The sequence below is a fragment of the Saccostrea cucullata genome, unplaced genomic scaffold (genome assembly GCF_032062105.1).
Source record: "Saccostrea cucullata isolate Sc308-1 unplaced genomic scaffold, CSIRO_AGI_Scuc_v1 ctg10968, whole genome shotgun sequence".
Classification (NCBI taxonomy): Eukaryota; Metazoa; Mollusca; class Bivalvia; order Ostreida; family Ostreidae; genus Saccostrea; species Saccostrea cuccullata.
This window is the reverse complement of record NW_026934586.1, coordinates 1-60175: the sequence shown is the minus strand read 5'-3', so window position 1 is coordinate 60175 and position 60175 is coordinate 1. Positions and strand designations below refer to the sequence as shown.

The 60175-nt window shown below is 33.6% G+C and overlaps 3 protein-coding genes across 3 annotated transcripts; 1 reads left to right on the top strand and 2 right to left on the bottom strand.

Annotated features, from left to right (window-relative positions):
• Window positions 1-27378: 27378 nt before the first annotated feature.
• Window positions 27379-29538, bottom strand: LOC134241037 (interaptin-like). Its single transcript, XM_062723133.1, has 2 exons — window positions 27665-29538; window positions 27379-27580 (listed from the first exon to the last, which is right to left on the bottom strand). Exons 1-2 carry the CDS (start codon window positions 29427-29429, stop codon window positions 27540-27542), a joined length of 1806 nt encoding a protein of 601 aa, XP_062579117.1. The 5' UTR covers window positions 29430-29538; the 3' UTR covers window positions 27379-27539.
• A 6016-nt stretch (window positions 29539-35554) lies between these two features.
• On the bottom strand, window positions 35555-36672 carry LOC134241038 (uncharacterized). The gene is made up of 2 exons (XM_062723134.1): window positions 36222-36672; window positions 35555-35925 (listed from the first exon to the last, which is right to left on the bottom strand). The coding sequence occupies exons 1-2, from the start codon at window positions 36543-36545 to the stop codon at window positions 35575-35577; spliced, it is 675 nt and encodes a 224-aa protein (XP_062579118.1). The 5' UTR covers window positions 36546-36672; the 3' UTR covers window positions 35555-35574.
• A 15262-nt stretch (window positions 36673-51934) lies between these two features.
• Window positions 51935-52960, top strand: LOC134241039 (uncharacterized; the record flags this gene model as incomplete). Its single annotated transcript, XM_062723135.1, has 2 exons — window positions 51935-52550; window positions 52652-52960. Coding segments are annotated over exons 1-2 (913 nt in total), but the record flags the coding sequence as incomplete, so codon positions are not given.
• Between the last annotated feature and the right edge of the window lie 7215 nt (window positions 52961-60175).

The following is a 60175-nucleotide window of genomic DNA, read 5'->3' as shown; positions in this document are numbered from 1 at the left end:
AAAGTGCAGTGTCTGATAGTCTTATACAGTACAACCATAATCTACATTATTGAATTTCATGCTTTAAAAAGGGGAATTCAGATTAATTTGTAAAAAATTAAGAAATGCAATAATTGACTTAAAACCCCAAAATGTACACCACAATAAGAGGCTGAAAAGTTAATAAATGAAAAATTTACCTGCAATGTACAGAAATCTGTCCGACAAAATATATCAGGTGGGTAGCGAGTCTCCATCTTCTTCTTATATAGAGAAAATGCCCCCCGCCGATAGATACCAAGCTCTCCCGGGTCCTGGAAGCTGAAATATGAAAGTCCTCTATAGTCTTTAAATGAAAATAAATCAATAAAGATAGTCAAATTAAGCATAAATCATAAAGAAAACAGCAATATTTTTCAAGTTTTCTGAAAAATTACCGAATTACATATCTTCTACATGGCAGAATGTTTAAAAAATGGATCCGTCAAGGGTGGAATACATGTTTTACAATTTTACATGTAATTACATGTAAATATTAAAAAATTCAAATGTGATACATGCAGTTATGCCATTCCAATAATTCAAGAAAACAAAATCAGAAGCCTAAGGTCACAATAATTAAGATTATATCATGTTGAAATTCTACATATTTGGTTAGCTAGTCTAAGGGAAGTAACTCTAAGTACAAAAACTGGAAAGCAGTAGAAAATGAGTTGCAGAGAGTCACCCTGATGGAACTACAAAGAGCAAAAAGAGGGAAAACACATACCTTTGTGTAGCTACAATATAGAAACAACCAAACTACAAACTGATCCCCCCGCAGTCAAAGGGAGGCAATCCAGAGGATCACATACACTACCGACATGATACGCCAAGACAGAAAATGACCTCCTTTCACATGAACACCACGAAACGCACTTTTAAGGGCCGAATAAATTATTCGAAAAGATACCAAACGTGCAGACGTATAAGAAACTAAACAAAAATTAACACCAGGCCACCATCCTACACTTCCAAAAGTATACATATATAGCAAATCATATAAATACACAATGACATGTACATGTAAAATACATACATAAATTTATGAATACATACAAACATTTATTATAAGATCAATCTGATACATTTTCTTAACTTACCTTTCTCCTATGGCCAAATCAACTACACATTTTTACCAATTTCCATCCTCTGTAAACCCCCCCCCAAACTCTACAAAAGACTCAAAATCACCTCTAACCCTAATTTCACAGATAAATAATTCAAATTTTTGCTAATTTTTCTCTCGTAATGTCTTCAATATTCAATTAAATTGCTAAAAATAACTTTTCATGACTTTCACTTAACTTTACTTATTAAAAAATGGGGTCTCTATAGGGAAAAGAGTACCCATTAATTTCCCATAGAACTCTATACAAACCTTTTGCCCTCCAAGTAATTTACTAATTCCCGTTCAAACAAATCACTGGTATTATTTGAAAGTTCGTTCTAAGCACTTATTAAAAACACGAAAAAAAATATACCGTTCCGTGGCGTTTATAGGTCAAATTTGCAGTTATTTAGAACTTACAGAGATCGGCAGTAAATGACACCCTGCCAAAAATATCAATCCCCCCTCTTACAATCTCCCCTGGTGTTTCTAGAATTTTTGTAATATTCCCACATTCCAACATTTATTTCAAACATTAATATTTTTACTTTAAAATGAAAATATTTACATACCTCAATTCAGCCAATCAGGTAAAGCCTACCCATTTATTACTCTGCTTCATCTTGTTCAACCAGGAAATGATGTCAAAATCTGGGTCTTTGGTACTCTTTTTCCTATACAAGCGATGTCACCCCGATTGCAGTTCCACGATGTACATGTACTTCATTGTTTTTCACGTAAGTAAAAGTAGGTCTAAACTAACAGCAGAATGAACATACACCAAATAGATGGATAACTGGAGTTTACCTGACACCTTATACATTTATTTATTTTTAGGTTGTAATTTATAGCTTTATAGCATCATTGAAATTCAATGTATTCTCTGTCTCCAGTCGGGATCAACAATGATTCGAATATTACAGAAAACATGGAAAATTTGCACAAATAGATCCAATAAAAATACACGGTTTTAAAATAGTCTGAAATAATTTTTATAAGTTATTTATTGGATTTACTTTTTGTTTACCAGTGTCAAATTACCAAATTAGGCAAATACTGAAATAGCAATTTGCTGGCCAAGTAACCAAATTACATTATAGACAAATCAGTTTGACATACATAATATGTATTTACACCACCTCTGTTGATTATTCAACGAAATCCTGACTTACGATTGGTTGGAGTCTGTCACGTGTCGGAGGTAGATTATTTATACCCAGTCAATTGTAAATCAATACCAGGACGATGTAAAATTATTTTGGAACACTTTGAACAACTCAAATTCACAAGGTTAATATTTTCAGTGTTTGCAGTTGAGAAGGCTAAATTTATAAGTAGCGTAATTATGAGAGAAACATTTTCTTCTTTACTGAAAACCTATAACACATACTATTTAGTTCATTATTTTAGCACGCACACAACATTACAAAACAAACACAACGTGATGTCATAATATGCACAATATAAGCGTGATGAAGCATGTGGCAGAGAAAAACATTTATAAACCACAGATAATACATAAATGTTTCATCAGTGGGGTAAATTTGTTACATAGTTTTTAGTGACAGAGTATGGGATGATACCCAGTAAGCAGACTCGACTCCACCTCGCCAGGTATTAAATTTACTAAGCAGGTATCATCCCATACCCTGTCACTAAAAAAACACTATGTAATTTATAGTCTGTGCAGTGCAAGATTTGCCTTATTATAAAATGATGTACTATTGGAAATATGGCATTTCATTGTTTAATAGACATGATCAAAAGGTGTTTGTAAAATGTTGACCAATTTATTCTTGCAAAATTGAATAATTTTGTAATTGATTTGTTATTTGAACAGGTATAGAGAAGGAAAAGAATCAACATATGTCAGCAGTTAACATCTCCCACCTACTCAACTCCAGATAGCTGTTCCTGTGGATCCACATACATGTATATGAAAAGATCGCCGTGTGTTGCAAACACTAGAATGGGTAGGAGTGAATGAAAAAATTGATTTTCAAGATTAAAAAATGAGGGAGTGATCATTCATTTGATTCTGATTGTGGTGGTGTGAACTGTGAAGGGGGTGTATTTAATTTTTTGCTTTTGATATGGACAGATTATGATAATTTTTTTCCAAGATCACAAGAGACAAATTATGACAGATTATTTCGTTTCACTAAAAAAAGTATTCCTGAGGGGAAAAATCTTAATTGTATGTGTATATTTCAGTTTAAATATTCTAGGTCAGATTAATCCCAATATCTATTCTCAGAATCAAATTGTCCTCCCTTTACATGTAACTTTCTAATATGATTATAGAAAGTCCAGTTGTATAATATTTTGAAACTTCAATAGTCTAGTAGTCAATCCTTATAAATTTATGTATCGGAAACTGCAAAGGTGTCAAATTCATAAAATGATTGACAATAAAGTATCAATCCAAGTTTTGAATAGAGATTACTTATTTACATGTTTACTATATATATCCATGTACACACCATTTAGACATGAAGTTTAAAATTAAAATTAAATATATTTTCCAGGCTAAGAATCATATTCATGTGTCAAAGCCTGAAATCTGCATGGCGCAGTTGTTAAAGCAGCTCTCAATTGTCTCAAAGTAAGGAGCACTGTGGAACATGGAGGCCAGTCCTTTGGATGAGACTGTATAAACTGTGTTCCCCTGCTGCAGTAGACGTTGGCATGAAAAAGAACCCTCTGAGCTCAATGGCCAAAAGTACTGAGTATAGGTTTAAAGCTGCAGCCCTCCACCAGCAAGTGGTAGCGTCTTCATATGAGTGAAAAAAAATTCTTGAGAGGGACATTACACAACATACAAACAAAGCAAATGCTGAACTATTTGCTTCAGAAAAGACCTACACCTACAGTGATCATCATTTGAATAAAGTATGTGACCAAAAAAAGCTTGCAGTTGAAAGGCAAAGAAAAGAATTCATTATGACAGGAAAGCTAGCTTTTATAGACAGACTGTACATACATGTAGAAATTATTGTCAAGGTTAAAGAAATAATTCTGTTTGACTAGGACAAAAGTTCTCTTTTTTGATGTGTTTAATTTTTAAGTGGTGTCCAATATCTCCATATGTTGTACATTTTAATATTAATTACTTTGGCAATTAGATGTGTGCTAAAATATGTCATTGTAATGTCAGTTTTATTGTCTGGCTTTTTTCTGTTTACATAAACCTTAGTGCATGAAATAGACTATGAAATATAGGAAATCGGGATGTGAATAATTATATAATTATTTAAGGACTTAATAATGATTATTTTATTTATTTATTTATAATATTTATTTAAACATGTTACAGCAAAATTTGTTTAATGCGAACACGGATATAGCAAATCCATGGATATAGCGAACGTTTTTAGATCCTCAGCTATATAAATTTAATGAATTCGTTACATATATATATAATGAATTGTGGATATAGCGAAGTAATTTTATGGGTCTTAGTGACTTAATTAAAACCGAGTTTCACTGTATATATTTAAAATTAAACTGAATAATTTCTTTATTGACTTCTTAGCCATCATCACATACGAATGTGCTTTAAGTCAGATTTTGGAAAAAAGTCGGAGGAAATTCAGATTATCATATATTTTTATTTATATATTCATGTACAAACCAATTTTATACCTCATTCACAAAACTAAACATCACTTCTTTAAAATGGAATTGAAAAACTAAATTTCCAATTATATCAAGTGGGATTTTATAACATTTTTTATAGTCAAGGTTGAGAAAAAATAGGCAATTTTTAAGAGGCCAGAGGAAATTCAGACTAATTATGTGTTTATTAGATACTTGATTTACGAAAAAGAATAAGCATGTATGAATTTGAATTTTGATTTTAACACGTTTTATATTTAAAATTAAACTAAATAATATTTTGATTGATTTTTCAGCAATTATTATAGTTAAATGTGTTTTATGGGTTAATTTTTGAAAAAGTCCAGAGGAAATTCAGATTATTATATCTATTTTTCCAATTCATGTACATACCAATTTTTTCCCGCTTTCACAAAGCTAAACATCACTTCTTTAAAATGGAATTGAAAAACTAAATTTCCATTTATATCAAGTGGGATTTTATAAGATTTTTTACAGTGAAGATTGAGAAAAAATAGGCAATTTCTAAGAGGCCAGAGGAAATTCAGACTGTAATTATGTGCATACTAGATATGTTATCTATTAAAAAGAATAAGCATGTATGACTTTTAATTTTATTTTAACACATTGTTTATTTAAAATTAAACTAAATAATTTTTTGATTGATATTTTAGCAATTATTACAGATAAATGTGCTTTACGGTCAGTTTTTGAAAGAAGGCCAGAGGAAATTCAGATTATCATATGTTTTTATCCAATTCATGTACATACCAATTTTTTCCCTGTTTCACAAAGCTAAACATCTCTTCTTTAAAATGAAATAAAAAAAATAAAATTTCCAATTATATTAAGTGTGATTTTATAACATTTTTAATAGTCAAGGTTAAGAAAAAATAGGCAATTTTTTAGAGAGCAGAGGAAATTCGGACTGTAATTATATGCTTATTAGATATTCTTTTTATTGGAAAAAATAAGAATAGTATGTTTATACACCAATCTTTTACATTATGGCAAATAAATTAATTTGAACAGCAATTAATAAGCTTTTTTATGACTTTCTTTAATTATTGTGTAATTTTCTAAATGGCTTTAAACTTTGAAAACATGGTCATCTTCAGGGACTGTTGCCATGGAAACGAACTCATGTACATATATTGTTCTTTGATCAAGGAACTTGTCCTCTATCTGTTGATACCCATTTTATAATTTTCCAATTACTTTTTTGTCAGGTTCACATATCCTTAACAAAAAAGGAAGGAGAAAATGAATTTTAAAATAAAACAAATGAACTATTTTATGGTAGTAATAAATTGATAAAATATCTGTGGTATCATTGAAATGACAGTTGCTTACAAAAATATCAATAAGAATTTTAAAATAATTTTATAAAAAAAATTATGTATGCTTTTAATAATAAAATAACCACCAACAGAACAAAAGGAAGAGAAATACTAGAAAGGAATAACAAAAAATAATAATAAATATATATATATATATAATTCTGAATCAGTAGATTTTTTCTGAAACATGTAACAATGAATTAATTTGATAAGTAACTTGAATTTTTTAAGTGACTGTATTAATTTACACAATAAGTCAATTTCTTTAGAAATAATTTTTTTTCTCTCTTTTCATTTTTCTTTTATGAAATTAAAATTTTAAGTAAAACAAGCAAATTCAAAGAATTGTGGTCCCCAGCTTTAGGTGTCTTTGTGGGTGAGATGTTATTTTTATGACATATTGTGTATAATACGAACATCCTATCATATGTCATTTATTTAGAAAGTAACACTGAAGTTCATTTTTTTGAAGGATGAAAACCCTAATCCTGACCGTTAAAAAATTATGGCCAAATTAAAAAGTTTTTTAAAAATAGGTCAACTCCAAGGTCAAGATCAAAGTTGTTGATATCGAATGAAAAGTTTTCTCACAAGGATTACATATGTGAAGAATGAAAGCCCTAGCCCTTACTGTTCAAATTTAATGGTCAAGGTTAAAGTTTTTTCATAGGTACATAAATCTTTAAGGTCAAGGTCAAAAGGTCAAAGTTGTTGATATCCAATGAAAGGACTTGCCACAAAGAATACATATGTAAAATATAAAAAGTCATAGTATCTACCGTTCAAATATTGTGACCAAAAGTAAAGTATTTTTAAAAAGTAGTTAAAACTCCAAGGTCAAGGTCAAAGGGTAAAAGTTATTGGTATTCAATGAAAGGTCTTCTCAAAAGGATCAAATATGTGAAGTACAAAAGCCCTAGTCCTCACTGTTCAAAACTTATGGTCAAGGTTAAAGTTTTTTCATAAGTACAGAAATCTCCAAGGTGAAGGTCAAAATCAAGGCTTTTGGTATTCAATGAAATGTCTTGCCACAAGGAATACATATGTGAAATATGAAAGTCCTACTATCTACTGTTTAAAAAAGTTGTAACCAAGGTTAAAGTTTTTAAAATGTAATTAAAACTCCAAGGTCAAGGTGAAAGGGCAAAAGTTATTGGTATCCAATGAAAGGTCTTCTCACAAGGATTACATATGTGAAGTACGAAAGTCCTCGCCCTTACAGTTCAAAAGTTATGGTCAAGGTTAAAGTTTTTTCATAAGTACGTAAATCTCCAAAATCAAGGTCAAAAGGTCAATGTTGTTGTTATCCAATGAAATGTTTTGCCACAAACAATACATATGTAATATGAAAGTCCTAGTACCTATTCAAAAGTTATGGCCAAAGTAAAAGTTAAGAATTTTTTATGTAAAAATAGGTCAAACTCCAAGGTCAAGGTCAAAAGGTCAAATTTGGTGGTACCCAAAGAAAGGTCTTGTGTTAAGAAATACACATGTGAAATATGAAAGCCATAGCTCCACTAAATCAAAAGTTATGGGCAAGGTTAAAGTTTTTGTGACGGACAGACAGACAGACGAATGAGATTTAAAGTCCCCTCGCTTTCGCGAAAGCGGGGGAAAAAATATTAACATTTTAAACATTGACAATATAGAAATTACATAGTATTACAACTGTATCATTCTTTTTTAAATATTTCAGATGTCTGATTCTGCAAGAAAATTTTATTGCTGCTTTAACTGTCCTCGAAGAGTGCGGCAAAAATACAGACACAGTATTCCAAAGAAATGTAGGTCAGTCATATCAAAGCTGTCTGGAAGGACACCCTCCGACAGGGATTTCCTTCGCAATAAATGCAAATGTATGTGCTACTACTACCTAAAAAAAAAGCACTCCAATTATCCCAGACCACAAAACCATGGTAGGACAGAACCGTCATCAGCATCCTCTGCACCTCCATTTAGCCCAACATCGGTAACACTGCCTTTTCCATGCACATCAAGGGGACATGCAATGTGTTGCATCTGTAAACGACCAGGACCCAAGCTAGTAGTAGTTCCAGTTGACGTAAGGCACCGCATTTTTATTTCAAAGGAGGTTATCATCCCAGCTGGTTCTCGTTGCTGCCCTAAGCATCTTCAAGAAAGCATCCAAGATCTCAATCCTGTTGCTGAAACCACTACCTTCAATAAAACGTCAATTATTCAGCTTATACAGTTTTTACGGTCTGAAGTCATGCAAAGTGAGAAAACTACACTGGATTTCAACATCAGCGAAAGTCTTACCAACACTGAATATGTAGATCTCATTGGGATTTCTAAAGCTGCATTTCAAGACTTGTTGATGTATGTTGAGGAAAGGAAAGTCAGATCAACTCCAGCACGAAGCGTACGAACTAGCCTTGCCATATTCTTGATGAAGCTCAGGGGAGGAGATTCAAATCGCATTCTCTCTACCTTATTCAATGTGTCAAAGTCCAGTGTACATAGGGCTATTAAATCAATTAGAACAGCTTTGATGAATGGCAGATTTGTAACAGAGAATCTTGGATTTGGTCATATAACAAGAGAAACAGTCATCAATTCACATACGCGACCATTAGCACAGTCCCTTTTTGGTGATGTAGGAACCCAGCAGGCCATACTTGTCCTTGACGGAACATATATCTACATTAATAAAAGTGGTAACTTCCAAGTTCCAACGACAGTCCTTCAGTCTTCACAAGGGTAGGCCGCTAGTAAAACCTCTAGTTATTGTGTCCACTACTGGTTACTTTGTTTCTGTGATGGGTCCTTACATCGCCAAAAACAATGACGCCACCATTCTCAACCACGTCATGAAAACTAACATTGAGGACATCTGCAACTGGGTCAGAGAGGACGACATCTTCGTCATTGATAGAGAATTTAGAGATTCCCTGTACTATCTCGAGCAGATGGGTATCAAGGTAAAGATGCCGTCTTTCATGGTTAAAGGTGAAAAACAGATGTGGACTGAAAATGCCAACACCAGTAGATTAGTGACAAAGGTATAACACAATGTTAGATATGAAGTCCTTTGTTCTTTTAAACATGACGTCCATGGGCCTTGTAGGTCACCTGAGTATTATGTAACAAGTACAACTTTCCAACAAATGAATTTGGTTGGTGTATGAATTATGAAATTAACAATTTTTGAAAGAGGCACCATTGTCATCATAACTATATACTTAACATACTTAGATCATCAGCATATTACCCAGGAGCAGAGGAGAAGATTTTCAAAGAATTAATGCAGTTTTACTATGTAATCATTATAGAGTCCGGGGCTGAGTCCCACCCTAACACTAGAACCCCTGACCCTGGGGCCATGAATTTCAAATTGGTGACACCCATGGAGTCGGTCCATCAACTTTATCTATGATGTCCATTTCTTCCAGTTTCTTTATCTCTTGTTCTAATTACTTTCGTCGGTGAAACGGAATTCTGCGATATGGTTGCGCAACAGGCTTCACTGTTTCGTCAATGTGAAGTTTCAACTGAAAGTCTTTCAGCTTTCCTATCCCCTCAAATCGATCAACAAATCTCGTTAGTATACTGGGTTGGTCAGTACGTTCATTTTGGTCTACAGCATTTATCGTAATCGAAATGAATCCAAGGTTTTGTGCGTCAGCGCAGCTAAGTAAACATCCACTTGCACTCTTCACCACAAGAATTTCAGTGTCGATAATCCTGAGTTTAGATCCTATTTCAGCTCGAAATTTGCCTCTTTTTGGTAACGCCGCTTTCGTTTCGTAAGCATTAACTTTAGCATTTGATTTTGACAATTTAATTGGTTTCTTGCGACTCACTCTTTCAAACGTCGACATATCCATGACAGTAACACTTGCTCCGGAATCCATCAGCATGTCAACTTTAATCCCATTTATTTTGACATTTGCGATAGGCAAACATTTTGTTGCATTAATTTGTAATCGAAAAGCATATTCTTCATCACTACTGTCATTATCCAAATTGTTTACACGAGGTTTCTTTGATTTGAGTGTGCGTTTGAAATTCCTTGTATCCTGTTTCTGGCCAGACCTACACTGCTTTGCAAGATGTCCGATTTTCTTACATTTGTTACAAGCTTTGTCTTTTCCTGGGCACGGTCTATCTTTATGTGGCCATTCCTTTCCACAATTGCGACACTTACTTGTTGGTTCTCTTTGTTTCCTTTGTTTAGACGAATTCACTTTCCTGTTTGCAGCATTTAGATGTACATCTTGACTCTTATGGTCTTCCATACCGGAGGCTTGGAGTTGTGAGACTTTCATAGCTCTCGCTGAATCTAGGATTTGTTGGAGCGTTAAGTCAGGTTCACGCAGCGCTTTGCGTATCAGGCGACTTGACTCACATCCTTGAATAATTTTTGATTTTATTTCCCTATCTACATCTTCGAACTCACAGTTTTCTGCCAACTGTCGCAGTCTTGCATGATAGGAATCCATTATTTCACTTGATTGTTGTTTAGCTTGCCTAAATTTGTATCTTTCGAATTCAAGGTTCTTCTTTGGGTTAAAGTGCTCCGTCAGTTTTGTTTTTGTTGCATCAGAGTCATTTGGCCCTCCTGTGTCCGCAAGAGTATCGAAGATGTTGTAAACTTCGTCTCCTCCATAGTGTAAGAGCATTGCCCTTTTGCGGTCATTCCTAATAATTCCCATAGCAAGGACAAAATTTTCAAATCGCTGGATCCATTTTTTCCAACGCTGTCCTATTGAAATTTGATCTGAGACATCAAACTTTGGAAATGGAGGAAATCCAGTAGCCATTATTGATATTTCTCAGTCAAAATTAATAACTGCTCAAACACTATGTAAAATTATATATCCTCGTCGCCAATGTAATGTTGCTAGTAAGAACAACACATGATTTCGCTTTGGATGCAAATCTATTACTAATTCATACATAGATCTGTATCTGTATATATACGTCGGAGTGACCAATACTGGCTTTTCTACGACGGTAGATAAACAAAGATATAAAATAGCAGAGTTAATATGATATCCTGGGAAAGTATAAACATTTGACCAATGAGACGATGCAGTTAAAGATTAAAGCAATTAATGCCTAAAGCATTCAGAGTTTAGCATTAGCAAATATAAACAAACTGCTCGGTTCTGTTTATCATAGACGTTTGCACTTAAACATTACACTATGGTTAGGGCTTATCAAATAAACAAATAATAGTATTTTCATACAAGACAAATACATTACAGTATATACAAATAGCGGGTAGTTTACTACTGATTTATTAAAAACCATTCTACGAACTGGTGTTAATTTTCTTTCTTTTTTTAAACAGTTATCCAAATTTCAAATGAAATATATTATGTATTGTATGTATTATGTACAGTCCCTGAAACGTTCTACTTTCCCACCTGAACGGTGAACGAACGGTGAACGAACGGTGAACGAACGCAGAGCGAACGGTGAGTGAACGATGTGCGAACGGTGAACGCAACTTGGTGAACGATGTGTGAACGGTGAACGGTGAGTGAACGCAGAACGCGAACGGAGCGCGAATGCGAGCGCAAAGTGAACGGTGAACGAACGGTGAACGCAAGATGAACGATTTATTCGGAATGCCTTTGGTCTTTTCCTTGCATTGAAATTATTCCTTTATTCTATAATTCAAATGTCATAAATAAATATAAATAAACAATAGATAAACAAAAGAGAAATAAATAGATAAATAAAAAATAAAAATAAAATTCTGTACATACGTATGTTTAAATCGATATTTTAATAACATGATTTTAATCGCTGTCAAACCTGTATTTGTTACCGCGTGTAGTTAAACAATAAATTAATCTTATATAGTAAATAATTATGCCAATTCTTTTAACTAATAAAATAATGTGGACTTTAGAAGATGAAACTACTACTGAGATAAACAATAAATAAATAAATAAATTAATTAATTAATCAATAAATAAATGAATAAAAACATTTTTTTCTGCACATACCTACGTTTAAATCGATATTTCATTAAGTAAACATGATTTTAATCGCCGTCAAACATGTATTTGTTACCGCGTGTAGTTAAAAAATAAATTGATCTACTAATATAGTAAATAATTATGCCTATTCTTTTCTCTAATAAAATAATGTGGACTTCTGAAGATAAAACTACTACTTATAGAATGAATTAATTACATTGTACGGGGTTGAAACAACCGTACATGTATTTCCGTGCCAAAGCGATTATGAGTAAAATAACGGATTTTTTTTAAATTCACAATTATCTGTTGACATTGACTGTTATTGTACTGCATAAAAATTCTCGTTTTATTTAAATTCTACTGCAAAATATTCCATATTTATGTGCTTTTTTATTCTTTTATGACGATTATTTTAGCTAACTTCTTCATGTATCTGTAGACATTTGCCGGCCGTGATTATACTCGGTCAAGATGTTGGAAAGAGGCATTCAAATTATTTGAAATACATGCGTAGATTAAATCTTTAAAACGAAATAAGTAGTGTGTTGTCATAATTTTTGTTGAACAGAGAAATGTACGAGAGAGAGAGAGAGAAGAGAGAGAGAGAGAGAGAAAGAGAGAGAGATAACCCCCTCGATTCTCAGATATATATTGTATCAAATAAAAATTCTTATTATTTTTCCTAAATATTCCGAGCAATAAAGGTAATCTTTTTTTTTTTTAGATTTACAAATCCATTTGACAGTAATCATTGGCATTTATTTTCCACCATCAACTCCACACAGTTCACAGGAAGTACGTGCTATATTTGTAGTAGCGTGCTTGTGCTGTCAATCAAAATAATTCGACACAGTGGAGATGTGGAAATCGCGTTTCACCGAACATGCCGAAGGCAAAGAGTCACTTAGTATTCCAAGAAATTTTAATATTTTTCCCCTATCATTTCTGGATCTGATTTTTGCATTCCTGCAGAAAAAAATAATTCGAATATATACTTGGAAGGATTAAGTTTTAAATTGAATGGGAAACATGTTCCCTGCCAATTTAAAATACTTCTGTCGGCACAAGTTTATACAAAAATACTATTGTTTAATGACTATTTGATGTTGGTTTTAAGACTGATTTTCTTGTGTTACAATAAAAATTAAATATAAATTAAAATATACTGTAAAAACTCAATAAGAATTTTATTTCAGGAGAAAAGGCACCGGGGGAGGGGGGGGGGATCTTAATTATACTGAATGGCAAAAACATGTTTTTAAACATATGTTTAGGTACGATGAAGGAAGGAATTTTCCTTCTCTAATAATAGACTATTTTAAACAGTTGGTCTTTTCTAAAATTTAAAACGACATCATCAATTTAATTATCTCTAAAGATATTTAATTAACTGAATATTTCCAGTACTGTTCATAATTCTCAAACCTACATGTAGTTTAAATACGTGATCTGTAGAAATAATTTTTTTATGTATTCTTGTTCTGTAAAAGACTTGGATGAATTATTATACATCCATTTATAATTTGTCCTCTTTAAAATTACATCAAATTGATGCCGTGCGTGAAACATTTGTACATTGCCCTTTTTGAAGTTAATATTTTAGCATCGTTCTACATACATGTAGGTACTTCATGTATTAATTATTTTCCAGGGAAAACTCATGAAATAAGTAACAGCTGAGTTATAATAATAGAAATATAAATGTCACAGATAATTTTTGCAATGAAATAATTATTCTTCAAACACGATATCTAAGTTATTTAATTTAAAAACATGTAAATCCTTACCATCAAAAAGATAAGTCCTTTCACTTCGGAGTTCCGAATGACAATGAAGACTGAACGATAAGTGAACGGTGAACGCAAAGTGAACGCAAAGTAAACGGAACGAAGAGCAAACGGTGAACGTTTTGTGAACGGTGAACGCGAGCGCACGGTGAACGGTGAACGCAATACTGTGAACGAAGAGCGAACGGTGAACGCACGCTGAACGAACGGTGAACGAACGCTGAACGAACGGTGAACGAACGCTGAGCGAACGGAAAAATGGGAAAGTAGAACGTTTCAGGGACTGTATGTGATGTATTAAGTCCCTTGCTTTTTAACATTTTCATAAACAAAATTGTTGATGAATTAAACAGTATCAATTCTGATCCGATATTGGTAAAGGACACAAAAATACACTGTTTGTTATATGCAGATCTATGACTTAATTTTATTGTCAAGTAGTCCTGATGGTCTACAATGTAGCCTTAATACTCTTGAAAATTATTGTGTTAATTGGAAGCTGGAGATTAATACGTCCAAATCAAAAATTCTGGTATTTAATTCTAATGGTAAAACCTTTTTAAACCATTTTACTATTAATGGTATCTGTATTGAAACTATCATAACCGGGTCAATCTCATTCTGGACTCCAGCCTTAATTGATGTTAAATCCTAACCAGCAAAGGTTTAGGAAGGCAGAGTCCCGAATGACATTGGGCCGATCATGCATATTTTTGATATCCACCAGGATCCTATTAAATTCTGAAGTAAAAGGTTAACCAACTTCCTTCTGAATCTGACGTAAATTTTAAAGGGACTCTCCACCACTTTCCATAAAAAAAAACCCAATAATTTTAAATTTTAATTCTTCGGTTCTCATAATCTGGTTACACTCGTTCACTGTCATTCGTGAAGAGGTAACGGGATCTCCTGAACTCTCGCTTGGCCTGTTAAGGTACCGGGATGTTTCAATTCAGCTTCTCTTTTATCTTATATAATTCCTTGTAAATTTGTGGACCAGAGCGGCCGCCATTGTTGGGGAGTGGAGATGTTACCCAACCTGTATGAAATACAACCAAGGCAGTCAAGATTCAGCTTTCCACTCTTTATTTAATAAAACAATCTATTTGTAATCTTTATGATTACAATAAATAATTCCACACAAAATACTAAACAATTTACTAAACATTATTAGTCTTAATATAAAAAAAAAATGTTATCTGTAAATAAATTAAGCCATGTGAAAACTTCTAATAATTTAACAAAAACCGCGCAAGTCTAGAAAATTATCTCACCTGTATGAAATACAACCAAGGCAGTCAAGATTCAGCTTTTCACTGAAATCTTGTCTATCCTGGCCGTTCATTTCATACCAGGTTTACTTTTGTAGATTTCCATTTCCATATTTGTAACTCGTTCGAAATTTGCAATAATTACTTCTTATTTTGATTTGAATTTTAATTACTAGTATTCTGACCTTGGGTACTTTTTAAACTTTTAATGCACTTTTAAAATAATTGCCGATCTTTTGCATAATCTTTAAATATTGTTTTCCGTAGTTAATTTATCCAAATATTTGACCTCTGGTCACTTCAATGTTATTGGTCGCTCCTTCCTCCTAACCAAATGCCTTTCCTAATAAACGATTCATTTCTTGGAACTGGCCAGGTTAAAGTTCAACTTTTATTTGTTTACCTCTTTACCTGCTTCTATATGATCGCGCCCACGTGTGCTATCTCCGACAAGTTAATTACGCTGAGCTGACCAGTACAAATTAATTCCATGTGTTAGATCTTCTTATTTTTAGTGCAATTTTTGTTATGATAAATTCCCCCTTCTGTCGAAAATCTTGTCCCCAAGATTTGTTTAAAGAGTTTATGATTTGGAATAATTTGACTTGCTGTAAAATCTACATAAAACCGAAAATTCAATAATTCAATTTGTTTGATATTTTCGCACCGACATAAACTTTAATTACAAATTTATTAAAAATTACCTTTCAGATGGCTTTTACAAAGGAATTATCTAAACATATATTACTACATATTATATAATTTGAATTCAAACACAGAGGTACATGTATATAATTAAAAATACACTTTCTAACAAAATTACTATATAAAAAAAAACACAACACGAAACATACTATGTACACTTTTCTTGGTTGCTTTTTTTTTTCCTCTGGGCAGTGATGGCATTTTTTTTTTATGCAGAAAAACACAGTAGTGACGAAAAAAAATGTTACAAAGCTCGATTCACAAAAAGAAAATTAATGCTCTGACCATTCATGGAACATAATCATTCTCATTGTATGGATTTAGACACTTTTCACAAAAATATCATTTGATTGTTAAATGTATATGTATCCCCTGTTCACATTTGACAAAAATAATTTCCACAGTGCCGCATGATAAACACTTTTATTACAAGACATTATCCCTGTAAAATATATACATATAGTCCTATATTTGACGCATACTCGATCTTTCTGCTTTGAAAAAAAATCTTTAAAGTTAAGTCATTATTATTTATGAAAGGAGAAATGATTCTCGAGCTATTCGGAAGAATGTAAAATATCTAGGTACATAACCTTCCACTACGATCATTTTCCCTTCGAATATTTCTCTCCAAACCCCTTGTTTGGTAGACTATTATAAAGTCCCGACTTAACCTTTAACCTCAATAATGGTATAAGGGTTTCCCTTTGCTATATTTTAAGGCCCTTAAAATTCCCATTTATTGGATTTATTTCTGTGAAACTTGTTTAACGTACACAAATGCATGGTCAACGGGGTCCCCTTCTATGGTTCAAGACCCATCCCATTTAGCCTTTATTAATGTGAAACTTGTTTAACTTACACAAATGGTCAACGGGGTCCCCTTCTATGGTTCAAGACCCATCCCATTAGATTTATTCTCTTGATTTGTATCATACATTCAACCTGAAGAAAACTTCTTATTTTGCAAGAATTTTTTTTTATATTTGTTTATAAACGTCAACAATCTTTATATCTGGTAAATTATAAAACATTGCCCATGTAAAAAATAATTTCAACAATATGACAATATTCTAAAAACCATCGTCGTAAAAAAATAATCTTGCATAACAAAGGTAGGCATTTTTTAAAAAAAAAATATATACTGTCCTACCTGTACTGTCATTTTTTTTTCAAAGTCTTATTCATAGGACACAAATAAACTGTCCCACCACTGGATAATGCTCTTAGGATCGAAAGCAAGGGCTTCGGCACGGAACCACTGTAGTTATCCAAATATATAAAATTGTTCGAGTTTCTGGTCACCAAAGGACGGGTTGGTAGTAGTTACAATGTCCTGTTTGCACAATTAGTATTTCGTTAGTTCGTTTTCAGTTCGTTTCGTCTGTTTTATTATACGCAAGGTCGGCAAAAGATTGTCAAAACTGTGTTAGTCCTATAATTTCTCTTACCCAGAGAGTGTCAATATTTTTGTAGGTCTCTTGGCCTCGTAGATCGTCCAACGGCTCTGGTCCAAGTCTCGCCTTTTCGAGTCCTCTGTCCGAAAATCCAGCGGGATCGTGCACTAATCCTCGTCTGGCGGGGGGGGGGGGGGGGGGCGACGTAGAGAACTGGCAAAGTCTATTTTCTTCTTTCTGAATCTGACCCCATTTCTCCACCATATTTTATAAAAAAAATAACAATTTAAATTTTAATTACTCATTGTCACTTGTGAAAGGGGAACGGAATCTCGCTTGGCTAGTGGAGGTGCCGGGATGTCTCAAATTCGCATTTCTTTTATTATAAATTCCTTTTAAATTTGTGGACCAGAGCGGCCGCCATTGTTGGGGAGTGGAGATGTTACCCAACCTGTATGAAATACAACCAAGGCAGTCAAGATTCAGCTTTCCACTCTTTATTTAATAAAACAATCTATTTGTAATCTTTATGATTACAATAAATAATTCCACACAAAATACTAAACAATTTACTAAACATTATTAGTCTTAATATAAAAAAAAAATGTTATCTGTAAATAAATTAAGCCATGTGAAAACTTCTAATAATTTAACAAAAACCGCGCAAGTCTAGAAAATTATCTCACCTGTATGAAATACAACCAAGGCAGTCAAGATTCAGCTTTCCACTGAAATCTTGTCTATCCTGGCCGTTCATTTCATACCAGGTTTACTTTTGTAGATTTCCATTTCCATATTTGTAACTCGTTCGAAATTTGCAATAATTACTTCTTATTTTGATTTGAATTTTAATTACTAGTATTCTGACCTTGGGTACTTTTTAAACTTTTAATGCACTTTTAAAATAATTGCCGATCTTTTGCATAATCTTTAAATATTGTTTTCCGTAGTTAATTTATCCAAATATTTGACCTCTGGTCACTTCAATGTTATTGGTCGCTCCTTCCTCCTAACCAAATGCCTTTCCTAATAAACGATTCATTTCTTGGAACTGGCCAGGTTAAAGTTCAACTTTTATTTGTTTACCTCTTTACCTGCTTCTATATGATCGCGCCCACGTGTGCTATCTCCGACAAGTTAATTACGCTGAGCTGACCAGTACAAATTAATTCCATGTGTTAGATCTTCTTATTTTTAGTGCAATTTTTGTTATGATAAAACTGTCGACAAATATTGTTATCTTGGTATAAATCTTAAATGTAATGGCAAATTTAATCTTGCTGCAGCTCGGTTAGTTGATAAAGCCAGAAAAGCATTATTCAAGGTAAAGAAATCCCTCGGTTTACATCATTCCTGTCAATTGCTTGAAAAATTATTCGATACTATGATAATCCCCATTTTGCTTTACGGCAGCGAAGTTTGGGGTATTGACTTAGTCATAAAAAATTCAGGCTCAGCATCTTATGAAAAATTTCATATTAAATTTTTAAAAGAAATCTTAGGAGTTCATTGCAAAACTTCAAATAATGGCTGCTATTCTCAACTCGGGAGACTCCCAGTCAAATCAAAAATTATTATGTTTGCTATCAAATACCTTGATCATTTAATTTCAATGGAACATACATTGGCACATGAAATCTTTATCAAAACTAAAGAAACTAGCACATGGTCTATGTGTCTAAAAACTTGTCTTAATAACTTAGGATTTTCTTATTTAACAAATTTTAATATGTCAATGAAACCAGTGCTTGGCATTATTAAACAACGCATTCATGATCAAATATTACAAGAACAAAATGCAAATATAATAAACTCCTCAAAATTGTCTTTTTATCAGAACTTTTGTCTTGATAATAGACGTGCTCATTATGTTGACAAACTAGAGTCACTACATGATAGATCATTTTTAGCAAAAATTAGGTTAAGTGCACACAACTTAGAAATTGAAAAAGGTAGATATGTTGAAATTAATAAAAATAATAGGATATGTAAAGTATGTCAAAACCTTGATATTGAGGATGAAAAACATTTCATTTTGATATGTCCAAAATATGAAGCACAGAGAAACATATTCAAAACAAAACTATCTACTTTTCCTAACTTGAACCAAACAATCCATAATAATGACAAATTGTTAAAACTATTGATGAAAACTAGTTGTAACAAGAGGCCCACGGGCCTTATAGGTCACCTGAGCATTATGCAACAACTTTCCAGTGATTGAATTTGATTCATGTTTTAAACCAGATGCTATGCTATTCACAATTTTGAAAGAGGCACCATTGATCATCATAACAATACACTTAGCAGTTGCTTAGTTTGTTTACTTAACACCCATAGGCAGGGTAGGGGAACAAAAAATGCATTTCAAATAATCAGTAATATTCAGCAATAATCAGTAATGCCCCGATCACTCATCAACCCCTGACCCTTAAGCTTAGATACACACATTGCATAATTTTTGAAAAGGCACCCTTGCTTTTCAAAAATATTTCAATTGATTATTACCAAGAAGCAGATTTCAAACAATTCATCCAGTTTCAGTATATAAGTACAGTCCCCCCTATGACCCTGGGGCCATAAAATTCACAATTTTAGTAGAAACACTCTTGCTCATCATAACTATGCACTTAGTTAGTTTATTTAATACCCAGGAGCAGAGAAGAAGATTTTCAAAGAATTAATGTATTTTCACTATATAATCTATAGAGCCCCGCCCTAACACCAGAACCCCTAAACCTGGGGCCATAAAATTCACAATTTTAGTAGAAACACTCTTGCTCATCATAACTGTGCACTTAGTTAGTTTATTTAATACGCAGGAGCAGAGAAGAAGATTTTCAAAGAATTCATGTGTTTTCACTATATAATCTATAGAGCCCCGCCCTAACACCAGAACCCCTGACCCTGGGGCCATAAAATTCACAATTTTGGTAGAAGCACTCTTGCTCATCATAACTATGTACTTAGTTGGTTTATTAAATACCCAGTAGCAGAGAAGAAGATTTAAAAAGAAATAATGCATTTTCACTATATACTTATTTAGCCCCGCCCTAGCACTAGAACCCCTGACCCTGGGGCCATGAATTTCACAATTTTGGTAGAGGATATCATGCTGATTACAATCATACAAACAATTTGACTGCTTGATGTCCAGGAGTAAAGAAGAAGATTTTTAAAGATTGCATTAATTTTAGTGGTTTTTGCCCCACCCCCCAGGCCCCAGGGGGGCAGGGACCATGAAATTCACAATTTTTGTTCCCCTTTACCCATAGATGCTTTTTGCTAAATTTGGTTGAAATTGGTTCAGTGGTTGCAGAGAAGAAGATGAAAATGTTCAAATGTTAACGCACGACACACAACACACGACGCACGACGACGGACGAAAACAGATAGCAATAGGTCACCTGAGTTTACTCAGGTGACCTAAAAAGGTTCTTAAAATATTCTCATCATTTTTATGTCAAATATCTGATATAAGAAAAAAATATTTTAGCTATAAATGAGTAACTACATTGAACTGAATCATATGTATGTATTTATATAGTATTTTATGAGTACAATACATAATTTGCTACACCAATTGTTTGTATTCTAGTTGTGTTCTACTGTATTTTCATGCTTATCACTATGTTTTCTATGGGCCTTTACCAATTACTGTAATTGTGTTTGTGCCAATAAAATATTTGTATTTCATTTTGTATTTGTATTAATTTTGTCTTTATAAAAATTATAATAGGAAATAGAATTTTCAATTAAATAATGAATAACTGCCTATTTTATGGTTTCATATTATGATCAATCGACTGGCTTGCGTGATATTTTGAAGAATTACACCGCAAGTAATGGGAGCAGTGGGAGTATATGATTGTTCGACATAGTTTAAGAACGACGTATCAAGTGATAGATAGGAAGGATATTGTCGCATTGTTCTTTAAGTATTCGAATATCATAAATACTTCCCAGACCCACGATGCTTGTAATTGAAAAACAACTATATGTTAAACTCTCCAGTACTATAATGGAAATAAGCCTGTGAAGCAAATGATATGTACGACAACTTTTCTCCATTTTCCTTCTTTTTTGGGGGGTGGGGGGTTGTGCACCATCTAAGAGACGATTGTAATAGCATTGGCGGTGTTTTTATCTATTTATAAGCCTAGTTCAATCGATCTGGGGCGTATATTGTTTTTGTCCTGTCTACCTGTCTGTTGTCAATTAACTTTTACATTCGCCTAACTTTTGAACCATTAGAAATAGACTTCATTATTGGTATGCACATGCTTACTCCACCAATGAAGTTTTTTTTCCAATTTTTTTCAAGGTCAATGAACTTGTAAAACGTTGACTGTGACCTATGCATGTATATTTAAAATAGCTTTTATAAATTTTTGCCTTAACCTTTGAACGATGAGAAATAGAGACTTCATCATTGGTATGCATACTACACTACTTAAGCCCTATAAAATGACTCCAATGTTCATGACCTTGACCTACATACTATAAAAAGCTTTTTTAAACTTAATCCATTACTTCTGAACTCATGAGAGATAGAGACATTATTTAGGCTCTTTCAAATGACACCAAGGTTGGTGATCTTGACCTATACATGAAAAATAGATTTTATGATCTTCGTCATACCCGGTAGCTTTTGAACCAAAAGAGGAAAAGGCGAATGTTTATTTGGTAGGCATTCTCTACTAATTATATTCTTTCAAGTAACACCATTGACAATGACTTTGATACCTTGACTGTGACTTATATGCTATAAATATTTTTTTTTTCGAACTTTGTTGCTTCCGGGCGCAGAATGTTTCACAAACACATCTTGTTTTCACTTAATATAGAAGTTATTATGCAAGAACTAAGGAGGCAATTTCGATGGAAATCCCTTCTACTTACAGTGGAATATAGAGTTCTACTTACCCACAATCAACTGGTAATATTGTATATGTGGTGTGCACAAAGTTACCAATATCAAGAAATTAAAAGATTAAAAAAGAACTTTTAAGTTACAGTAAATAGGTAGTCACAGGAGACGAAATAATCAATTTTGCATGTTGGAGATTCAGACATGATAAGTGTTTGTGGTGTCTTCAAATAAAAGTAAAATTCATTTAGATCTACATATCTGTGTCTACATCAGCTGTTGACTTTCTCGCGAGTCCGTATACTTCATCCAGGTCGTGTCAGCAGGCTTCCGGTGCTGTAACCCCACGTAATATTTCATCACGTCATGTTTCACCTCGATTATATGCGTTTTGAGACCGGCGTGTCTAACTTTGTATGCTTCTTGGGAGAGGATACTGCGTTTTTCTTCAGATGGCCGGGTAAGTCCGTTCTCACAGCTATTCCTTTTGATAAGTTACTGTTCCTGGCCTTCGCTAGTATGGCATTACGGTTTTCCATCCTGGCGAACTTCACAATAATGGCTTCTGGTGCTGACTCCTGATAAGAATGATGATCTTCGTCAGTTTGCTCCTGAGAAAACAATTGATCTGTTCTTACTGATGCTTTTGTTTCAGGGAAAGTCATGTGCTCTTGTCACAACCATGATAACCAGAATAGGATCGTGCACTTTTATGAATGGTCAAGCGGGGGCATCACAAATAATTAAATCAATGGGGACACGTAAAGTATTGAATTCCATTTCTTTCTAAGTATTCTTTAACAAAATCGTTCATATTCTTTCTCTCTGTCATTCTGTACAGAATAAGTAGAACTTTTAGGAAGACTATTGTCTTTGAATAATTACATATGTTTGTCAGGTATGTAAACCAAAAATTTTAACCCGAAAGGTATTGAATATATGCAAATATTTAAAAGATTTGAAGTATCTGTGGCTTATTAAAGATCTTAATATATAGATTTACTGACAACCATCATCATAAATAAACAACTTCGAATACTTCCCAGACCCACGATGCCTTATTACTTGTAATTGAAAACAACTTTGACCTTTGACACATTCGTCTTGTTTAAATCTCTGGAGGAAGGCCTGTTTAAACACAGTGAAGTTGACCATAAACTAGTCTCCAAGCGTTAAAAACCAGTGCTTCACAATTTCTATTGTGTTGAACGGGAATATGTCTAACGCTTGCTTATCGGTCAAGGCATACTGACTCGCAAATAGCATAAATGTCATCCACCACAGGCACGTAGCATTATTTTTGAAAGGGGGGGGGGGCAACTACTCCAGCATGCTAGAATAGAATAGAATATTTATTCAACCAATTTGGGCCCACAGTGGAGCATACAGAACAGTGTCCAAAATCATCACAGTTATACATATACAAAACAGAACAAAACAAACATTGTATAATGAACAGAGAGTTAGCTATCTTCTTTTAGGATGTATAAAATGTACATTATAAGTATACTATTTATAATATCTGCAATATGCCTATATTAAACTATGTTGTTTTCTCTTATTAAAATTTGCATTTAAAAGTTGGCATAATAAAACAACAAATTCAGAATCTTCATTTGACATAATCCATGTAAACAGGTCAACATTGTTAAGAAGTATCAAATTAGGAAAGGTTTTAAAGATTTTATCTAAAAACTCTCTTCTTGAGTCATTATAAAATGGACATTCTAGCAAAAAATGCAATTCATCCTCAGTTGGAATTGAGGTGCAGTAACGACAGACTCTCTCACACCTGGGAAGAATTTCATTTTTACCACATTTATTAAGTTTCCTTTCATATCTACCTGTTTCTACCCTTAAACAATGATTACTAATTCTGAATTTTGCGAGAATTACTCGATTGTCTCGGTTTTTCATATTCAAATATTTTTCAAAATAAAAAGACCTTTTATACTTAAAATATATGTTTAATTTACCAAAGCCTTCCAAATAATTGGTACGAATATCATTCCAAGTGTTTAAAAAACTATTGTGTAGTTGTCTTTTCATGTACAATTTAAATTTGTTTTCACTTAGTTTTTTGCAAAGGGACAAGTTAATATTAAGTTTTTCGCTGTAGAATAATATACTGGAGTACCAATCACTGTTGATGATGTTTGATTTGCACTCATTGAGAGCTGCTTTCAGTAGGTTAGATGATGTATGTTCTAGTCTATACCAGTACATGAATATTTGCTTTAACATGTCTAAATACAATGGGTACCTCCCTAGTTCAGAATAGATTCCTACATTTGTACAAGATTTAGATACACCCATAATATATTTACAGAATTTCATATTGAGTTTTTTAACTTCCCAATCTTTAAATATATCAAAAAGAGGGATATTTTTCCTTTTTGGAGTAATGTTTATAATGCTCCAGTTCTCACAGCCATATAAAGCTATAGGTTTAATACAGTGATCAAATATATGTAAAAATGTTTTTAAGGAGGGGTTAGCATTTTTTACATCCCTATAGAATTTAAAGCATGCCTTTAAACTTTTCTGATACAGTTGTTTTTTGGCTTCAGTAAACTTTCCATTGTTTTCAAGAGTTATCCCTAAATATTTATATTGTTTTACACATTCTATAATGTCATTACCAAGTTGGAATGCTTCCTTCAGTAATTTACCAGAGTTATTAAAAATTATTACCTTTGTTTTTTTTATGTTTACTTCTAAACACCACTCACTACAGTAATCATGGAGGAGATTGAGTTTACATTGAAGGTCTGATTTTGAATTGGATAATAAAACAAGGTCATCTGCATACAGGAGACATGAAATCATTTCTTTATCTAGAGTAACAGAAACAGAATTATGATCCAAAATACTTGGGAGGTCATTTATAAAGAGTTTAAACAAATTTGGACTAAGGACATCCCCTTGTCTGACCCCAACCCCAGATGTGAAAAAATCTGTCATTTTATCATTTACTTTCACACATAATCTATCATTCTTATACATAGATTTTAAAATTCTGTAAAAATATCCATTTATATCGTTTGATTGCAGTTTATACATAATGCCAACATGAATAACTTTATCAAAAGCCTTTCGAAAATCAACAAAACAGGCATATAATTTCTTATCACCAGTCTTGAGATATTTGTTGAGTAAACATTTCAACACAAATATATGATCTGAAGTGCGAGATTTCTTGGAGAAACCTATATGTGATTTATGAATAGTATCATTTTCCAGCAAAAAATTGTCAAGTCTATTATTCAAAATTAAGTTAAATAATTTTCCAATACTATTGTTAATAGCTATGCCTCTGTAATTTTCTGGCTTATTTGGATCATCAGATTTGAATAGAGGACAAATAAAACTTTCTGACCATTTTGAAGGATACTCTCCAGATGTAAATACAGCATTAAATAGTTTTAACAAGCAAGGATTGATGAAATGTTGCGAAGCTTTAAGCATTTCATTTGAGATATTGTCTAATCCAGGTGTTTTTTTCAACTTAAGCTTAGAAAATGCTTCTTGTAATTCTGTGTTTGTAATTTTTTTGTCTATCATAGAGAAACTGTAATTATTATCTTCCATTACTTTTAAATTTTCCTCTAAAACATCTAGTTTTTTTTTTCATTTTGTCTGAAACAGAAGTAAGATCTGAAAAATATTGGAACCAAGTATCGCCCTCGATGCAGTTTTGATCATCTCTTTTTTCGTTCCGCAGCTGGTTTACTAAGGACCAGTATTCCTTAGGATTATTAGACTCTAAATCATCAAGCTGGTTTAAAATGTTTTGTTTAAATTCTCTTCTCTTTTTTTTCCTTAGTTTTGAATATTGTTTGTTTAATTTTAAAAAGGAACCTCGCACGTTTGGATCTTTAGGGAAGCGAGACAGTGTTAATGCTTTATTTTGAACAAGTTTTTTCATTTTCAATAGGTCTTGATCAAACCATTTCTTGTTTTGCATTTTCATTTTAGATTTCTTCTTTTTCTGTAGTGAAGCTATACAAACTTTATCATAAATCATATGTACTTTGTTAGTGGCATTATTTATTCCAAAATTGTCTAGAGGGATTTCTTCATCTAAGAACTGTCTCATTTCCTTTTGTATTACAGGATGTGCAAAAGTCTCTTGAAAATTTAGTGCATTGTTTGCATTCCATACATAACGCAAAGGAAAATCATGTAATAGAGACTCATTATTCATATAATCATTATCAAAGGATGCTAAAATCTTAAAAGAAAGTTTACAGTGGCAATCAGAAAAATTTGCTTTAAAATCTGATACACCCATATAAAGAATATCATGAAATAGGCTTTGTGAAACAAGCACATAATCAACTACACTACATCCATAAGACTTTAGACAGGTAAAATTGCCTAAACTATCACCAAAGCATCTTCCATTCAAAATACGTATTTGGTTACTTATACAAAATTCTAATAAATCTTTGCCTCTAACATCAACAACATTATCTTGGCTAACTCTCTGTTCAATTGCAACATCAATATTATAGTAACTGTTATTAATTGGAATGTGAAGGGTACTGTCATCTATTATATAGTCTGCATCTGATCCTGTTCTGGCATTAAAATCACCAGTTAGAATGATATCTCCTAAATTCTTATATTTCTCAATAATGCTATTTTCAAGTAATTCTAATAACTCAATATTACTTTTTGGTGCATAATATACAATACATAGATATATATCCCTCTTAAAATTAAAGAAATCTCTACACAGTTTTATCCACTGATATTCTGTAGTACCATCATTAAGGATCTTAATTCCCTTTTTAATGCTTTTACGGACCAAAATGCCAAGACCTCTAAAGTATCGATTGTTTCTGGATTTTTGACGACAAAAAGGATAGTAATTAAATTCTTCAAATTTGATGTTATGTTCATATCCCACATGCGTTTCTGTTAAAAGAACTAAGTCGAAGTTATTAAATTCTGTTAAAAACTCTTTATCTAAGGTCTTGTCATAATGTTCAGATATAAGTCCCCCAACATTCCAACTACAAATATTTAAACTGCTTCTCATGTGAATTGTATATAACAAATTTGGTTACAGTTATAGTAATAATGAGGCTGTAAATACCCGGTAGGTATATTCTAATTCTAAGAGAATAATTGACAGAAGTATTCTACAATAAAATATAGTACAGCCGATGGAGTATAATAATAGTACGAGACTATAGATAAAAACTATAATGGTTTTGTACAATGACAACAATGTTATATAATGGTGTTAATAAAAACTGTAAACAGGGTATCACTATTGACTATATTAAATTGGTTGGACAAATACTCAGATTGTAGTACAAACTATTACAACTAGATTGTAAACTATGAATTTCAAACTAAAATGTCTAGATTTACAAACTTGAATACACAAGTAAATTACTTTTAATCAAGAAAATCGGTAACGTGACTAGACTTGAAAATTGGCAAACTTTGAGTCACCACTGAGATCTGAAATCGTGTCCACGCCAACGGTCACCTCCCCGACCCTTGTTACCATAATACGGGTTACCGGGTTCACCTCCCCGACCCTTGTTACCATAATACGGGTTACCGGGTTCACCTCCCCGACCCTTGTTACCATAATACGGTTTATTGTAGTAGCCTCTTCCTTTGTACTGCATATCGCGACGAGATAAATTCAAAGCTGTGTCAACTGAGCTGCGAATGTTAGATGCCAGCACTGCTGTACCTTGGTGGGAAAGGTGGTATCCATCCTTAGCGTCAACGTATCTTAGAATTACTTCTCCCTTGTACGCCATGTTACTATTGTCGCAAAAGATAACAAGACTATCATCCTTCAGTTTCTGTTTCAGCAGGGCAGTGACTATCTGTCCTCTGGTATTGTATTCATCCGAGTCTTTCCTTGGAGTTGGGAGTGAAATTACAATTTTTGTAACTGGCATTTTGTCGTGAATTAATTTGCATATCTCTGACATCTCTTCTACACATGCATTAGGAGTTTTATTTCTTAAATCATTTGTCAATGAGTGTAATGTAATAAGATCTGGAGCCTCTGTTAAATTCCTGATTTCTTTAACAGTATCTTCTAAAGTATAGGCAGTTATTTTGTTCACACTATACTGGGAAGAAAGTTTATCTGGGTTTATTCCTTTTATATTGGAAGTTCCAATCAAAGTGACATGGGGTTTTACTTGGTTTTGACGAGTTGTTTTTGTTTGGAAGTCCCCGCTGTTATCGTCACGGCAATTATGTAACTTTAAGCTCACAATTTCTTCATCTTTTTTATCAAGTTCTGTTTTCATTGATGCAATTTTTGTCTCTAATGTATCTATCTGGGCAGATCTATCTGCCATGATATTTGTGGTCTTTTGCAGGTCTTCTGTGTACCTCTTCATTTTCTCTGAGAATGTGTCATTCTGTTGTTGCAGAGATGAACATTTTGCTTCTAGGTTAGATTTTAATACCTCTTTTTCAAGTGTTGACATGTGATTGAAACTGTTCATTTTTGTTTTGAGTTCTGTGTTTTCTTTTTCAAGTTTTGATGTCTTATTCATAAGTTCATCAAATTTGTTCAGTAGTTGTGTGAAATTCACTTCATTGGCTTGCATGCTTTGATTATGTAGTTTTTGCATTGTTTCTAGCTTTGTTGTTAATATTGCTGAGTGTTGATTAAATATCCTTTCAATCGCACCTGTGAAATGGCTTTCCATTCTAGACATAAATGTCATCACTTGGGTTTCTGCTTGTTCTCTGGGTGTAATACTCTGGCATTCAGCTAGATCACTCTGCTCTGTGTTACAACTAGCATCCACTTTTTGCATTAGAAGGTTTGGTCTGTCTATGATATTGGTGTCTGTGACCCATTTTTCTTTTGTTTCTTCGGTATCGGTCAGTTCTAAAACTGTGTCATTCATGTCGCTCCCTTGACTACTATTGTCATCACACTCATGAATTTGTGCATCATCAGCAATTAGTGATTCTTGAATTTCATGCATGTTCTGTGCCTTCTCATTGAGGGAGGCAAAGTACTTGTCCTTAAATTGAACACATTTGGCGCCTTGAATAACTACGGAGCCTGATTGGTAGAAATTAATTTTCACGGAGTTATTGACCGAGCCTTCATAGTCAAAAACTACTTTTATAACACAACAAATATCACTGGTCGTCACCGTTGTTTTTTTCTCATCGAAGAAATCAAGTACTGCTTTTTTCCATGCCGGTATAGATTCACTAGCTAAATGGAATGAAACATTGTTAATTTTCCCATCACATTGTATGTGTTCTTTTGGTATCTCAGGTTCAGAAATGCCTTCATTGTGTTTGGCCGGAGCCATACCCTGGTTCCTACGACCTTGCGGCATCATGTATATCTAAATATTTATATGAAACGTTACCTGCCACTTCACAAAACGCAGTATTATGAGGAAATTGTTCAGATTGTTGCTAAAACACTATTACCATTATGGGGACGAGGTAGGTAACGTGAAAATGGACAATTTTATTCGCTGACCACGATGTCCATGTGCGCCGCCATTACCGGAGAGGTTCACGGCGAGATACTTTTGACTTGGCGCCGCGTAACCTCTAGCATCCATTGTAAAAATTCTCGCCGCTGAAACCCCAAGTGGAAGTAAATTATTTTATTAAGAAATAAGGCTTTGTATATTAACGAATGGTATGAAATAATAAAATACTCAATATTTACGATAAAACTTACGCATGAAACACTGTTAACCTCTCGTATTAGCAATAAATCCATTTTTTTAATCGAAGCAGAAATTGAAACAAGTCGTCAGTTTAAAATTGGGAAATGGAATTTAGAAAATCTGACGAAACGAAACTAGTGTAATGCAACGAAAATTTCGTTTTCTGACAAGCAATCCGCAAAATTAATGTGAAGTCAAATCGAAAGTACTTCTGGTGACAAATTGGAATAATGACAATTTTAATTAAATAACAATGATGCACACTGAATAAAATGGATTTTATTATTTCTTATGGCTTTCATACCCTATGCAAACACGAAGGTACCTGAAATTTACTTGTTAACAGTTTATTTCTGCATAATACGTTCCGCCCAAAATTTCAGGCGGAACGAGCTCGTTAGAAAATGGCATTCGGATGTAAGAGTCCGAGGTATATAAGGAGCGTAGGGACGTTAACCGAGGCTCTTACTTGTAGGAGTAGGGGGCCAACCTGAGAAATTTTTTTTTTACTTACCAAAAAAAAAAAAACAAAAACCGAAAATGTGTAATGCCCAAACTCGAAAATCTTATTTCCTAAGGGGGAGGGGGGGGGGGGGTAGTGTCCAACTTTTTTCAAGGCCAACTGCCTTTCACTTCCAATTTTTTCCTGTATTTCCTTGCTATAATTATACTGTGGTAAAAAAAGAGGGGGATCAACCATCGTTTCAATGGACATTTTCTATAGTAAAGGTAATGTTGGGGAAAAAAGTGGGGGGGGGCTCCCGCACCCCCCCCCCGTTTGCTACGTGCCTACACCATTGAAGGGGGGACGTCACTCCATTGTACAGTGTTAAATGTACTGTAACCCTTGGTGATGGTGGCTGGTATTGTTGTCTTGGTGTAATATTTGGCTGTGTTGTTGTAGATGTTAGCCGTTAGACATTTGTTGATGTTGTTTATGTTAATGTCCTTTGCGCTGTAGTTTTTCGTGGTGCCGTCTGGGTTAGTGGTTGGGGTGGAGGAGGATTGGGTTGGCCTTTATTCACTCGATTCTTATTCCAAACCATTGAGTTCGGTTGAGTTTAGGGATCTTGAGTATTCTCCACCGGTAAACTTCTAATTTATCATAATGAGCGTATGTAAAATATATTTTAAAAAGTAGTGGAACGAATTAAAATATTAATTTGAACATTGCAATATGTACTCCTAAAATTCACAAATATATTTTATTTCTTTGCAATGTATGTGAATTTGTATCTGAATGGAAATGTATATTAGATGTATATTTAGAGGAATTAATAAAATATTATTTAAATTCACCTGATGGATTCCAACTCTTTGTAGGCCTTTGACAAATTGTGTCCTCTCTTCTGAGTCAGGGGGCCCAACACAGACATCAGCTGGCTTAGGAATGGACCTCCCTGGATAGCACTCAGTCCTACAAAAATTGACAGGGGATTATTTACTAACGGGCATCATAAAAAACATTTGTTTGGAATCCAGTAAGAAAGGAAATTTACCTACAAATATGACGAGTCCGGCAATGGCATAGAAAAATGCCAGAGGGCCAGCGCGTCTTCATTCTTGACGGAACTCCCATCCTCGGAGAAGATGTAGTTCGTCAGCTCCTTCAATAGAATTCGTAAAAACTCCCTTTTCGCCCCCAACCCCCCCCCCCCCCCCCCGAGATCTTCCGCGTTTTCCCCATAGAAAGTTATTTCCAAGGTCAGACGCAGGTTGGTGGCATGTTGTATTTCTTCTGCCGCATCCCGAAAGAGGTTCTTTCGGCTTGTAGTCTCCCAGACAGCCTCTTCCGTCACGTTCAAGACATCAAGGGGACTCCCTTGTAGTATATTTTCGACAAAATCCCCCCAGAGCGCTACTGGTTCCTCTGTCTCGAGCCTAATGAAAATATATTAATATACATATTATTTTTCTTTAGATAAGATTTTAACATTTTACGAAATGTAATAAGACACGATAGGTTGGTAGACAAGTAGTGTCATTTTAATAAAATATTTGATTTCATGATTTGTTCGTTTAAGACAATCTGGAGCACGTGATTATTTCATATGGTACTGATAATTTTTAATGAAATCGGTTTACCAGCTGCTAAAACATATGTTACATGTTTTAACAAAATTTTCTAGCCTTATTGGGGTGACTGTAGGTTCCGACTTTAGTAGCACTGGTGGCAATGCTGGACTGTTTTCCAAAAATACCTGATTATATCCGGCGAATGACGAAAGGGGGGCCTGGGGTGGTGTTGTCAGAGTCATCATAGGGGTGACTGTAGGTTCCGACTTTATTAGCACTGTTGTCCATGCTGGACTGTATTCCGAAGATACCTGACTATATCCGGCGAATGACGGAAGGGGGGCCTGGGGTGTTGTTGTCAGAGTCATCATTAAGGTGACTGTAGGTTACGACTTTAGTAGCACTGGTGGCGATGCTGGACTGTTTTCCGAAGATATCTGACTATATCCGGCGAATGACGGAAGGGGGGCCTGGGGTGTTGTTGTCAGAGTCATCATTGGGGTGACTGTACATGTAGGTTCCGACTTTATTAGCACTGGTGTCGATGCTGTACTGAAATCCGGAGATACCGGACTGTAATCCGGAGATACGGGACTGTAATTCGGAGATGAGGGACTGTAATCCGGAGATGAGGGACTGTATCCCTGGGATTTTATAGGCACTGGTGGGTTGAACTCTCCTGACTCTGTCGACGCAGGATTATGGCTATCAGTCAACGTGTTACATACTGGTGTCGTGAGGGCAAACGTTGACCGGATACGTTTTTCAAACGTTGTATATTTCCCTGGGTTGTCTTCTCTGTTACAAAAATTAATAAATAAATAAAAAATAGATAAGTATACTAAGAATAATTTAAAAAAACAAATAAATAAACGCAAACAAACAAGCAAAATAAACTTAAAATAAAATATATATTTTTTTATTTTTAACAAATACTTTAAACCAAAGTGAGTCTGCTTCATGCTTTACTATTCCTTTATTTGATTTTTTGTACCTTAAAGTCTGTAAAGTTTACCTGAATGTTTTCATCAGTGGATGCGCCTCTTTCTTCTGCTGCGAGAACCCCTCACTCTCAGGGCTGTTTTCTTTCTTCATTTTCCTATGAAAAGATTTTCAAAAAAAAGAGTAAAAATTGTTAATGTTTACAATTTAAAAGATTTTAATAGCACGTGGTGGAGTGGGGGTATTCTTTACTCCAGCATGCTAGAGGTTCACGGCGAGATACTTTTGACTTGGCGCCGCGTAACCTCTAGTATCCATTGTAAAAATTCTCGCCGCTGAAACCCCAAGTAAATTATTTTATTAAGAAATAAGGCTTTGTATATTAACGAATGGTATGAAATAATAAAATACTCAATATTTACGATAAAACTTACGCATGAAACACTGTTAACCTCTCGTATTAGCAATAAATCCATTTTTTTAATCGAAGCAGAAATTGAAACAAGTCGTCAGTTTAAAATTGGGAAATGGAATTTAGAAAATCTGACGAAACGAAACTAGTGTAATGCAACGAAAATTTCATTTTCTGACAAGCAATCCGCAAAATTAATGTGAAGTCAAATCGAAAGTACTTCTGGTGACAAATTGGAATAATGACAATTTTAATTAAATAACAATGATGCACACTGAATAAAATGGATTTTATTATTTCTTATGGCTTTCATACCCTATGCAAACACGTAGGTACCTGAAATTTACTTGTTAACAGTTTATTTCACGCATAATACGTTCCGCCCAAAATTTCAGGCGGAACGAGCTCGTTAGAAAATGGCATTCGGATGTAAGAGTCCGAGGTATATACCTAGCGTAGGGACGTTAACCGAGGCTCTTACTTGTAGGAGTAGGGTATTCTTATATTTATGCCCCCCTTCGAAGAAGGGAGGGCATATTGCTTTGCTGCTGTCTGTCTGTCCGTCGGTCTGTCGGTCCACTTAGTTTCCGTTCATTTTCTTCGCAACCGTTGCACATACTGAAATGAAATTTGGTATACAGATATATCACATGAATATCTAGGTCAAGTTCTGGTTTGGATAAGATCACGCCATTTTTGACAGAGTTATGCCCCTTAGAATTAAAAAAAATACAATTATTTGCAGTTTCTGTTCATTTTCTTTGCAAACGTTGCACATACTGAGATGAAATTTTGTATACAGATATATCACATTAATATCTAGGTCAAGTTCTGTTTTGGGTACAATCGCACCATTTTTCACAGAGTTGTGCCCCTTGGACTTAGAAAAATTCCAATTATTTGCAGTTTCCGTTCATTTTCTTTACAACCGCTGCACATACTGAAATGAAATTTAGTCTACAGATATATCAGATGAATATCTAAGTCAAGTTCTGTTTTGGGTACAATCGCATTATTTTTGACAGAGTTTTGCCCCTTGGACTTTGAAAAATTCTAATTTGGGGGGAGGGGGCATAAGTGTTTTATAAACATCTCTTGTTTTTTTAGAATAAGAGTAGAGATTAAATAAATTTATCTTCTCAAAAGAATTAGTGAGTCTTCTGATTCACTTAATTTTCTGTTGTAATTAGGTTGACTTTGTTTAGGGGAGGGTTTATCTTCTTCAACCTGGTATTGGTCCTCCCAGGAGTTTCTAATAAATTATAAATTTTGAGCATTTTTTTAAAAAAAAAATTGAAGCAAACAAATGTTAACCTGTTTATTTTTATATATACATTGTTTTTCATTGTAACAGAAAATCACAATTCCAACATCAAAAAAATTTTTGACTTCAAAATGACAGCTAATAAATATTAAAAAGTGATAAATTTTAAAAAGAGTACTTACCCTGATTCAAACGCCACCTGAAATTCCTTCCCCATCTCGATCCACTTTTGCTCGAAATCTAAATAAGCTTCTGCAATTTTGAACAATTTGTTTTGAAGACTGATTTGCTTTGCATTTATTCTCTCTATTTATACTGATTCGGGAGAAAAGGGTCAGGGCTTGGCGTTTAACAACTGTATTTATTTAAATTATAGAAAATTATAGAAACCGTCTCAAAAAACGCTCGAACGATCATTCAAGAAAATATCGCGCGCGTTTTTATTAAAGTTCGACTAACGTTTCAGTAAAGACTGCGCGATGATGACTGCGCGCACGTTTTCTGTAATTTTTCACATATATTCTATAATTACGAGGGCCGTTCAAAATTTACGCGGACTTGTTGCACAGAAAAAATATTTGACGACATAATCGGCCAAATTGTCGCACATAATAGAGAACACCAAACACGCAACGAACGAACGTATCTCGACGATACGAACCGTATTGCTAGTTAATGAATACATCACTCGCTTTATATTCATTTTGTAATCATCAAAAGCGGATCCATTTGTTTTATCTCAATATCAACTCTCATTTGTCAGAATTCCTCTGTATCAGGGGGCTTTGCCCCAGCCCCCCCCCCCCCCTGGGATATGTCCTGGACCCGCTGAGGGCTTTAATGCAGCCCCCAAACCTCCCTGTCATCTACTGCCCATATGTATACACGTATATAATATGATAAAAAATTTAGATAGTTTTACTACTAGTACTCATTTTCTATAATTATTTTTTACGTCTTAGTTAGATATGAACGATCAATATCAGGTTGTAACTTTGACTGCTGTTGTACAAGAGGATGCAGTCATACACACACTCTCACGTGCGCATGATTCTGAATTTCTTGTATTCCATTGCATGGATATATGTAATTGAAAACAAAGATTAAGAAATAAAAAGAAAAGGCAAGTGCATTTTTTTTATTCCGCACATTTTCCTTGAAATAAAATGTTACATGTTGAGGAATTTGTCCATGCATAAATACATTTTCTTTTCTAATTCAGCATTCTGGGGAAGCCTCTCTAGATAGTTCTCATAGCACATCCTGGCTAGTTCAGATGTGGACTTTTTCCTCTTCAAGGGTTGTTGTTGCTCGATCTCAGAATCCGTATCATCTGCTTCAGATACTGGTATCGCTCGTTTCCTATCTGGTTGATAGCTTGTTGATGCTGTATTTTTGGCTGGAACTGCGGTATCCTTGACAGGTGTGCTTGTCTTATCTGGCTTACTACAACTGGGCTCAGAATCCCCAGAATCTTCCACCGCGGAGGGGACGTCCGTGCAGCGACCAAATGTCACACTCTGAAAGAAATTCAAATTTTTAAAATTCCTTTTTAATATAAGTTAATATTTACATGAAATTATTCTATCAAAGAAAGTCTTTATTTAGGTATTAATTGGGAATGTGCAGGTTGTATGAATTATACGCACACAGGTGTGGGGTGGGGGTGGTGTTAATCAGTCATTTTTTCTCTAGGTAAATCTTCAATGATTTATTATATTTATAAATTCTATTCTCCGTTGTTATTACCTTTACTAATTTTTTTTAAATTTTATAGTAATGTTGTCTTTATGAAATTTTAACAGCTATTGTTTACCTTTTGATATCTGTCAGAGGGCGTCAGTTTTTCGCTATACCGCTTGTCTGATGCTCTCAGTGTGGTTACAATGGAGAGTAATTCTGGATTTTCAATCTTGACGCTGTCGTCCTTCATATATCGTCTGACCTGATCCGACATTCTTCTTTTCAGTTTCTCGAATGCCCCCTCCATGTACAGAGTCCTTGCGTTTTCCGGAAGAAAATTAATGTTACTTCTTATATCCGCAAGGATAAGAGGCCAGTTGCATTTATGAATCAAGTAACTTCTAAATATCATAAGCAACTCCTCAACGGAAACTTCCACGTGGCTGCGCTTGCTCATATTTTAAAACACTACGTGAAAATGGCTATCTTGATGAAAGCGTGTTCGATTTATAATAAAGAAAAACCACTGGGGCGAAACCGTGATTGTAGCAAATAAGGCCAGATGAAGGGAAAAAATAGTTGTTTATGCGTTATGTTTCCTTTAATATTCACACATCGGTGTTTTAATAATCAAGAAACAAAAAGGTCATTAGTTATAAAGTTGTACTTAAAGGGTAAAAAAATAATTAATGATTAAGGAGTGAATAAAGAATACATTAAATATATTGATGGGGTTTCTCAAAAATGAAAAATGCTCGGTAAAATTTAAACATCTCGTGACTCTGAAGTTTCCTGTTGCAATCTATTTGAAAAAAAAATGTTTGCTAAAACAAATATATATATATTCATTACTTATATGTTGGAAAAATGACCCTTGTGTTTGTCGTATAAATGTTATAGAGAGAACATAAATTAAAAAAACGAACAAAATAATATAACTTTCCCTTGGTCCAAAAACACCAACAGTAAACATGGACGACAGAAAACAGCTTTTTCTGCTGATAGCTTTCATGTTTCTTCAGTACAGACGGAATACTTGGATTGCCATACCTTACGAAAATAGCCGAGAGAGGTTCTTTCTAATGATTCTGCTAATGTTTCTTCAGAACAAAATTCAGGGGACAGAACCGTTTCCTTACACAGAAAACGAAGAAAGGATTGGGTTCCTCTTTGTTTTAAATTTGTGCCGACAATATATATCATCCTCGCGTCTCCCTCCTCCTTGCGATAGTTTCAGGATAGAATCCAGAGTATTACAGAGTGCACCAGCAAACCCTGCCATGTGGGTCCCAAGGGATACTTACCGAGACCTAAGGTCAAGGCCCTTTGAGTTCTGGATACTGAGTGGTGAGACGATTGATTCATTTGTAGAATTAATGAATCGAGTTTTTTTATACGTTGAGTTGCATGGAAACATGAGAAATGGGCAATTAATGAGTTTAGAAAATAGAGTTTTAATGACATTAATATGGCTTAGGCATTATCCAACTTATCCATTGCTTTCCCTGTGCTTCGGAGCAAGTACATCAAGTGTAGGCTACATTTTGAAGAAAACATGGTTTATGCTGTGGGACATATTGGCTTCAGAAATTCGCTGGCCAACAGCAGCAGAATGGTTATCCATGAGAGGTCGCTGGGACAACATGCAAAACGTAGTGGGTGCCATCGATGGAACATCTCATGAAATTTATATCCCACAAACGGAGCCTCAGCAGGAATTTTATAGTGGACACAGAAAATTTCACTGTATCCATACACAGGTAAAAATATATAATCAGTTTTAAAATCAATTTATGTATTTTTTCTGCAACAGCTGCGACATTCATTCTTGTACTTACAACCAAAGAAAGCATTTTATTGTTTAAATTCATGTTCACAAAATTACATGTAATACAAAGTAAAACATCATGTGTAAAATTTATGTTTACAGGTTATCATAGACAATGAGAAGTCCATTAGATATGTACATTCGGGATTTCTTGGGCATGATAATGATGCGCATGCTTATGCTAATTTGCCTAGGATAGGACCAAGGCAAGAGCATGATTTTCCAGCATGACTTTTTATTTTAGCAGACAGTGGATACCCTCAAAGTGAACCACTTGTAACTCCATACAAGACCACTGACATCATCCAACAACCACGAGATGAAAGACGTCGTCGACGAAAGTTTAATTTACGCCACCGCTCAAAACGGATTTACGTTGAGCATGTCATTAAAGATATAAAGACGTTTAGGGTGATGGGTTCCTTATATCGACACCCTAGATGGGAACTTGCTTCTATTGTTGAATTGTGCTCAGCTCTTGCAAAGCGTCGTATTGATAATTATTACCACCTGTAACACATTATCGTAATAAACAACGGCCATTGTTTAATAGACTAGTAGTATATTGACTAATAAGGATACAATAAATCAAAATCATGTCTTTCTTGTAAGATATATGTGGCATACAGAAAAAACTTATGAAAATTATGAGTAAATATAGCTAAGATATGACAATTTTAAAACTGCAAGAAAAAGCTGAACGATACAAGTGTCGAAAAAACAAAGGTTGTATCTACCGTTTCGTTGTTTCAGTGTATGCCAAGGTCACGCCACTTTTATTTTTAACTCAAACTTGTAAACAACATTCATCTGGAGCATGCAAAGGTGAGAAATATGTTCTAACAACGTTTTAAAAAGATTATCTCTAAATTTTTGGTCTACTTACATTCATTCCTAGGTACTTGAGACCATGGTAACTATGGGAACTTTTTAAACGTTTCTGCGCATGCGCACTATGGAAAAAGTATTGGGCATTATTATTGGTTTGGGGCACGCTATTGTAAAATTACTTTTATTTTAGTTTTTCTCCTTAAAAATAGAATTTTTAGGTTCTGAAACCTGTAATTTTCTGAAACCTAATACTTTTAGGAATTGAACAAAATTAATTAACAAAGGTCATGCAAAAATTCTACATTTATCAATATTTCCCTTTGTACGTCAATGCCGCTTTAACCAAAGTGACAAATAATTTTTCAATAGGTGTGATTCGTCCGTAGGTTTCGTCAGTTGCACAGGTAATCACAGTGTAAACAAGTTTACCGTGCGTAAAGTAGATATTCGTTCGTTACGTGTTTGGTGTTCTCTAATATAAGAGAATCTTTACTTATATGATCTTCAAAATTTCAGATCAAAATGTTGTGAATTAATATCAATTTTGAGTGATTTATCAGGACATATCATTGAGTCACGGAGCAGCAAAATCTTCGACGTCACAGACATTACAAAAAAATATGTGATTTAGCTTTCATTTTCTCAACGTTTTCCCAAGAGAACCTGTATAGTTTGAGTTACCTTACCTATTTAACATCCAAACACCGTTTCTTGTCGAGCTTAAAATCTATTTAACAAGTAAAGAATATTCTTTTTTTGTTTTAGAAACAAAAAATGCAGGTATTTATGAGATATAGTGTGATATTGGTGATTCTCAGTCACGTTCTTTACAGTCCGGGTCAAGTTTTCGTCAATAATCTTCTTCCCGTCCTCCCGTATAGTCTTTTTACAGAGGTCTAACGGTCTAAAATTTCATTTTACTATTTGTGGACGAATGTCACGAATACCACATTTTATTACATGTTTTATAATGCATATTTTGGATCTATGTTGGCGATATCTCGAGCATTACACATATTTTAACAAAAGTGTGGTGCGCCGTCCATTCAGTAGACATCATTTTCACAGTCGTTTTCACGGGAATCGCATCAGAGAAAAATCACTGTATCTCTGTTAGTACTTCAGATATCTCGTCAGAAATTTAAATGGATAATAATAGAACAATTTAAAGATATATTTGAGAAAATTGTCGAAAAATATTGCGAATTATAGAAAATTAATGAGTTAAATTTTGGATTCTGTTTGCTTGTGCTTCAATTTTTTTGTCGTGCGCCGTACCTCTCCAGCGGAGATATCAACATACCGATAATTTTCGCAAAATCTTTTTAAAATACAAAAATTTTGCCCAAAATTTATTGGAATCTTTAAGATACATATTTCTGTGACATTTCATAACTATATGACGTCTGTAAGAGTATATAATAGCACAGTCCGCGTAATTTTTGAACGGCCCTCGTACATCTGTGTAAAGTTAAATTGCCATGGTACGACTTGATAACCAAAGCGACTTTCTTAAAAAGTACAATGTACCTTCAAGAAAATTTAAAACGTGGTCTCATTTTTGAACTTTTAGAAAATACTATATTGGTACTACAAAGTCGTGAAAATTTTTTTACCATTAAGCCGCCTAAATAAACAGCATGAAAAATTAATAAATAGATAAATAAATTAATAAATAAATAAAAGAACACATGCATACAAATGTTTACACATTCAGCACAGAAAGAAGAAGAGTGATTATAAAAACACATATTTTTCAAGCAAAAAGTTATACATGTTGTTGACATTTTACTTCTGATTTCATTAATATTGACACAAAATTGTTACTATTTGGTGATAAAGTTTTACCTTTGCAAACTAATATAAACATTTTTACAACTGTTCACAAATTTACAGATGAACTTATTAGTTACTGTACAAGTTATATCTACTTTTTAAACGGTGGCTATATATAGCCACAGGCTATTGCTGCTGCTCTGTGTAAGCACACGGGGACCCTAGCGGCGATTTTTGCAGAGTCAAAATAATGAAAGTAGACTTATTTCGATGTTTGAAAATAAAATGTACACGTTAACAAATGCTTTCAAGTTATTTCAGAGACATTTCGTTGATGGATACAAAGCCTAATTCCTGATATTTGCCGTTATCAATATTTCTCGCCTCATGAATATTGATTGAGGTACGCCGAACTAAACTAGCTCGTACACCAACCGACTCGTATATTCGTATGCAAACTACAGATATCAATTCGTACATTTTTTTTTTCGTTTTTTCTCACATGTTCGAAAAATCCGTTTCGTACGCACATTGTGTTTCTTTAAAATTACCAATTAATTGTTGAAAAATATTTTAAGATTTCATTGTATGATTGTTTCGCTGTCTAACTCCGAAATCAAATACTAGTAATTGCTAAACAACACACGGCTGTTTCTTGAATACTGCTTTGTGAATTTTTTTTTTACAATAAAACTTAAAAATAGTTTATCATAGGCGTAGTCACAAGGGGGCAGCGGGGGCACTAGCCCCCCTCCCCCTTCACCACACTTTCAGATCGGGGGGGGGGGGGGGGGCAAGAATATGTCTGTGCCCCCACCCCCACTTTTTAATGAAGAACAAAATCACAGCTATTTTGAACCTCATTTTAAGGCATTTTTTTTTAAGTTCAACAACTGAGTAAGCATTTCTCTTGAAGTAATAGTTGAATAATATAGTAATGTAAATTAGTAACAAGTTTATCTTTCAAAAAGATAGGTAAGCTAGCGCCGTAGCAATTTTTAAACACAGAAAGGAAGATCCGTGATCAAGTGATTTATTTTTGCTGAATTCTTTAATTTTTATCGAGGCTGGAGAGTGATAAAGTTATTATTGTTTTGTGAAGCGTATTTTATAGACACATAGGTAAAGAAACAAGGGGGATGGGTGACCTATTGGAGTTTTGGCGTAACGGAACATGTATGACCTTTACACAAGAGGGGGGCTCTATATGATACGAAGAAGATGCCGATTGAGACATTGCATGTATGAGCTGATTTAAAGAAGAGAATTTCTTGGCAATTTAGCAAAGAAAATACATGGGAGTTGAAAGGAATATAGAAAATACTCAGTAACTCAAAGTGTATGTCGTGTAAAGAGTCCAGAGAGCTTGGAACGCATGTGAAGTAGCTTAATTGGTCCTTTGGGTTTTCTTCGTCAAGATATGTTAGGTTAAAAGCCATTCACATCAGAATTTTTTAAACACAAATAGTGTATTTATTCGTTATTTTTAGAGTAAATTTTTGCTTTTGTTTCTGGAATTTGTAAGATTGGCTGAATTGACCAATCAGAAAATTGGAATCTGTCTTTGGGTTGGCTTAGATGTAAAAAAAATCCCCTGTCATTGTTTAGAACAATCAGATAAACACTCGGGTTTTTCCGTCAACACCCCCCCCCCAGAATTTGAAATATTATAAATATGAAGTTATCTTTAAAGTGTAAGCTTAACAATAAATAGACAGTTATTTCATGCTAGAGCATGATACAGCGAAATTGTTATCGTACGGTCTATCTGTAGTAGTTTTCACAGTTTTCCCAGAATGCACGACCATAGAGGCCGAGCGTGCGTACTCAAGGAATTTGGACTAACGTAGTTGCTAGCGCTCGAGAGCGCTAGCAAAAATCTTCAATTTCTATTTTCTAGGAATTTAAACATAAGAAATAAATCTTGATACTGAAATGAGATGACAATAAGGAACGAAAGAAGTGTTTTCATTAAACTTGCAGAATTTCTACTTTCGTTTTGAAGCATTTTATTTCCTGGAGACATGGAGTATATTTGTTTTTCGTTACGATTATCCTTTAAAGGATTGTATTATGGAAAGAAAATTGGGAGGAAAATAATATTAACATAAAACTTTGAATTTTTTACATAAAACTTTGAAAACTCTTCTTTCGATTTTATTGTTGGCAAACAGGTAGGCCTATATATGAATAACTGAACGCCATTACTGCATATCGTATTTTCGTCTTGATAGAGAAAACAAAAGAGAACAATACAGTCGGAAATGAAACAATCCAATCAATTTACCTTAATTTTTTCAGGTAATGTATTGTTGTTTGTCAAGTCTCAATAATTTTCATGTAAATTATTTCAAACATTAATAACTTTTATGATCAGAAGAAGGATATGGAGAAAACGAACAGTATTAAGTATCAAAATCAAGAAAAAAGATTATCTTACATATAAGACACAAACTTTTTAACCGTATTAATTGTTTTTACACTCTTCACGCATTTTCCCATAACAAATGAGAGGCAAATATATGGCTCAAATACCACCCTTCCCCTAATTCTTTCTTTATTAAATATTGAGAATATTGATTAAATACAACAATAAATTTTGATTTTGACAAATGTCTTTACTTGAAATCTTTCATTATATATGCAGTTCGTTTTTCATTGTCGGCGCAATAAGTCATTTATATAATACGCTATTTGTTGTAATGCAGGAGTTATACTCCTATTCTTGTGACTATTTTTGCTATCTAAATTTAGATCAACAGTAATATAACAGATTTTATATGTTATATAAATAACTTATGAGAGTTGTTTTGCATAAAGTAAACCAAAACTACATTTTCCTTCGGAAGTCAAAGTATTTATTTTCCTTAGAGGAACATTCCATTGTAAACAAACATTATCCACACCTCTGATGATATTTTTTAAAATACTGTTTGTTCAATTAATGATTGCGCCAGGTGTCAAAATGTCTTTTGTGTAAGATTATTGTATTCATTAATATTGAAGTTTAAAAACTTAACGGATACGCAAATATTGTGTGCTCCAAGCATTTGAAATTCCTAGAGACCATAATATATGATGGATACATATTCACCTCTATTAAATAATTTTCTACAGTCTAGTATAGGTTTGTACAATTAACTCCAATAACGAAAAAGTCCGTGATTTGGAAATAAATAGCGCGGTGTGTAATAACTGTATTGTCCATTATACAATGTGGAAAATTATTTATATACTGTGACTGTGTTTGCGCTCCTATTCGGGTGTTGCTAAAACGCGGAACGGAAAACGGAACGGAAAGCGGAACGGAACGGAAAACGGAAAATATAATTTCAGAATAAATCATTTAAAATACACAAATTTTATCAAAAAGGGTAAACTTAAGCATTATAGTAATAAATACAAGTTCAGTATAGTCATGTTTAGTCTCTTATTTTTAATTTTAACACAAATTACTGTATTTTTGGTTCAACTACTTATTGATTGCCTTTGTCTACACATGTACCTTTCATGCCTCTCTGGGGGCCCTTAATTGGAAATAAAATATTGTCTATTGTCTTATTCACGAAAACCGCTGACATACATGTAGCAGTGACGTAAGATCACTTTCGAAAGGGGGGGGGGTGTCGGAGAAGAAACAATAAGTTATTTACTAGTACCTGAAAAGAACTGGACAAGCGAAAAAGATTTAACAATTGCATGTTCTATTCGGAAAGGGGGGATAAATTCCAACTCAAACCTTCTTGCAGTACTTATTTTTACACTAACTTACTACATTAATTTAACAGAAAGTGTTGGGGGTTTCAATAAACATTTCTAAAGTGAAAACCTTATGTGTGGAAAAAGGTGCGGGTGGGGGGGGGGGCATTTGATATCTAAATAAATCATGTTATTTGGTAAGAAAAAAAAATCTCAAGATTACTGTTAAGAGTTTCCCTTTCCGGCTCGGATAAACATCTCGAGTGTAAAACTTGTTAAAATTTTAAACAAAATATAGTTGCTTTCTATCTATCAAAATCCTGGATATATAGATAGAGTCATAAATCTTAACAATGGCAAAATCTATGTATCATCTGAACAGTCAATGTAGTCAAAGTGTGTTTTGAGGTGGGGGGGGGGGGGTATGAATGACACCGACATTTTGAGTTTCCCTGTTTTTCCGGTCATATCTGAAAAGTTTCAACTAAAGAAAACAGATGAACACGCTGTTAAATCCTTTGCAAGAACTTTTTTCTTATGTTCATATTTTAATTTCTCAATATGTATTGATATCATGCCACTGGTAAATTTAGAGGGGCCAAGACCCCCCCCCCCTTCCGCCAACCTATTTTTGATGACCAAAATATACGTGAAATGTATCAAATCAATTTTTGCGTTCCTGGGGGCACCTATTCCGACCCTAAACAGCTCCCCCTTTTCAAGATCCCTGTACACGCCACTGCATGCATAATCTGAATGTCGAAACGGGTTTACTCAGGCTTTTTTGTCTTTACAGATTTATATATGTATGTATATACTAATATTTTTTCTCTTCCGCCTATTTCACATTTTTCGTATATGAATGAGCTTAATTCTTAAAAAAAATAATTTGAACGAAACCTTCAGATGGATACTCTGGATTTGAGTCTAGTTAGTACATATCTCACAGACTATATTTATTGACCATCGCATGTACATGTGCCAGTTCTGAGGGGTGCATCTGATCTAAGAATATATCGTATTTTACGATAACTTTTCATAAGAGATGCCTTTTATATTGCCTTTTATGAGAGATTAATATCAAATCTAGGATTTTTGCTTGACATTCATTTTCCGTTTTCCGTTCCGTTCCGTTTTCCGTTCCGTGTTCCGTTCCGCGTTTTAGCAACACCCCTCCTATTCGTCTAGGGACGTGCACTACATAGTTTGAGGAAGGACGTTTTTTTTTAATTTTTTGATTTTACAACCTGATAAGGTCCTTTAGTGGCCATAAAACATGCAAAATGTTTACTTTAAACTTTAAACACGACTGTTATCATACATTTAAATCAATGGCTTGAATGCCGTCATTGTGAAACTGATTTTTAACTGCAGATAAGGATAAAAAATGTGACGGATCAGGAATACCCTTAGCTTTTTGTAACTCATGAGGTAAATTATATTTGATATAATTTGGAATAATAAACCAGTCCTAATTTAAGCGAGAATACACAACACTACTGATGTATTATAAAACCGCAGATATGAAGCAACATGAAAACTTTAGTGAGAATGTATGCAATGAAATTAGAATGGCAGTACTAATTTAACTTTCGAACAATTTCTACTGACACGCAAAAGAAACGCAACAATCAGTCATTTACAATTGTTTTTTTTAACTTTATTAAATGAAAACGTGATAACAAGAAAATTTTTGGGGCAAAGGCATCCGCAGATGTCCCCCTATAATAATCCTCACTAGGGGTGCCAGGGGCTCCCTAGATTGGATAGCAAAATTTATGTAACAATAGAGTATATAATCAATAGAGTATATAATCAAGTTGTATATTAATCAAATACTTATGCAGATAGAAAAGTATACCAGGTCACCCTCGTATACTTCATATATCGATTATATTATAACACACACACACACACACACACACACACACACACACACACACTGATAATAAAGGTCAAACCTTTGAAGACATAAATTCTGTATAGTTAAAAATGTACAATATTATATCTGTTTACAACATATTTCTGTAAAAATTTTAATAAAGGCTTTCTTCGTGTAGTAGTATTACTTTAGTTAATCAAAGGGATGCCTTAATATTTTGGAAAATGAAACTCGATCGAGAGATTCACCGATGTTTTGCAGTCGGTAATAACCTTCAACCCCTTTAGCCAGTAATTAACCCGTCCTCCCTGTGCCCAGTAGCATAATTCGGTCAAATATTTATTGTTCATGAGGGGTGCTTTATAATTAATCACAGACACCTGAATTTTTATCAGTAAGTCTCTAAACTAGCCAAATATCGAAACATTCTACCCCCTCTATATATAAATACACAAGGTGTCCAACGCCAGTTTGACCACCTGTTCGATTCAGGCTTCAATAACACATAAATCGGAAATGCCTACTGGTTTTCGTGTAGCATTGTGTTCAAATATGATATTTATCGCTATACATTTCTTCCTAAAGTTTAAATCTAACGCGTTGATAATGTTATCAGCTAAACTTCATGCTAACTTCGAATTTCGTCACAGGGCCCGATCGCCATCAGCCAGCTGATGTCACGGAAATTTAATCTCGACACCAAATGCTCCTATACATAAACTTTTTTTAATACAACAATTATAAATTTATTTCATTGACAAACAAAATCAGAAAAAAAAATTAAAAAACCGAAAGATTATGTTGTTTTGATAGTCTTGATTTTATTTAACATATCTTATATGTGTTAGAAACAAATCATACGTACTAGGTAGAGGCTTTGTTGAAGTTTTTGTTGTCGATAGGTAGCGCCTTATGGACGTTTCCGGTGTCGATAAAAATCGGACACATGCCATAAAGCGGTCAGCGAAGCTAACCGCTTAATAAGCAAAACTTAATTGTCCTACTGGTGTCAGGTCATTTCTCTCTAAAAATTTTTCTCTCCCATGTTATTTCTCTCTCCTACCATTTCACGGTAGGTCATTTCACGGTAGGTCATTTCTCTCTCCTTTCTGGGTCATTTCACCCCATTTTTAATCTGGTCTTATATAATTATTTACATTTCCATTCTTGTGTTATTAACTTTTGTCGCGTAAAATAAATTAATTTTATCAATTTATGACCAATAAAATTCGAACGAGAGAATGTATCGGAATTTTATTTTCAGTGGAAAATTTAATATTTGATATGAATGAAAATAAATTGATACCATTGTCCAGCCCTTGCTACGTGGAGGCCTCCTCTGTTAAGAGTAATAATTTTGAAAGAAAATTTTAAACTCAATTAAAATAAATTAATTTGTTAAAGAATTAATTTTTACCATAGCCGATGATGAAGTTTTATCTATAATCTGAATGTTATATAGATACTGATCAAACTCGAATCTTATAAAAATAATACAAAAAATGTTGCTTTTATTGATTGATTTTGTTTGGCGATAAAAATACGTTGGAATAAAAAATAAAACAGTTATAAATTATAATATGTAAATTTTGATCTTAGGGGAAAAAAGGGAGAAAATAGACATGACATAGAATAATAGCTGCAGAACATGACTCTCCGAAAAAATATATATTGACAGACCGGTTCAATACATTTTCTTTTTGGAAAACTACAGTTCTGTAGCAAAAAAATAGATAATTTTTAGAAAACAAAGGATACTTCAAAAAATATATTATGAAACCAGATACACAAGTATAAGTTTGTAAATATTTACCAATATTTATTTTGAATAATTGTATATCATAAAACTATAAATAATAAGAACGTGAAGAAAATAATGACTTAAAAATGCTATCAATATGAAAAAACCTAAAATGCAATATTTTCAAGGTATACAAGATTAACAAAGTAGCCAAACCACATGAATTAACGGGAATGTAACAACGGAAAAAATATCTCTTAAAAATGAATTATAAGACATCAAAAAGGAACTTACTCGATGTGGCAATAGACACCTCCACAACTTCGCCGGAAATGGCTAGTAAATTTTAATACGTTTAATGTACTAGTATATTGCACCATTAAAACGATTCTTACATGTATGAATCTAATGTAAGAAAAATTATTTAAACCCACCTCTCTTTTTAATATAATGTTATCTGCTGTGTTTACCACAATATTTTATGAAATAGAGAATTCATTATCAGGACTGTATAAAATTTTGTTCAGGACTTGTAATCTTGATAATCTCAGTAGATGTCAAATAATCTACTGTCTCTAAAAGTTTCTGTATTCTGGATTCAATTAAAAAAATCATCTCATTTTTATACGTATTTTATCCATGGCACCCAGTTTCAATTGTTATACCAGATATCATAAATTTAAGTACAAACAAAAATATTCCAACTATAACATAAACTTGAACTAGATTTTTGAAAGGGCAAAGACATATGACTCGATCTCATGTTAGCTAAAATGATCTTTCGACTGTTCAATACTTCCGTTTTATTATCAAGGAGACATTTATGAGGTCTTTTACATGTATGCATATACATATGTACGCAAGAGAAAATAATGCAGAAAAATATTTGTAACAATCTGGACATTTTTAATTAAAAATCCATGCATCAGTACATTAATTTTACGTTCTTATAATAAACATTTTAATTTTAAGGGGGGGTTGGAGGGCTGCCACTGTTGGACAGATTAAACATATGTAATTTGGGGGAAAAATGAAATCTCAAAAGTTAAAATTTACTTGACTGTGAAAATGCATACATTTAGGATTAGTCATCTTGCCTAAAATTGTGATCGCTGGGAAGTATTACAGTACATGTAAATGATTTTTTATTCAATGTAATAAAAAGTGGGAACAAATTCTTATTTATATAATAATCTGACTGAACAATTCTTTGTACAAGTTGGCATTTTTTGTCTAAAGACTAAAGGAGATATTCTGTTGTCAATCTGTGAAATCGACAATTTACGGATAAACATATGCACCCAGCATGATGATAAAAAAAAAACACCTTGTAGGGTACCATAAAACCGCAAGACAGCAATTACGATTTCTAACAATTATTTATTTATTCCTGATAAAGACCATAAACGACAGATGACAGGACAATAAACAAATTCACTGTAGGTCTAATTGATAATGAATTTTAATTGTTAAAGAAAGAAGATTAAAATAAAATATTTCTTTTATCGCATTTAAAAGTTATTCTATATTCTATTATAGCTGCAGAACTGTAGCTCTCCGATTTTTTTTTTTTTTTTTTTGTTGACAGACCGCACTGTCAATACACATTTTTCAGAGAGCTACAGTTCTGCAGCTAATTCCATTAGAAAGAAAAAAAGACAGTAAGTCTTAGCTATAGAATTAATGAATAAAAATAAATAATCATGTGCCTCTGTCCTTTTGAAAAGCTAGTTCAAGATTGTATAAATTTATTAATTAATACAAAAAATTAACAAATAAAGGAATGAATTAAATTATAAAAGAATTCTAAAAAAAAAAATAATTATTCAAAAAAATGAGTGAAAGCATAAATGTTTAAATTATGAATAAAATAAACAATAAATGTGTGAAGTCATAAATAAATTTTAAAAAAATACATCTGTGAATTAATGAATAAATAAATAAGATGAAATAAAATAAATAAAGTTAGCGTTAAATTCAGCGTTGTGATTAACAAAACTTAATAAAATTAAACTTATTACACTATAATTTTTGTGTTGGAGTGAAATGACCTAGGTTGTGGAGAGAAATGACCTGGGTAATAGAGGGAAATGACCCAGGAGAGAGATGACTTGGGCGGAAATGACCTAGGCGGAGCAGATACTGGGGAGAAATGACCCGGATTCGTCCTACTTCTACCTCTTGTCATGGTTCCTTTATGCATTGTTGTTCATTTTCGCGGTTAAATTCCGACAAAACAAAGATGAGTGTGATAAATAGGCCAAGTATTTAGAAAATATATAGAATCAATGAAACCTCATTTATTTGTCAGTTTGTAGATATCTGTAGAAGATTCAAATAGTTGATACATCGTGCTATTAACTGATAAATTCCCGTTGAAAACAGCCAATTCTGAAGCCTAAGAGAATGAATTTTAAGGACATTAACCCTAAGGCACCTGTCGTAATACTGATGTTCCCCAGGTTTATTTTATTACAAGGAGAATGTGAGGCAAATTTGTGCGAGAAACCTTGTCAGCTTAAAACTTAAAAGCACGTGGAGCTGTTTATGACTATATTTAACAATAAATTTTTAAGGGGGCCGCCTAAAGTTCTTTTGTGTGAAAACCTACATTAGCAAAATACTACATTTTTATACCATATATAACTTTCATGAACTTCAGCGTACATGCAAAGTTTGGGGGAAATCTACCTTCCAGTTATTTTTTAGGGACCGTCTCAAAATACAAGTACATTTACAATAGGATTAAATAGGGAAATGCCAATTTTTAGCACTTTAAAGCAAATTATACAAATACTACGATAGACATTTTGTTCAAACTATAATATTTGATGAGTAATGCTATATTATACAATATATGTAAGAAACACAAAATTCTACCGTCTTTTTTACCGTAGGGGAAATCTCAAAATGCAAAAAAATTAGCAAATTTTACTATATTTTTAGAGTATTACAAAATATGATGTACACAATTAATTCACATGAAATGATAACAAAAATATTGGAGATATTCTCAAATTTCTATGTTTAAAATTTCAAGAGCATATGTTTATTACTTTTTCTTTAATAATATTTTTACTACCCCTTTCTTTAACAGCTACAAATTATCATAACGTCAAAAACACACTGCAACGACGTCAACCTACCTATCAATTGCAAAATCGGTTTAAAAAATCAGTTATATCAAATTGTACATACATTTTTATTCCTATAATTTTTTTTATTTTGTTTAATTCTAATGAATAAGCGAAAAAAGTTGCATTAAAACAGTAAATAAGCTTCATTTTACTATGATGCGCGATATATGGCGCAATGGAAACTATAGTCGGCCCCCTTAAGCTTTTTCCTCAGTAAAATGTGGGGGTTTAAATTACCTTATGATATACATTAAGAAATAGAGAATATAATTAAGATGATCGCTGGCTGATATTATTTGTTACACAGTCAGTTAGTGACCTAATACGGATTCATACAGGGTGTGAAATGGAAATCCGTATTGGGCGAGGCGAAGCCGAGTCCCATACGGATTTCCATTTCACACCATGTATGAATCCGTATTAGGTCACTAACTGACTGTGTTACGAATTTATCCCGCTGAAGACCTTTTTCGATATAAAAAAAAATATTTGTGCATATTATGAAAATATGAAGTTTTAATCCAATAACAATCAACATAAAATATCATTACAGTAACAAGAAATTTAACTAAACTACCTACGTAAATTATTTCTTAGCCGCCAATTTTATTTACAATAAAAACGCTTCGAACGGAATCGCGTGCCCGATTTTCATATTACGCTTCGACGGAGACGTAATAAGGAAACGGAGACCTAATACGGAAAATTTTAGGGTGTCACGTGATCAGCTTTTATCCATTCAGTAATCGACAAATTTGTCTGAAGCGGGATGATATTTAAAACAGTTGTTTAGGTCATTTTTGAACACTATTTGGCCTTTTGATTTTCCATTTATACTCATTAAATTAGTATGCAAGAATTATTCAGTAGTTTGTACTCAAGAATTCATTTACATTTAAATATTTATTATTCTTTATTTACAGGGCGAAAGACCTAGAAAGCAATTAACAAATTAGATGATAAAATGGCATCTAAGTTTTTGTCCACTGATCAACTAAACTTTACTCGGCTAGGAATTGGGTGTGTGGACATAATAAAACTAGCTTTAAGGGATATTTTGAAAATTCATATTCAACCTAAAGATTTATACATCGCCATCAATTCCTGTTCACAATTGAAAACTGGAAGATACAAACTCCGTCCGGAGCAGGAGAGGTTTTGCTTCTTTCCTTTGCCTCTTGTTCCTGACTATGATAATTTTGACGTGTCCTTATTGTACACACTGATACGGTATCTTTGCCCGCACCTTTACCCTGCTCAGGGATGGGGGAATATACCAACTGCTGCAGACATGCAAATCGGTGATGATATTGAGCGTGTAAGGATCTTCAGAAACAAAATGCATGCACATTTGAAGTCCTCATCCGTTACTGACATAGAATTTACGTCAAAATGGAAAACGCTGAAAATTATTCTTGTGAGAATACAGAGGTTTGTGATATCAAAGGGCTATAATGCTAACTATGAAAAAGAAATAGAATCCATTGAGAAAACTGATTTTGGAATCAGAGATTTAGAAAGATGTTTATATTACTTGGAAGCTATGATGCAGCTTTTAAAATATGAAGGTAAGCAAAGATTGAAGAAGACATATATGATTTTTAATGATTTTTGACAAGTGAATTCATTTTACATACGGTACAGTCATAGATGCAATTTATTTTAATAGAAATTCCAAGAATCTCGATAAACGGTAGAGATAAGGTACTATGCGGGGAAACAACTTTTTTGGAGGCTACAGTGGAACATCCATTTAAGGCTGACACCTTTATTATTATATGGCAGAGAGTGAGCAGGAATGGTCCATACTGGATAAATACAAGATTAGAGAGATACGAAGGCAGCACCAATAGACGACTGGTGATAAAGAAAGTATCAAAGGAAGACGAGGGTGAATACCAAGCTCTCATTTCTTGGGAAAAAGACGGACAAAATCATGATTCCAAGAGTAATTGCATCCTTTTGAATGTTCTAGGAGGTAATGTTCATATTATATTAACCAAACACTATTATAATTGTATAAATCAATTTAAACTAGTGTTAATTGTAACGGAGTACCGTTACAGATGTTCCCCAAACGCTCCCCAACTCCCTTTTGGTGCCATATTTCCTGGAAGCTTCATTAAATATAGGAAAAAATCGATGTATTTGAGACTTTAACAACGCCAAGTTCATTCAAATTTTAGCATTGCACGCGTGCGTATGTGAATGCATGTGCGTAATGACCACATCATCTTGTCTACACAATCTATATATTTTTTATAGACTAAATATTAAAGTATTGAATCCAAAAGTTAAAAAAACCCCGGTCATTCAAGTGTATTTTTGATTTTATCAATTTCATGTGCACGCACGTGCATACATGTGCATGGTGACCATACCTTTTTGTAGAAGTCCATTATATATATATCTATGTTCCAAATCCCATCATGTTTGGTTGAAAACCAAGGGAGTTATAGCTGTTTAAAGTTTCAGCCAATCAGATTGCAGCCCACGTACACGCACATGTATGTATGTGCACGGTGACCATAACATCTTGTAGAAGTCCATTATATATATCTATGTTCCTAATCCCATCCTGTTTGGTTGAAAACCAAGGGAGTTATAGCTATTCAAAGTTTCAGCCAATCAGATTGCAGCACACGTGCATGCACATGTTTTCATGAAAATTGCTATATATCACGTTGTAGGATATCCTAATGCGTGGCTTTGTTGAAAATTTCAAAGGATTTCGTCAAATAACAAGAAAGATATAGAGACTTTAGTTTCAGCCAATCAGAGCAAAGCGCACGTGCATGCGCGTGAGAACTTGCTGTTTTGACAATGTCATCTTGTCTATACTACTAATATATCCTTACATTATAAGTTTCAAAGCATTTCATAAAAAATAGAAAAGTTAAGGCAATATACATTATATTGGCCATTTAACGTGTTGCACGTGCTCGCTCTTGCAAGCACGTGCACGCAAAATGACCTTCGTTTGGCAAATCTACATAACATCCCTACTGACCCTAAAAAGGTTTTACCTAAGTCAGATGTGTAGTTTACAAGATCACTCATGGACAAAATTTTCCCAGGAAGAAGAAAAATAATAACAACTAGAGCCGAGCTCGTTGCAAAGCAACGAGTAGGTCTTCCGTCCTATTTGACCGGAAGTAGATTTCATTTTAAACAAAAGTGAGAAATAATGCCTAAAAATGGTTTGAATCCTCTAAAGCTATGTTAATTAATGCAAAAATATGCAAAGTTTTGTTACTTCCGGTTTAACCAGAAGTGATGACGACGGACGGAAAATTAATTTTTATGCTCTTAGAGACATATGTTACCCAAAAACTTGACAAGAACGGCAAAAATATGCGTTTTTGACTACTTCCGGTTTGGCCGGAAGTGACAACGTCGGATGTATTTTGACGACACAAATAGATTAAGCTTGGCATTTTGAACAACTTTGCTTCTTTGACGTATTACAAATTCTCAATACTTTTTGAGATATCAATTAAAAACTTTTGGCCCCTCTAGATCCCTTATTTTAGGGGTCAGCCCTTTTTTCAAGATATCAATTGAAAGATCTTAGAATTCTTCACAACTTTTGTTCTATATGTTTTAACAAAATATTTACAAGTAAAACGATATTATAGAAAAAGTGTGAGAAATTTTGAAACGCTCAGTATTGCTTTTTTCAGACCATACCGAGCGTTAACGTGCAGTACTTCCGGTAAAAGTTAACAACACAATGCAAATCTACATTTGTTGCTCTATCTTCCAGACAAGGTTTCATCTTCCTGTGATGAGCGGTTTTTAAGAAGAGCGACGGACAAAATGACCCTTAAAAATCACAAAATTGCGAAAATCTTCGAACCGGAAGTGACGTCATCAAAATGAAAAAAAAATGCATCAAGTTTTCAATATGTTCTATCAGACCTGAAAGTTTCATAAAAATCTAACGAGCCGTTTTTGAGAAATGGCGTGCACAAAATCTGGGAGAAAAAAAATAATAAGAACTAGAAAAGAAACTCGTTGCGAGCAACGAGAGGTCTTCCGTCCGATTCAGAAAAAAAAACGTAAAATCAAAATGAAAAAAGTGATTTTAAAAATCGGACACAAGGGGGGTCGAACCCGGGTCGCCAGCGTGAAAATCCATTGCGGTACCCATTACACCTTTGGGAATCCGCTTCAAATTTAACATTCGAATATCGCGAGATTGGTTTTCTCTTTGATTCCAACATACATTACATTTTTTTTAAAATTCAGTTTGGAATTGTAAAATGACAGCCAGCTTGCTAAACTTTGCTCAAGATGATCACATCGGAATTTGTTACTTGAGTTTTAACAGTAATTTTTAGGATAGATATTCTATTTTTGATGAATAGATGATACTGCTTTCTTTCCTTTTTTCGATATGTATTCAACTTTTTTTCCATGCAACTCCATATACAGGCATGCCAATGTTATATATTTCTGCACTATTGTCGCCATTAGTCTACTACTTAAGTCGGGTCACGATACATTATTTCTTGCCAAACGTCACAAGTAGTTCTTAACGCTTTTCCTTTGAAATGTTTGATCTATTGAATGGATGAGATAACTTCAATGAAAATTAGAAATGTATGTTCTTATAACCGGAATTTCAAGCGTTAGAAAGTATATTTATCACAAATATATTATCGTATACGGCCAAATGACACTAAAGCAGTGAACTTGGTAAAATTTTCCACGAATTTTGTATCCTGTTTACAAGTTTTCCCTGGTTCAAAACCAAAGGTTGAAGTCGTCGTATTTCCACTTGTAGTCATGTTGTATTCTACTTTGAGATGCAAACAAAAGCAATTTCAATAGACGTTTGAGGAAACCTCATATTAAAACTATACTCAATGCATCGTAATTGCAACGTGGCAATCCAAATAATCCTTTACATTTCATAAATATTTTTGGTAGAAGTTTCGTTCATCTAAACGCTCAGCTGACCTTCTAGAACCCGACTTGCTTAATGGCGGAGTTCACGGAGACGCCCCGCCATCTTGGACACGCTTCAGATTTTTAAATGCGAATATCTAGTGTGTGGATTGATCAATTCTAAAATAAATTATATATTAGGCCTTTCCAGTACGGTTTCCATTAACATTAATTATATCAAAGAAAAATATTGAAAAACAAAAAAAGTTGAAAAACTGCACATTTTAAATTCACTTCCTGTAGCGACCGGAAGTACTGACGACACAAACGAAGGCAAAATTGCACATCTATAACTCATGGTCTATCATCTCTAACAAGTCTCCAGTTAATATATTGAGCCGTTTTCGAGAACACTCGAAGACAAAATTGCATTTTAAAATCAGGAAATTGCCCATAACTTGGCACTGGTAACGAATTTTCAAACAAACGGAATTTTATATAAAATTCATATAGTGACCTATTATTCCTGAAAATTTCAATGAATTCCACCGAATAGTTTACGAGAAATCGCCTGCACAAAATTTTGTCTAAAAAAAAAGAATAATAATAATAATAATAAGAAACAATAGAATCACTATAAGGTCTTCCGTGAAGACGGAAGACCTTAAAAACAGTGGAAAAGAAACAAACGAATAACAAGAAGGTCTTCCGCTGAAGACGGAAGACCTTAACTAGATACGATCTCGTTGCGAGCAACGAGTGGGTCTTCCGTCCGATTCTTGATAAGATGAGATATGATTTTGATTGAGATTTTCATTTTTAATAATGATAAAGATTGTAAAGAAGATTTTTCTTTATAATCAGTAAACAGACATTGAACATTAAGACTTAAAAATTCGACTTTTGGCCCCTCTTGGCCAATTATTTGAGTGCCCAGCCCCTTTTTCTTCATTTCGTCTTAAAGCTCTTATGATTTTGAACACTTTTTGTTCAACAACTATTCAGAGATACTCTTTCGTTTTCGAGTTATTTGCAAAAGAAATATTTAGGGGCCAACCCTTCAACTCCTTAATGGGGACGTTTAGCGAAAAATGGAAGGTTGCATATTGTTCAGAACCTGATTTTGAACATTTTTTGTTCAATACTACTTATCAAAATATTAAAATATTACTCAGTTTTGAGATATAAAGCGTCAAAGATTTAGCAGTCTGGCCCCTTGTGGCCCCTTATTATGTGCCATGCGACATAAAATCATAATATATAGTTGTAAATCATTGAAATAAACCTTTTTGCTTCAGTAATGTATTACAAAATATTGAATGCTAAAGAGTTATGGATTGAAGACTTTTGGCACCTTTTGGCCCCTAATTTTAGTGCCCAGCCCCTTTTTCTTGATTTTGTCGTAAATCTCTTATGATTTTGAAAACTTTTTGTTCAACAACTATTCAGAGATTTTCTTTCGTTTTCGAGTTATTTGCAAAAGAAGTATTTAGGGGTCAACCCTTCAAGTCCCTAATGGGGACGTTTAGCGTAAAATGGAAGGTTGCATATTGTTCAAAACTTGCTTTTGTACATCTTTTGTTGAATACTACTTATCAAAATATTACTCAGTTTCTAGATAAAAAGCGTCAAAGATTGAGCATTCTGGCCTCTTTTGGCCCCTAATTATGTGCCACAAGACATAAAAATCATAATATACAGTTGTAAATCATTGAGATCAACTTTTTTGCTTCAGTAATGTATTACAAAATATTGACTGCTAAAGAGTTATCGATTGAAGACTTTTGGCCCCTTTTGGCCCCTAATTTGAGTGCCCAACCCCTTTTTCTGATCTCATCTGAAAGCTTGCAGGATTTTGAACACTTTTTGTTCAATAACTATTCAGAGATTCTTTTTCGTTTTCGAGTTATTTGCATTAGAAATATTTAGGGGCCAACCCTTCAAGTCCCTAATGGGGATGTTTAGCGAAAAATGAAAGGTTGCATATTGTTCAGAACATCATTTTGAACATCTTTTGGTCAATATAACTTACCAAAATATTTCTCACTCTCGAGATATAAAGCGTCAAAGATTTGGCATTCTGGCCCCTTGTGGCCCCTAATTATGTACCATACGTCATAAAAACTATAATATATAGCTGTAGATTGTTGAGATAAACATTTTTGCTTCAATATTATATTACAAAATATTAACTTATGAAGAGTTATCGATTAAAGATTTCTGGCCCCTTTCTGCCCCTAATGTGATGAGTCAGCGTTTTTTTCTTGATATCATTTAAAAGATCTCGTTGTTCTGCACAAATGATGTTCAGTATGTTTTTACAAAATATTTATACTTTAAAAGATATGGTGCAAAATGTCTCGAAAAAACACTCTTGATTTGTGTCCTAAATTTCGACCCCTACCGAGCTTCCATACTAAGCACTTCCAGAAGATTTGAAAATATAGGTACAAAACTACAATGTGTCGACTATATTCGCTAAAAATTTCGTTACTCTAACTTTTACCGTTTTCGAGTTTTTGTTTGGACAAAATGGTCACTAAAAGTCCAAATAAAGGCCGATAATTCAAGACCGGAAGTGAATTTCGAAAAATTAAAGAAAACATATTAACTTCAGATCATGATACATCATCCATGAAAATTTCTTATAAATCCGTCCAAGCATCTCTGAGAAATCGTCTGCACAAAATATCGACAGAAAAAAAAAAAATAATAAAAGTGAAAAAGAATCAATAGAATAATAGAAGGGTCTTCCGTTGGAGACGGAAGACCCTAACTAGATACCATCTCGTTGCGAGCAACGAGTGGGTCTTCCGTCCAATACTTGATGAGATGAGATAAGATTTTGATTACGATTTTCATTCTAAAATAATGATTTACCACAATCTGTAAAAAGACATTGAACATTAAAGACTTTAAAAAATCGGCCTTTTGCCCCTAATGGCCCTTAATTTTAGGATTCGGCCCTTTTTATTCATATCATCTTAAAGCTCTTTAGATTTTGAACATTTTTTGTTCAACAACTATTCAGAAATTCTTTTTCGTTTTTGAGCTATCAGCAAGAGAAATATTTCGGGGCCAACCCGTCAACTCCTTAATGGGGACGTTTAGCAAAAAATGAAAGGTTGCATATTGTTCAGAACATTATTTTGAACATCTTTTGTTCAATATTGCATATCAAAAAATTTCTCATTTTCAAGATATAAAGCATCAAAGATTTAGCATTCTGCCCCTTGTGGCCCCTTATGATGTACCATACGACATAAGAATTGAAATATATAGTTGTAGATGGTTGAGATAAACATCTTTGCCTCAGTAATGTATTACAAAATATTAACTGATAAAGAGTTATCGATTGAAGACTTTTGGCCCCTCTTGGCCCCTAATATGAGTGCCCAGCCCCTTTTTTGGGAGATCATCTTAAAGTTTCTAAGATTTTTAACATTTTTTGTTCAACAACTACTCAGAAATTCTTTTTCGTTTTTGAGCTATTAGCAAAAGAAACATTTAGGGGCCAACCCTTCAACTCCTTAATGGGGACATTTAGCAAAAAATGAAAGGTTGCATATTGTTCAGAACATTATTTTGAACATCTTTTTTTCAATATTGCTTATCAAAATATTTCTCCCTTTCGAGATATAAAGCATCAAATATTTAGCATTCTGGCCCCTTGTGGCCCCTAATTATGTACCATATGACATAAAAATCATAATATATAGTTGTAGATGGTTGAGATAAACATCTTTCTTTCAGTACTGTCTTACAAAATATTAACTGATAAAGAGTTATCGATTGAAGACTTTTGGCCCCTCTTGGCCCCTTATTCGAGTGCCCGGCCCCTTTTTCGGGATCTCATCTTAAAGCTCTTAAGATTTTGAACACTTTTTGTTCAACAACTGTTCAGAAATTCTTTTTCGGTTTTGAGCTATTAGCAAAAGAAATATTTAGGGGCCAACCCTTTAACTCCTTAAAGGGGACGTTTAGCAAAAAATGAAAGGTTGCATACTGTTCAGAACATTATTTTGAACAACTTTTGTTCAATATTGCTTATCAAAATATTTCCCCCCTTCGAGATATAAAGCATCAAAGATTTAGCATTCTGGCCCCTTGTGGCCCTTAATTATGTACCATACGACATAAAAACCATAATATATAGTTGTAGATGGTTGAGATAAACATCTTTGCTTCAGTAATGTATTACAAAATATTAACTGATAAAGAGTTATCGATTGAAGACTTTTTGCCCATCTCAGCCCCTAATTCGAGTGCCCAGCCCCTTTCTCGTGATCTAATCTTAAAG

What these genes read in the sequence shown, in the direction of transcription:
- LOC134241037 (XM_062723133.1), bottom strand. Translation starts at nt 29,429, where the DNA reads ATGATGCCGCAAGGTCGTAGGAACCAGGGTATGGCTCCGGCCAAACAC. An exon ending in TGGTAACAAGGGTCGGGGAG is followed by an intron (nt 27,581 to 27,664) that starts GTGAACCCGGTA and finishes AGGGTCGGGGAG; the next exon opens with GTGACCGTTGGCGTGGACAC.
- LOC134241038 (XM_062723134.1), bottom strand. Translation starts at nt 36,545, where the DNA reads ATGAGCAAGCGCAGCCACGTGGAAGTTTCCGTTGAGGAGTTGCTTATG. An exon ending in CCTCTGACAGATATCAAAAG is followed by an intron (nt 35,926 to 36,221) that starts GTAAACAATAGC and finishes AATTTCTTTCAG; the next exon opens with AGTGTGACATTTGGTCGCTG.